Source organism: Prionailurus bengalensis, chromosome B1 (assembly GCF_016509475.1).
Source record: "Prionailurus bengalensis isolate Pbe53 chromosome B1, Fcat_Pben_1.1_paternal_pri, whole genome shotgun sequence".
NCBI lineage: Eukaryota > Metazoa > Chordata > Mammalia > Carnivora > Felidae > Prionailurus > Prionailurus bengalensis.
This window is the reverse complement of record NC_057344.1, coordinates 196,530,458-196,602,546: the sequence shown is the minus strand read 5'-3', so window position 1 is coordinate 196,602,546 and position 72,089 is coordinate 196,530,458. Positions and strand designations below refer to the sequence as shown.

Here is a 72,089-nt window from a genome sequence, read left to right as displayed (position 1 = left end):
AGAGACATGTCAAAGGGGAAATGAATCAATCCACTTCAGGAAGATTATGGTGAAATTTATTAGAAGTAAGCTCCTGTGCACGCAAAGACCACACCTAGACCACCAGATTCACGGGTAAGTGCACTGCCCTGTTTCTGTAATGGGATGAGCTCATCCACGCTTTCTACTTTCTTCTAAAAAATTTTTTTTTAATGTTTATTTATTCTTGAGAAAGAGAGAAAGAGAGACCGAGCACAGGTGGTGCAGGAGCAGAGAGGGAGACACAGAATCCGAAGCAGGCTCCAGGCTCTGAGCTGTCAGCGCGGAGCCCAATGTGGGGCTCGAACTTGCCAATGGCAAAATCATGATCTGAGCCGAAGTCGGATGCTTAAACGACTGAGCCACCCAGGCACCCCCTTTTTTTATTATTATTATTTTTAATGTTTACATTTCCTACTTTTTAAAGCACTTTACAAACTTTTCCTAATTGATTTTTTGCCCTGGAGCCAGTTTAGAACACAACAACAGGGTGGTTAAAAGACCAGAAGAACTGATTTATGATGAATGAAGAAGAATGGGATATGATCTGAACTTGGCCAAAGATCCAGAGGCAGACACCTCAACCGCCTTAAGCTATCTGGCAGAGCAAAGACTCCAGAGCGAGAGACAAATTATGTCACTTGGCTATAAGAGGTTTCAAAACAGAAAGTTGGTGGTGTTTTTTTGTTTTTTTGTTTTTTTTTGTTTTTTTTTAGTGAGGAAACATTCAGTCAGGCAGATGGACTCTCTGGGGCTATGGGCTGTCCCAGAAAGTGCCCGACTCGAGGTTGCCACAGGACCAAGTTCGAGAGCAGAGAGAATGAAGCTCTGCCATGTTCAGGAAATAAAACTAAAGTCTCCTTCTCCATTGTTCCCATCCTCTCCTCTCTCACGGTACATCTGCTTTTCACATACGATTTTGGGACACTTTACTTCTCTGCGAATAAACTGAGAATCTGCAGCCCCCAACCTGTAAAGGAAAATACAGCCTGATTCACGGTGGAGGACGCTCCCTGCCAAAGAGATTGTCTATTGATCAGAGACACCAACCTGGGCATTTGTATGACTTGTTCTTCCAGGTTTTTGGAAGCAACGCTTCTCAGGTTTGCAGAAATTGTGTAGTAATGAAACCAACAAAATAGCTCATAGATCCTTATGTTTCAAAAAAGGGTTTTGGTTTAATTTTTGTTTCTTATTGTGAGAATGCACATCCCAACTAAAGATAAATAATATTTCTTAACTCCAAATTATTCATTAATGTGTAGGTGTATTTGCCTAAAAAGCGTTAAATGGATAATTGCTATATACACCTTATAATTTAGCCGATTGAGAAAAAGTGTGGTTTTGTGTGTGTGTATATATATATTTTTTAACCAGCCCTCTCCTCCCTAAGAATGGGAAGACATTGGAACAAGGATCCCAAGATGCCCATGATCCAAGCAGAAACTGGTTAACACAATCCCCTGGGGCCAGTTCCATGGCCAGGTGGGTCTCCTGCTCTGAAGTTTCTGTTATTAGGTGATATCTACTCACAGCATAGTTTGGCTGTTGAGTGTCTTGTAGTTAGATTTTTTTTTAATAGAGCCTTATGCAAATTTGCCTTCATCCTTGCTTATGCAGCAACCCCACTGACCAACCTGTCAGTGCCCTTGGCTTGGCCAAACCTAGAAACAAACAGTACGTGCCTATCCAAAGACGTCAAAGAACAGGGCTAACGGCTTCTAATTCATTCTCCTGAAGCCTTTGCTAGAAGCAGCAGCCAGGATAACGCCAAGTTGAACTGGGACAATAAATTATATTATATATATATATATATATATATATATATATATATAAGAAATTAACCTAAATGCCACTGAGCCTGGTAGGAAAATGGGCGTTCAAAGAGAAGTCACCCTACCTGGAGAGAGAGAGAAGGTTCAAGGAAGTAGAGGTGTGATGGGGCCTGCAAAGAGCAAATGCTGAGACTCAAGAGGCAAGGGATCCCAGACTCTTCCTTATTGCCACAGTGTGGCTGAATTCTCATCTTTGCAATGAAGCCCGGGACTCTGGCCAGGGTGGAGTTTTGGGGCTTGGTGCTGCCTATCCGTGGCAGAAATGGCCCTGCTGAAAGTCAGTGATACCGCCCCAGATGGAGGTAAACTTGAGAATTGTTGGAAAAACAGACGCTTGCGAATCCCAAAACACAGTCTGCCAAAGGGGTTCGTCTGGTGGACCCAGTAGGTTGGAAGGATGGGCGGACCCAGAAGGCAACCTGAGGACCCAGCGGCGGAGGAGAGAGCCTCTGAAAAAGAGCTGTGGTCGTGGCTACAAGTGGGGGGTTTGCTGTGGGGGTGTGGAGGGAGGGGCCTGGGAGACAGCGGGGTGCCCAACTGATTGGGGTGCAGAGGCTCAGCGCTGCCATGTTGGATAAGGGCCAGGGAGTCCCTGTGTTCAATGGGAATAGTGCCCCTGGGGTTGTGGGAGGTGAGTGCAGGAGCGCTGAATGGGCCACGACGGAGGACTCCTGGGGTGCAGGCACGGAGACATGAGCTATCCAAAAGTGTTTGGAAAGAGTTTCAGAGGAGATCTTATACCAGCTAATTCGTGCTGATGCAGAGCAAACTCGAAGGAGAGAGAGCGAAACAAATGTCAGGCAGAAGAAACAGCAGCTGTGGATGTCGGGGGGTCTGGCAGAGCAGGCTGTCCTGGGCAAGGCTGGTAGAAGAGCAGAAGACAACACTTAGGTGGAGCAGGAGGAGTGGAACGGAGGAGGCAGGGGAGAGGCGAGCCAGTCTCCGGCGATCCTTGAACAGCACGGTGGGGTTCAGTCTTCCTTTGCCATCATGGGGAAGCCATTGCAGAATGACGTAGGCAGCCATGGTGAGGGGCAGAGAGGACGGGGGGGGGGGGGGGGGGGGGGGGGAGACCAGTGGCAGGGAACTGATGAGCAGGCTGTTGAAATAATCCAGGCCGGCAGCAATGAGGGTCTGAAAAACGCCACTGTGCGAAATGGCAAAGCAAAAGGGACAGGACCTCCGCCCTCTCCTTCATGCTTTTGTCTGTGTCCGTTTCCTTTCAGATGGAGCAGGTTGGGTATCGTGGAAATACCTGGAAACATTTTCTCAACTTGCTTGGGCGTAGAGGTTGACAATTATCTGGAGCCACCGGACCCGAAAGTCCTTCATCATCTGGCAAAACGACCTTGCCTTGTGAAGTGAGGAGGCCACTTCGTGACTCTTTTTGCATTTCTAACAAACGCTTCTCTTTTTGTGGGGTTGACAAATCTGAGAAATTGCTGGAGCAGCATGGAAAGGTTATGTGGAACATCACACAGAGCCCACAGGTCGAGAACCAGATGAATTTTAAGGCAGAGACTCTAATACTGTGTGATAGTACAGGGAGCGAGACAGAAAAAATATTATGGCAGGTCCCAAGCACCATACCTACCACAATCTCCCGAGTTTACAGCTCTCCCACAAGAAACCTAATATATAAGATTGCCGTGCAACACCATAAAAGGACTTACACAGTCTATCCTGAAAAACTGATACTTCAGTAAAGAAGATAAGTGGAGAAACCAGGATATAAGAAAACATATAAAAAACCTTTAGAAGGTCAACGAAGCCTAGGGAGATAAAACTCAATAGTTCAGGGACAGAAACAAAATGGAGTTTTCTTTGTTTTAGATGGAAAATTACAAGGTGCTGTTTGAGGTTATAGCCGTAGTTGGATGAGTCCCGTGAACGAGGGCAATTTAACAAGCCAGCGAGGAATCTGATCCCATCCGCGTAAAGGGAACGGACAACTTCTGCCGGCTTTTCACCGTGATGGGAGATGTTTCACCGGCAAGGAACTTTGAAGGGGCTAGAAAGTGTTCTGCCTTGTTGTGGGTGGTGATTACAAGGGGTGGCGGTACAGCTGGCAAAACTCTGAGCTAAGCATTTCAGACGGGTACATTTTATTGATATCAGTACACAATAAAAAATAATACAAGTGATAAAATGAGGTAAAGAAGGAGAGGAGCTATTCTGCCACGGTGTCAGTGGCAAATAACGTGCACTGGCCAGTGGGGCAGGTCAGACTTGGAACGGTCAGGACCTCAGGATGGGAAACCTACCCCAACCAGACCAGTTGCTTGGATGAGTGGCCAAGTTCATTTCATGAAACTATGGGGCTTAGGGCATCTATAAGTTGCACATACACTGGCCAGACTGCAGGCACTATTTGCCTTTGCTTCCATGGCCATGCACAAAGCTAATTAGGTCCCTCTGTGAACTTGGAAGCCAGTATGAGGATAACGGGTAGGTTTCATTTTCTCTCATCCATGAATCACACACAGAGCTCTAGGCTAATGAGGACTCCCAAGACCTCATCCATATCCAAAGAGGAGAGTCAGCATTGATGAGTGATGTCCGTTGAGGGTGTGGTAGGTGGTAGGGTGGATTGAAGGTGTATATGCCAAATACTTACTAACCACCCCTGACGTAGTTCTTTCAAGGGATACAGAGGATGGGGGCTGGATTTTTAAGGCCACCAGGAGATTTCTCCAGTGGTAGGAGTAGTGACTATGGTGATGGAGAGGATGTTCAAGCACATCGGGTCTGGAGATTAAATTCTATCCCTTCCAGAAGTTTCAGAGGTGAAACTGGCTTGAGAGAGCCAAACAGCATGACCAAAGCACCAGTCTGAAGGGGCTGGGTTGGGGTGGAAACCAGGTCCATGGAAAGGTGACTGAAGCCATAGAGAATTGGGGCAGAACGAGTGAGTGTTGACTAGTTTGGGAAGTGGCTCTGGATTGGGTGGGGGTATCACCCCAGGGGCTTTGTGGGAGAGATGACTGTTTCCCACATTGTGTTCTTGAGCGACTTGAGGCCCTCAGACAGGAGGGAGTTTTGTCCCCAAGTCACCAGTGCCTGCAGGTCTGGAAAGACCTGCTAGTATTTTAAGAATGGAGTTAATCAGTACTATCTGTAACTGACTTGCCTTCCACAATTGGTCTGGACCATGAATAAAAAGCCCAGGGATTGCTGAACTCTGACTCCTTTAGCCATCTCTTCCTTCCTTGAGGACAGATGTGGTGCCAGGACCTGGGGTCCAGGAGTCAGATGTAAGGGAAGGACAGAGAAGGAGGTGGATGAAGAGATCCATAGGGGTCTGGAGGGGAAATACCCACTTTGGGTACCGTCTCCTGCACTGTTGACCATCTCATTTCTCCAACTGCTTATCATCCTTTCTAGAGTCAGGTCTATTTTTTTTTTTTAAGGGCAGGATATACGTACATTACAGTGAATGGAGTATGCTAATCATCAGCATGATGATTTTCACAGGTCTACGCAGCCAGCCTGTAACCAGTGCAAATCAAGTTCCTCATTCCCAGTCCCAATGGGTTTCTTCTGTGACTCTTTCTAGTCTGTAACCTCCTCTTATGGGTTACTACTAGGGTGACCAATGGTCACAATTTACCTGGAACTAAGGGGTTTCCTGGCATGAGAAACTTTCTGTGCGGAAATTGGGAACGTCCCAGGCAAATCGTGATGGTCGGTCCCCACAATTCTGGCCTTAGCCATCATTGACTAAGTTTGCCTGGTTTTGAACTTCATTTGGTGGAGTCAAATGCAGGTACTTCTCTGCATCTGACTTCTTTCATAGCACATCTGTGTGAGTTGAGTTATATTATTGCATGAAGCAGGTTTTTTTTTTTTTTAATCTTATTGCTGAGTAGTATTCCATTGTATGAATACACTGAAGGTTGCCTCTTCTCCTGTGGGGCTCTCCCATTCCTATTAGGGCTCAAGTACTTCCTGATGTGAATAATAAACAAATTGACTAATTTTCAAAGTTAGAAATTAGATGGAGGGACACATTTTAAGCACATCTATAATCAAATAGGGGATGGTGATTACTCCATTTCCTTAAATCAATTTCAGGTACTGTGTCAGGGACCAGATAAAGAGCTTAATTATTTGATTTTTATGACGCTCCTATATGGTGCCATTTAATAATTGAGAAAATTGAGGGGCGCCTGGGTGGCTCAGTCAGTTAAGCGTCTGCCTCTTGATTTCAGCTCAGGTCATGATCTCATAGTCATGAGATCAAGCCCTGTGTCGGGCTCGGTGCTGAGCGTGGAGCCTGCTTCAGCTGCTCTCTTCCTCTGCCCCTCCCCCACTCACATGCACATGCACATGTACTCTCTCTCTCTCTTAAAAAAATGGGGACATTGAAGCATAGAGAGGCTAAGTAACTAGTGTGTGCCAGAGACAGAATTTGAACCTAGACATCTGGCCCCGGAACCTGCTTTCTCAACCACTTCATTCAATGCTTCTTAAAGAAATGAGTAAAAACTTATCAGGCAGAGATTCCGCTTTAAGTCTCCCCAAAGAGAATACTGGAATCTGAGTGGCCTCTGTAAATTCAGAAAGTCAGTGCTTTCCTCCCTACCCCAAGGGTATGAATGAGTGTAGACTCGGAAGGGGTGTGTACTTGTATGCAATTAAGAAATTTCATCTGATAATATAATGGTCCAGCCATTCTATGGCTTCTGACTGAAGCTCTACCATACTTTGTTCCTTGATTTCGATGGCCTCTGATTTTCCATGAAATTCTCTAGGCTTGAAAAATTATCATCATCCGAGAATACAGGTATTTATTGTGTTCTGTTTCAAATAGCTGGATGCTTTGAAGGACATAACAGAGACAGAACAGGGAGATCTCAGTTTTGTTAGCAGAGTGAAAATGACTATCTCCCACATGGTGCTCCCGAGCAGGGAGCTCTGTCCCCAAGCCCCTACCGACCGTGGGGGGGCCTGGAGAGAAAGGACCGGCGAGTGTTTTGCTGGAATGGCATTGATCAGTTCCATCTGTAACTGAATTGTTTTCCACATAAACAGAAGGCCAAAGGTGACATGGGCAGATAACACAAATAATTGCTTTCTTTCGAGGGTGACTCATTTCCAGCCCGAGGCACTAGATCCAGATTTCAGTTTGAATTCATCCTATTTCTCTAGTTACCCCTGCTTTAGCACAGAGATTCATTTCCATCCTGGTGGGCTTGGGTGGTGAACTCATTAGGCAAGATGGTTAGAGTTTTAATAATTAAAGCAGATGAAGATCTGTGAAGAATCAGTTTCTCAGGACTGTGACTTGAACACAGGGCCCAGTGAACTGCTTAAAATCAGTATTCATCTGAAAAATCTTCTGCGCTCACACCTGCTTTGTCTGTATCCCTCTCTCCTTAGCTCCCTTACTTCTCTCTCTATTTTTCTTCCCCGTCTGACCCCTGTGTATCTCCTGTTCCTTTCAATTTCTTCCTCGTGTCTCCTGTTGGCCTATGTTCACTAAGGGGCATGGGGTATAATGGAGGCACAGAACTCTAGATATGAACAATCGTCTCCGTGTTTTGTCGGTGAGGAAACTGAAGAATGGCCCAGGGAAGGGCTTGGATACAGAGCTGGCGTGGGAGCGTGGCTCTCATGGTTCACTGCTCAATATTCTTATTTAGTATTTCCCAGAAGAATTAAAACACATTGATTAATTTTTTTTCTTGCTATGAAATATTATTTGGCTTTTGTAAAATGTGTTTAAAGATACGGAAAATTGTAGGGGTGCCTGGGTGGCTCAGTCAGTTGAGTGTCCGACTTCGGCTCAGGTCATGATCTCACAGTTCATGGGTTCGAGCCCCACATCAGGCTCTGTGCTGACAGCTCAGAGCCTGGAGCCTGCTTCGGATTCTTTGTCTCCCTTTCTCTCTCTGCCCCTCCCACACTTGTGCTCTGTTTCTCTCTCAAAAATATGTAAACATCTTTAAATTTTTTTAAAAAAGATAAAACTGTAAATAAAAAATGAAAATCAACTATGACTTCACCCAGAGATAACCCTATTAATGATTTTGCTATGTTTCATTTCACTCTCTTTTCCATTCATATCGACAGACTTTATATATATTTTTTATTTTATTTTATTTTATTTTATTTGTTTTTATTTGTTTTTATTTGTTTTTATTTATTTATTTTGAGAGAGACAGAGACAGCACAAGTGGGGGAGGGACAGAGAGAGAGGGAGAGAGAGAATCCCAAGCAGGCTCTGTGAAACGGAGATCAAACCCATGAAGCCACGAGATCATGACCTGAGCTGAAACCAAGAGTCTGACATTTAACTGACTGAGCCATCCAGGTGCCCCAACATTATATATATTTTAAGGAAATAGTATTCTCTTATAGAGACACATTAGAATCCTATCTTTTAATTTTTTTTTTTAACATTTATTCATTTTCTGAGAGACAGAGAGAGACAGAGCATGAGCGGGAAAGGGGCAGAGAGAGGGAGACACAGAATCTGAAGCAGGCTCTAGGCTCCAAGCTGTCAGCACAGAGCCCGACTCAGGGCTTGAACTCACAAACTGTGAGATCATGACCTGAGCCGAAGTTGGACCGACTGAGCCACCCAGGCGCCCCTGGGATACTATCTTTTATGCTTAAGCTTCTCTTATTAGCATTGTCTCATGGCATTAAATATTCATGAAAATAAGACTTTTAATAAGAGCATACTATTCTAATTTATGGTCATACCATAATTTATTTAACCATTTGTGGAGCTTATTGAATTAAGCTCCCTGTTTTTGACTTAAAAGCAGGGGAGTGAGTCATTTTATATGTCCCAAACGGGAGAAAGAAGCTCTCCAGTAATCCTAAATGAGTTGCTTTTTGTTGAAAGCTCTCAATGGATTTCCCTCCTGTGGATCAGAGACTCAGAAGAGAGAAACGAGAATGGTTCTGTAACTTGACTGGGTTGACTTGATTAGTATCTTTGTCTAGAGACTTGCTTTGCCTTCTCTTCTGTTCCCATACTGGGCAGAGAATCCATTTTATTCTGTGTCTCCTCCCCTTGCCTCCAATCTCATTTTTTTTAAAATTATTTTTTTATGTTTATTTATTTTTGAGAGTGAGACAGAGCATGAGCGGGGGAGAGGAAGAGAGAGAGGGAGACACAGAATCTGAAGCAGGCTCTGGGCTCCGAGCTGGCAGCACAGAGCCTGACTTGGGGCTTGAATTCACGGACCGTGAGATCATGACCTGAGCCAAAGTCGGACCCTTAACCGACGGAGCCACCCAGGCGTCCCTTCTCCATAGATCAGCCACACAACTGGCTTTGTTTAAAATCTTGCCCAAAGTGCCTGCTGGGCACATGCCAAGCATTGCCAGAGGAGGCAAAAGAGAAACTTGTTCACTGTTTGAGGGACGACACTTTACAGTTTACGAATCCTTACTTGCCCTAAGAAAGATAGCATATCCCTGGGATCCACGGACTCTTACATTGTCAGAATCACAAACTGGAGCCAGTTTCTGGAATTTTTTTCTCCATTGCAAAAATGAGGCAGAGCATATGTAGCACCAACTTTGATGGCAAACAGATCTCTGCCTGAGTTACACCTTTGCCTGATCTTGTTGTAGGACCTTGGGAAGATGATTCATGTAAATTACCTGAGCCTCAGTTTCTTCATCCATAATTGAAGAATAATAAGGGTCAAAAGACATAACAAAGCCGAAGAGCTCAGCGTGGTGTTTGGAATGTCAAAGCCATCAATAGACGGTGGCAAGGACCATCCTTTGCTCTCCCCATCTTGTCCTATTGTTTCTATGGCCAAGGTCAACATGTAACTTGTCAGTGAATAATAGAAAGTTAAGATTACAGTGATAGTCATGGAATGATCCCTTACATAAGGACATAAAATAAAGCAAGCTTGCGGTAGATTAAGGCAGGAGAGCCTTCCACTGTTAGAACTTGACATGGAACTTGGACATCAAGTTTGAGAGCATCTAACCCAACATGTTTAATTTTTTTTTTAACGTTTATTTATTTTTGAGACAGAGAGAGACAGCATGAACGGGGGAAGGGCAGAGAGAGAGGGAGACACAGAATCGGAAGCAGGCTCCAGGCTCTGAGCCATCAGCCCCGAGCCTGACGCGGGGCTCGAACTCCCGGACCGCGAGATCGTGACCTGAGCTGAAGTCAGACGCTTAACCGACTGAGCCACCCAGGGGCCCCTAACCAAACGTGTTTAGAGCAAGGCACTGAACTTTTCCTTTTCTAGATGCTTCTAGGCCTGTGAAACTCTGCAGATACTGACTTTGAGAGCCCACAGCCTGCCCTCTGAACTTCCTGGACAATGGCCCGTTTCTGGGAAGCTGCCCCACTGATCTTACTGGTCCCCAGAAAGATGACCCCAGGTGACCCCACCTGCTGCCGTTTGGCTTTGGAACCTGACTGGAGCTGTCGCATCCACTTAGACAGACGTGACCTTCACTGCTCACCTGAGAGTGTTCTCTGTGAGCTGAGTCTGGATGTCCTCGGTGCAGAAAAGAAGTTCTGTGCTATGGAGAACAATTCAGAGGAAAATCTGCTCATAAACACGGCCGTTTGCTCGGAAAGTGATGCATTAGCAGGCTGGCGGCTGCTCTCCCAGGCCGAACAGCAGTGACATCTGAATCACCTTCCGGGAGCACCTTGTGGCAATTTGCTAATTATTTTTATGATGCCAGGTCAGCAATAAAGGTGGCTTTCCTGCTTCACTCTTTCTCCACAGCCGCGTGACGGGAGGGACCATTTTTCAAACCTGAGTTTCAGGCTCAGCCTGCCTGGTGAGGGAGGCCCCGAACACTGGCCGATTTGGTTTGCACTCAGTTCCCTTTTCCTTTCCTTGTCCCAGGCCTGATTTCTTTGTCCTTCTTGGAGTTGGAAGGTGTTTTTGTTTCTCAGGGCTTCCACAATAAATACCACAAACTGAGTGGCTGAAAAAAACAGAAAATTTGGGGCGCCTGGGTGGCTCAGTCGGTTAAGTGTCTGACTTTGGCTCAGGTCATGATCTCGTGGTTCATGAGTTCAAGCTCTGTGTCAGACTTGTACTAACAACTCAGAGCCTGGAGCCCGCTTCGGATTCTGTGTCTCCCCCCCTCTCTACCTTGACCCGACTCATGCTCTGTCTCTCTCTCAAAAATAAATAAAGATTAAAAAACAGAAAATTTATTCCCTCATGGTTCTGGAGGTGGGAAGTTCCAGAACTGTGTCAGCAGGGCGGTGCTTGCTCTGAAGGCTCTAGGGAAGAACCTGTTCCATTCCGTTCTCTTGGCTTCTGGTGTTGCTGGCGATCCTCGAAGGGCTGTGGCTTACAACCTTATCTCTCCAGCCTCTGTCTCGATTGTCACATAGCATTTTCTGTGCATGTCTCCATGTCTGTGTCTTTTTTTCATTTAAAATTTTTGTTTTTAACATTTATTTATGTTTGAGAGACTGAGCGTGAGCGGGGGAGGGGCAGAGAGAGAGGGAAACACAGAATCCAAAGCAGGCTCTAGGCTCTGAGCTCTCAGCACAGAACCTGACATGGGGCTCGAACACACGAAACGTGAGATCATGACCTGAACCAAAGTTGGGCGCTTAACCTACTGAGCCACCCCGGGGCCCCTGTATCTCTACGCTTCTAATAAGGACACCAGCCATGTTGGATGAAGGGCCTACCCTACTACAGTCTAACCTCATCTTCCCTAATTTCCTCAGCAAAGACCCTATTTCCAAGTTAAGGTCACATTATAAGGTACTGGGGGCTAGTGTTTCAATATATTTGGGGGGGCCACAATTAAAACTAGAGCAGAAAGTATCTAAAGGTATCTCGTTTATGAAAGTTGGGGGCATAATGATGGAATACCTAATGATCTGTCAAGCCGGAGACTGTTAAGAGATGCTTTTTGTGTTTGCTTTGCAGGTAGAGAGTGTGGCTCAGCTCCAGGCTTACCCTAGCGTGCACGCATGTGTTTTTTCGCTCTGTGAGCTACGTTTGTTTGTTTGGGTGAACACAGCTCTTTCATTATCCTAACAAGATCATGGTGTTCCAACGAATAAAGAAAAAGAGGGCTCCTACCTCTTTACTGAGTCACAAGACCCATTTGCCGGAAGCTACCTCATTTTTGCGGCCCCCTCTTCTGTGACAAAACCCGGTTTCCAGCCCGGAGGAAAAAATTTACAGGGTCATATTAAATTACCAAAGAAAAGCTAAAACTCTGGAGTTCGTCTTTTCAGAAAAGGCTGAATTCTTTTAACTAAACGGGCAACTTTGAAATTTAATGGAAACCCAAGAGCTGTAATATAATGTGAAACCCTCGATTCCTTTTAGTTATTTCATGAAAAGCTGGGCATTTCTGTGGTGACTTTCATCCGAAGTGCCTCAAATGTCACGCTAATTTTACAAATTACGCCGTCTATGGGGATTCTATATTCTGCCTGCATTTCTTTTCCATTTCCAGAACCTTTGGAAGTGCAGCCCTCTCTGAGGTCCAGGTTGAAGGGCTCTGTGCAGTAATGCCTCGAATTAAGTGATCTTTAGGATTTTGAGAATTCTTATTCCTAATCGGTATCAGAAGGAAATCCTCGGCATAGTAGAAAGGAACATGGATCTGAAATTCACAGTGGGAATCTGGGCCTCCGTTTCCTCAACTGGGAAATGAAGCATTTACAATAACTTACGAGGTTCTCTTTTGAGTCTGAGCTTCCAGGAGTCTATGGTTTGCGATGGCTTTTCTAAATTGCTTCAAAATGTTGATCAGGAAGTTAACCATGCTTTTAGAAAGAACCGTCTGTGACTTGGCAGTCTAGTCAGGGCTGCTGACAAAAATCTTCTGTTGCATGAAAGATTTTCCTGGTATTTGACCTGCCTGTTCTTCGGGCTTGTCAATGCCTGTAGCACAGCAGTGACCTTGCGAAGGTAACAGCCGCTTTGTATTTTTTCTGCCCGTGTTCCTGTTTCCCGATACGCTGTCCCAAAGATTATTGATGAAGGCTCTGGCCCAAAGCGATCCCTAATATTTGGGTAGCTCTTCACATTTTTCACAATGGATTCATGAACATTCATTTATTCAATCCCTATAACAGTCTGAGGTAAGCTAGACTGGTGTTGTTATTCTCATTTGAAGATTGAGGAAACCAAGGAACATTGAGCCTGCATCACCTTACCAAGGTCACAGAGGAAATCAGTGGCAGAAGGAGGGCTGGAATACACCTTTTCTGCCTTCTAGTTCAAGTTTTTTTCCGCTCCATTACATTTGGGTTGAAACGTACAGATGTGGAAAGGAAAACCAACCAACCAATCAACCAACCCAACCACATACACACCTACTATGTGCTGGAGACTGTCCTAGACAGATTCAAACCATCACCTATTTGATTCCACAGACTAAATTCCTGTCATTATGTAATATTTCTTCCTTGATGACTGGAAACTAAGTTGAAGCACCAAGTGCCATTGTATCGAGATCAAATTAGTTTGGCTTTATAAGCATTTGGGCACCCCCAGTTGCGATGGGCTGTTGTGCTTAGGGGCACAATGAGCCCTGGGCTGGGTCAGTCCCCTTGGTGTCTTCCAGAGAGGGTCTATGGGAAAGGAGTGGGGGCACAGAGAAGCTGTATTGGGAATGCATTGTTTCTCTCTGGGAGATTCTACTACAAGATGGGAGGAGCCAGGAACATCACTGTCCTCCCACCTGAATGGATGATGTGATTGATGCTCAAGGGTACCAGGGATTTCTTGTATCCACTCTTATGTCTTCCTCTGTTGATGGCTGGACCCGCAACTTTATCTCTAGGGACTGACCTCAAGGAAGTAATGCCAAATAACTATAATAATGCCTGCCTTATTTTCCTTCTTGTCTGCTGTGAAGGTCAAATGAGATAACATATGTACTTGTGTTGTGCAAAAGCAGCCAGCTGATCATAGTAAGAAAATGTAACTTTGAAAAAAAGTTTATTTATTTATTTTGAGAGAGAGAGAGAGAGAGAGAGAGAGAGAATGGGCAGGGGAGTGGCAGAGACAGAGGGGGAGAGAGAGAATCCCAAGCAGCCTCTGCCCTGTCAGCATGGAGCCCGTCGCAGGGCTCAAACTCATGAACCATGAGACTGTGACCTGAGCCAAAACCAAGAGTCAGAGGCTTAACTGACTGAGCCACCCAGGACCCCCCAAACAGCATTTTCATTAGAGAATGAGCAGGGTGTGTAAAGGCTGCTCTGCCACATGGGCAGATGCCTTATCCTGTTGGGCCCCCGTTTTCTCATATTGCCTGATGGTGATCCTGAGGCCTTAGTGAGTTGGTCTCTTTAAATTGCCAGGCCCATCACACCTGTTAGAATGGCTAAAATCAGAAACACAAGAAACAGCAAGTGTTGGTGAGGATGTGCACAAAAAGGAACGCGGTGCACCGTTGGTGGGAATGCAAACTGGTGCAGCCACTGTGGAAAAAATTAAAAATAGAAGCACCCAGTCCTCCAGTAATTGTGCCACTCGGTATTTATGCCACAAATACAAACAAACAAATAAAACAACAGATTCAAAGAGATACTCCCACCCCTATGTTTATCGCAGCAGTATTTACAATAGCCAAATTACGGATGATGCATCTATCCATTGATCGATGAACGGATATGGAAGATGTGGTATATATATACAAAGGAATATTATTCAGCCATAAAAAAGAATGAAATCTTACCATTTGCAACAACATGAATGTAGCTAGAGAGTATAATGCTAAGTGAAATAAGCCAGTCAGAGAAAGAAAAACACCATGTGATCTCACTCATATGTGGCATTTAAGAAACAAAGCAAATGTTGGGGCGCCTGGGTGGTGCAGTTGGTTAAGCGTCCGACTTCAGCCAGGTCACAGTCTCGCGGTCCGTGAGTTCGAGCCCCGCGTCGGGCTCTGCGCTGATGGCTCAGAGCCTGGAGCCTGTTTCCGATTCTGTGTCTCCCTCTTTCTCTGCCCCTCCCCCGTTCATGCTCTGGCTCTCTCTGTCCCAAAAAAAATAAATAAATGTTGAAAAAAAAATTAAAAAAAAAAAGAAACAAAGCAAATGAGCTAAAAGAAAGAAAGATAGAGAGAGAGAGAGAGAGAGAGAGAAAGGCAAACCAAGAAACAGACCCTTAACTATAGAGAACAAACTGAGTACCAGAGGGGGGGTGGGTAAGGGGATGGGTGAAATACCAGATGGAGATTAAAGAGTACCTTTATCATAATGAAATAAAAAAACGAAATGATTAAAAATAAGAAAAATTGCCAGGCCCAGTTCCTGGTCTTTTCCACAAACAGTCCCCACTAAGAAGCTCCCCTTTCTTCTCTTTTGGCTTAATGAACTTCATTCCTGTTAAGTATTCTGGGAAAGGAAACATTTTTGGGGGGAAGTGGTTTATGCTTTTCAGGAACACAGGATCTGCAAGCATAGCATTTTTTGTTTTTTTTTTAAACTAAGTTTTCAAAGCTGCTTTCTCACATCAAGCTTGACAGAATTTTGTTCAGTCCTTCCTTTGTAATATACTCTGCCCAAAGATGATCTCTTCCTTCTGGGAACTCTTCTCCCTCCCTTCTTGTTTTTTTTTTTTTTTTTTTTTTTTTTTTTTTTTGGTGGGGTGGGTTGACAATCATGTGGCTCTGATGCCCTTGCCATGGTGATTGGCTCAAGAATGGACATGTGACCTGAGAGGAACCAATCCTAGTCTTTGCTTGAGTTTGCTGTGGTTGCTGTAGATAAGAAGCAACTCTCTTCTGTCAGGATGCTGGCTGTGAGCAAGGTTAAGCCTGGAGCTGCTGGTGGCCATCTCTCATGCTTTGCGAGGGTGTTCTGTGAGCTTGCTGAAGATGACGCCCTCATGATGGAAAGCAGGAGAAAAGAACGTTGGAGAGAAAGATTCCTGATGGAATACTTAAACCTCTGCATTTCACCATGTTTAAAGTCATCTCTGCATCTGGTCTGTTCAGTTCCTTGGAACAAAAACTCTCTTTATGGTTTAAGCTAATTTAAAGTGGTTTTCTATCCTTTCTAACTGACGGGAGCTCTAAAGAGTACTTGCAATTCGTGGAGGGACCAAGCGTCCTGGGTGTCTAAGGAGGCATATAGTAATGGGTCCCTATGGATGCCAGTCAAGGTATTGAAGTGGATCATTAATGACAAGCTTTGGCTAATTTGCAACGGTCAGGATCTGGGTTGCTCTTCAGAACAGACTTGCACAGAAAATTCTCTGTGTACAGATGGACTCATAATTTCCAACACAGCTATAAGAATTACAGATGTCTTGAGGAGGAGGCCAAAATCCTATGTGATCTTTTAGACCCCTACCAAAGCAATTATGAGGCTTTACCTGGCAGGCCTCATGGAAAGAAAGCTACCCTCCTTGTATCAGACTTGCATTGCCATTTTCTGGAAGGAGATGCAAGGACTCAGGATCCCCCTCCCTTGGCCAGCCGTACTCAAAAATGTTCGTCTGCCACCCTAGTCAGGCACTTCCATTCAGAGGCCTCTTTACTGGGGGGCCTTGGCTGAAGCACTTTGTTCCACTTTGAGTACCTTTCTATCTCTAGCCCTTCCCCTTTGCCCCCTTGCTTACATGCTCGTAAAGAGGCTGGAGACTTTGCTCAGGGCACCCCCGATCTGTGCTGCATCCAAAGGACCCTCACCTGGGGCCACTCTGTGGGGAAGAGTGGAGCACTAGGGAGTCAGCCCCTCTTTTTTGCCTCTTGCTCGCATTGTTGCAGTGGGGGAGCCCAGGCTCAACTGTCACTTTCAGTTTGGCTCGTTGTCCTAAATGACCAACTGGTCACCTGGAAGCTTAACGGCTTTCAATTCATTTCTCTGGATCCTTCTAAACAGTATCATGCATAGTTATCCAGACTGGCTTGGAAGAGAGAAGCATGAAGACAGTGAGTCTAACACTTCAGTGTAGCATTTTCAACTCCTGCTGTCCATTTAAAAGTTTTGATGCTCAGGTCCTATCCCAGACTAGCTTTATGAGTGTGCTTGTGGATGGAGCCCAAACATGGTGTTGTTATTATTATTATTATTTTAAAGTTTATTTATTTTGAGAGAGAGAGAAGGAGAGAGAGAGAGAGAGAGAGACAGGAGGGGTACAAGGAGAGAGGGAGAGAGAATCTCTAGCAGGCTCTGCACCATCAGCAGAAAGTCCGACTTGGGGTCCCAAACCCACAAACCATGAGATCATAACCCGAGCTGAAACCAAGAGTCAGATGCTCAACCGACTGAGCCACCCAGGTGCCTCCCCTCCCCAAGCAAGGTATTTTTAAAGCTCCAGGTGATTCTATTACCAGCCAGTGTTGTGAACGCCATTTTATTTGGGGATCCAAATCACTAATCTGGAAAATTAACAGCAAAAGCTCATGAGCTTTCATTGATCTCCTGGGTGAGACCCATGTAGGGGTGGATCCTGGGAATCTGAAGAGTCCAGATGGTTCTGATGCGGATGTAACTAGTTTGAGGGGAGTTGAAACACATGAGTGTATGTGCCTGCATGTACTAGTTTATTGGAGGGAAGGAAAAAGGAAAAAAGAAGGATTAAGAACCCAGAATCCAAGGAATAACCTGCAAAGAATTTATATTCACCCACCCATCCATCTATCCAGGTTGGATGGCCATGTAACACGACACTTCAGAGCATAGGATCCTATCAAAAACACAGCTGAATCCTGGCTGTGCAATCATTACCTCTGTCACTCTGGGCAAATCATGCAACCTCTGTCAGTCTCACTTTCTTCATCTCAAAAATAGGGACACATATAATACCTTCTTGCGGGTTGCTGTGACACATAAATAATTAATATTTGTAAAGTATTTAGTATAGTTTCCAAAACTGCACTCCCTTGATATGGGAGCCACCAGCCACATGTGGCTGCAGAGCCCTTAAATGTGGCTGGTCCAAATTGAGATGTGCTGTAGATAGAAAATACACACTGGATTTTGAAGATTTAGGATGAAAAAAAAGGAAAATGTAATTTTAAGAATTTTAAAATGTTGAAATGGTAATATTTTGGATGTTTTGGGTTGGGATGATAATATTTAGGTATATTGGGTTAAATACAATATATTTGAAAAATTAAAAAATATTTTACCTGTTTATTATTACTTTTTAAAGTGTGGCTACCAAAATATTTAAAAGTAACATATGTTGGTTGCACTTTCCTTCCTTCCTTTTTCTTTCTTTCTTTCTTTCTTTCTTTCTTTCTTTCGTGAGAGCGTGAGCAGGGGAGAGGCACAAGGGAGAGAGAATATTAAGCAGGCTCCTTGCCCAGTGGTGGAGCCTGACCTGGGGCTCGATCTAATGGCTGTGAGATCATGACCTGAACTGAAGTCAAGAGTCAGACGTTTGACCAAATGAGCCATCCAGGTGCCCCTGTATTGTATTTCTATTGGACAGCCTTGGTCTAGAACATAGTAAACTCTCAGTAACTGTTCAGTGTATTATTGGTATTGTTTTAAGTATTTAATTCAAAAGCAGCTGGTGAACATTTGCTGTGAGGGATGTAAACATCAATCATTGGTCAAAGTGCTTAGAGTCTAGTGAAGGCAAACAAAGTCACCCGGAGTGTGTGGGACTTGATTCACTCTAGAACTCCGGGGCGTGCCTGGCATCGTCCACATTTTTACAACAAACACGAGATGAGATGCTGCCACATCATTCCTGGGACGTTGCAAATTGTGGTGATTGCCCTGGGTGCCCGAAGCATGTGCACTGTCTAGTGACAAGAAGGTATCTCAGGGAGGACATCAGAATTGAAGAACTTTCCAGACATATAAAACTATTTTAGAAAATCCAATTTTGATACAAATCATGTAGCTCTCACCTCTCCCTTCCCCAACATTACAGAGAAGGAATCAATGCTCCTTGGGGTGGTGGGACCTTAAATTCATGTCCAACTGGAGCCTTAGAGTACAGCCTTACTTGGAAATAGGTCTTGGCAAATGTCATACAATAGCATGAGGTCATATTGGATTCGGGTGGGCTCTAATCTAATGATTGGGGTCCTTGTATGAAGAGAAAACAGAGACACAGACACACAGGGAGAATATACGTGAAGATGGAGGTAGAGACTGGAGTCACGTAGCTACAAACCAAAGAATGCCAAAGATTACTGACAGCCACCAGAAACTAGGAAATATAAGGAAGGTTTTGCTCCTAGAGTCTTTGGAGGGAGCATGGCCCTCCTCACACCTGATTTCAGACTTCTCTCCTCCAGAGCTGTGAGAGAATACATTTCTGTTGTGACAACCCTCCTTGTTTGTGGTAATTTGTTAGGACTGCCCTAGGAAACAAATATATTGGATGTTCCTTGAACCAGACTTGGTCTTCTTAACACTTTGTGGTACAAATATTAATGGTTTTTTTGGGGGGGGTAGCAGTGGGGACTCACTCTTGGGTCCAGGGAGAATCTGATAGCTGTGTATCACACTGATGGCCTCAGATAAGGTAGAGACGGGTTCTGGGAGGGACCAAAGAGTGTTAAAACAATGTAGTCATTGCGAGTTTCCAAAATGAGAAGCAGGCTAAAGGTCAATGCCAGAAAACAGTGCCAAGAATTGGTGTCACGTGAAGAGAAATGGAGCAAAATCGGACTCAATTGCAGTCAGACTGGCAAGCAGAGGGTCAGATGGGGAATGGGGAACAAGGCTGTCATCAGTATGAGAGGAGCAAGAGCCCCATTTCTCTATTGAGCCCAGCGTGTGGCAGAGCAAACGGTCTTTAGGACAAACAGTTGGTGTCAGTGTTTCTTCCCATGTGATGTGGCTGCATCTGGACACACGGGGACGTGATGGGAGTGATGTAAATCTACAGGACACATGCAGAGCATCTCCTATCGTCACGACACAAAAGCAGACATATGTTTAGGAATATAATGCAAAATTTCCATGATATGCGTAGTCTAAAATATACGATTTGGAAAGTCTTCCTTTTGTGTTGTTCACTTCGGGCTATCTTTAGAGCTCTCCAGCTGTACACAACCACTATTGTGTGCTGATGTCGGCACCTCCACAGCTGGAAAGCTTGAGAAGCACTGATATAAAAGACCCAGAAAGGACTGGCTAACAATTTTCGTCATTTCTGATACATAGCCCGTGCAATGTGTCTTCATATAGTAGGCACACGTTAACCATTTTTTGACTCTTGTATGATAGTCAAAGTTAAAAACCGGTGACGCATTTCTTGCAAGAATTTTGGACCATGCGTTGGCACACGCTTTTATAAACAAAAGAGGGACGCATATACAGGAAGGATATTTTTAGGAGAGGTACGCATGGTAAGGAATGCTTGATGATTCTCAGACTTGCAAACCCACTGGGTACATCAAAGTGAGAAGAAAGTAAACCAGGTGCGAACCCACAACTTCTGCCTTTATCTACACAAGGCTTTCTAACTAAGAAAGACTTGGGGCCATGAACTGTGTTTTCGAGAGCCCCTCTTGTGGCAAGTCAGGGTCTGCCTATGTAATTTTGTGCGCCAAACCTATGTTCATGTTTACTCTATTCTTCTTTTAGTCAATCCCATGATGATGTGTGCAATTGTAGCCTCTGATCATCAAGGGGAGATGGAGTTTTTTGAAGCCATTTTCCTGTGCAGAACCAGAGCCACTACTCTGTCTTCATATGGTGAACATTGAAACGATGAAGGGCCCTGTGGAGAAGGCTGGGAGTCATTGTAGATTCTTTCCTCTCTCTTCCAACGCCTCCTCAGCCACCGAGTCCTGAAATCTACCTCTGCAGAGCTCTCAAATGCATCCACTTCTCTTCATCTTTTTGCCTGGGCAAGAGAGGAGTCTAGTCCCCATGGGAATGGGGTAGGGGTGAGAAGTTAAAGAGTCTAGAATTGGCATATAGGGGCGCCTGGGTGGCGCAGTCGGTTAAGCGTCCGACTTCAGCCAGGTCACGATCTCGCGGTCCGTGAGTTCGAGCCCCGCATCAGGCTCTGGGCTGATGGCTCAGAGCCTGGAGCCTGCTTCCGATTCTGTGTCTCCCTCTCTCTCTGCCCCTCCCCCATTCATGCTCTGTCTCTCTCTGTCCCAAAAATAAATAAACGTTGAAAACGTTTGTCACTGTCTCCCCCCACTCCCCACCTTGTTTAAAAAAAAAAAAAAAGAATTGGCATGTAAAGTGAAAAATCAGTTGTGGATAACAATATTACTCTTGGGAGCAGAACATGGGGAAGAAAGTCCTTAAATTTTCTTAAAACACCTGACTTGGGCCCATTAAAATTCAACACCATAGAATAAACTGTTACTTGTCTTGCTTTTCCAACTGAGTCCATCCTTGATCTGGACCAAAGTCTGTTTCTGACAGAGGGAAGGATGGAAAGGTAAATAACCACGTGTCTCTTTTGAAAATTTCATTTCATGTCTGTTCAACCCGATTACAAATGAACGGATATGATGGCACCAGCTTCCAAAGGCAGGCATCTCCTCAGTCTTTCCAGGCAGGCCTTGCAAACCATGAGCACCTAGATAAGGGCATTAACCAAATAGGATTATATTGGCTGAAGCTTCAGTTCTGCCATAAGTGTCATTTGGGAAGAATGTATGTTTAACAAAAAGCCAATGTTAGACTCAACTGCTAGAAACACAACAAACCAGAACGTGAGTCTTTTGGGGTAAAAGTGAATGGGGTTATTGATAAAGAACTTTCTGGCCTTCTCTGCCAACTGTTTGTTCCCAAGGGCTAGGTCTGGATGTCCCTGCTTATTGCCCTTACAAAATGGCCAATGTGGGAAATTTCCCTGCCAACCCATTTCCACTCCTGGAGGGTGGTGTAACTGAAGGTGGGTGGGCCCAGTGTTCCAGAACTGCCTCTGTGACAGAGCCCATCTAAGTATGGCTGCAGCCACAGAAGGAGTGTCAGGTGCATGGCTGGTCACTCTTTAGAGAGCATGGATCTGAGTTCACATCCTGGGCTTGCTACAGAGCTGGATATCATCGAGGAAGTCACCAAACTAATTTGCTAGTTGGTTCCTCTCATCTGTTAAATGGGGATGTTCTTGCCAACTTCATAAAGTTACTGGGCGGGTTATGAATGCAAATTTTGGAAGTGTTAAAAATGGAGCTCCTATCCTACTTGGCCATTCACAATGGGAGAGCATTCCCAGAAGTTCCTAGAGGAAGCAGTAGTTAGAGGAAATATGATACCAATGCACCCTATGTATCACACTCATAGAAGTTACATAAGGGCAAAAAAGTATTTTACAGTGGCTTTGAGAATTCTTTAAACACAAGATCGGTTTCCTATCTTTTCTCCAACACAGTCATCCTCAGATGATTGGAGAGATTTACAGGCTCTTAGGTATTGGGCACAATTCATAACAGCAAGGTTACTCTTGGTGATCATAGAGCTGCATGTGCACATCTGCCTATCTGTCCTGTCTGGGACAGAAAAATGATTTTCATTTTTCTAACTCTTGATTGAAATGGCATCTCTCAACCACTTTCCAGTTTGTGGTTACCTATGATAATGCCAGGATACACTGAAGATGGGAAATCTGTCTTCTTTCGCCTGTTGGTATAGCCACCTTTCAGTACAGACTCCCATTCATTCCATTATGGAAGTCTCAGCCCTCAGGGCAGGCAAACAGTTTTAACTTGGAAGCCAATTTGGTCAACTGGTAGTGGGTACCTATGATGCTTTGTTGAGAAGGTATCTGAGCTCACATCTGCCCTGCATAGAAAGAGGGCCCAGATTAATTTATGATACCTTCTGTGGGCATGGATGGAGGAGTGGGCTCACATATTTCCCTTATCTGTGCTTCATCTGTCTATCAATCATAATGTCTACTTCCTCTTTCCACCTTTGACTCTCTTCTAGGATATTGGTAGGACACAAGAAGGAAATGCAGGAAAGGATGACATATATTGACCCTTCCCATCCTTGTGTGTCAAATTTTAACTAGTGTCTTTACTTAATGTAGAGTCATGATTTGTCTGTGGTTGTTGTGTATATCTCTTTCCATTGCCACTTTGTGCATGTCTTGAAATTAGGGATGGTTATTCTTCATTCTCACATTTTTTAAAGATTGAAAAAAATATTTTATTGATTTTTGAAAGAGAGAGAAAGAGAGTGTGAGTGGGGGAGGGGCATAAAGGGGGGGAGACAGAGGATCCAAAGCAGGCTCCATGCTTACAGGAGCAAGCTTGATGTGGGGCTTGAACCCATGAACCATGAGATCATGACCTGAGCTGAAGTCGGATGCTCCACCGACTGAGCCACCCATGCACCCCTCTTCCTTCTCATATTGTCCCTCATCTTGTGCCTCCCACTCCAGAACCTGGTATAATGCCTTACACACAATAGTCATTGTTTTATTGCTGAGTTTAAATTTTTTAATTATACTCTTTTAAATCATCCACACTACCAACAGAAATATCTTTATAGTCTACAAATATAATCTTGCCTCACTTCTACTTAAAATCCTTCAATGACTCCCAACTGGCTAGAGGATAAAGTCCAAATTCTAAATCCTTTATTTTGACAAAATGAGTCTTTCAAGGTTTTGTTCTCACCCAGTTCTCTGAATCACCAGCCATTACATGCTCTTCCACTTCTTAGACACCATATTATTTTGTATTTTGAGCCTTTAAGTCTATAGGTTGTTAAGTCCAGAAAGCCCATTCACTGTTGCCTGTCCAGTAGACTGCTCTTCATCGTTTGAGATTCTGTGTCTTGAAGGGATGAGATGGATTATAGTTAAAAGTGTGACTCAGGCAATGAGTACTTGGGTTTAAATCCTGACTCTAGTTGTGTGACCTTGTGCAAATTATTTAACTTTTCCTAACCTGAGTTTTCTTCTTTATAAAATGGGGGATAATAGGGTAATTGGTAGGAGGATCAATGAACTAGTCTATGTAAAGCGCTTTGCACGATGCCTTGCACACAGTGAGTATTCAGCTAAATTGACCTATTTTCTTAACTGGGATTCAGGACTAAACTAAAAGTCCATTGGGGCAAATGGCAAGATTGTAATGTAATATGATGGGGATTGTAATCATGGTGTGAAGAGGATGCAAAGGGAACACAGAGGAGAGCCCAGAAAAAAAAAACAAGCACAGACTCTGTGGGGTGGGTGGCAGGGGCCTGAGAAAATGCTTCTGGCAGGACAGGTACTTGAGCTGAGTTCTAAAGGATGGGTCAGAAACATGGTGCCATGCGGCCATAGACGGGGATGGTGGATCAATGATGTGTGGAGCAGGGGCCTCGTGGACTTTACCTGACACGTGCTGCTTCATTAGGGTGAGAGGCAATTACCCCAAAGTGAATGTTTTGGACATGAGTGTTTTTGGTTGCTTTGGGATGGACTGGTTTCCTGTTTAGAGCATTGGCACCCCAGGCACCTTGCCCCTTTCTCACAGGCAGAAGAAAAACTGGAAGAGGGCTCAGCCAGCAAAAGCTTTCCTCCTGATGGAAGGACAGATGGAAGGTATGAGCCAGAGGGTGGAAATGGGGCTCCTAGGGAAGCGTCTCCTTAATCTCTCTCTTATTCTTGACAGAATAAATAAAGGTGGCCCTTGTGGAGCAGGCTTTGTCTCCTTCCTCACGGTGAGTCACTGGGGTGGGTTATGCCGTGGCTGGATGGCCCCCTGCGGGGGAAGAGAAGGCTATCCTACCCTTGTCATCCCAGAGTAGACCAGCAGTCCAGTGGTGATAAGGATTCAAATGCCATAGCTGCCTTTGGAAAGCATGAAGCAAAACCAACTCCTGGTCTCTCTTTCTCTGCCTAAGAGCATCTTGTCATTATCATTGTTATTATTTTATCTTATTCTGCATCAATTATCTTGACTTTCATGGGTGAATACAAAGAATAAAACCCCAAAAAAGTGGGTAGAGAAGTGTGATTCCTAGGCATTAAATATTTTAGTGACAGCAGGGTAAGACTCGATTCTAGGCCAAACTAGTTCAGGTCAGTAGATTCACATATGTGTGAAAGCCTTTTCTCTTGGCATGATAGAACACTCTCCTGTATTTGAATAGGTAGGAAATCCTTAAATCTTCCATTCTCATTTTTAATAAACAAATGGAGACATTCTCAACATCCTCAAAACAACTAATTCAAAGTCACGTAGTAGTGAAAGAACTGAGGAGTCCTGGGCTTAGGAAAAAAGTTCTTATCACAGATGGGCTATGCTTTTATGATAGAAATTTTAGAATCAGATGACCAAAAAGAAGAAAACTTCAGTCATCTAGAATCGCCCTGGCCACAAGTAACAAAGAGCTCTAGGAATCCATATGTGGCAGGTAAAACCTCCCTTCCCTGTGGTCTCCACCTCCACTGGCATGAGGGAGGTAGGGTCCCCAGGACTCTGCAAACACCCCTTCCTCCCCTCACCTGCAGCTACCATGGCTTTCTCACCTCTTTCTGCCTTGAGATGGCAGGATGAACCATCCCAGAGTTACTTATCTCAGTCAGCCTGGTCCTCCCTCTTGCTCTAGGACTCGAATGCCCTAAAGGTTCTTGTGCCCAATGTCCCTAACCCTAACCCCCAAACTATCAAGTCTTTTTTTCTTATGAATATGATTTATTATCAAGTTGGTTTACATACAACACCCAGTGCTCATCCCAACAAGTGCCCTCCCCAATGCCCATCACCCATTTTCCCCTCTCCCGCACTCCCCATCCACCCTTAGTTTTTTCTATGTATTTACGAGTCTCCAAGAGCATCTTTTATGCTTAGTCAAAATAATTTCCTCTGTTCAATGAAAAAAGGGGGGAGCTATTTTTGTGGTAGGCAGGGGAGTCCAAAGAGAGGCGACCTCATGGGATTTTTCCCTGAGGCTCATTTTAATTGGATAGGAGTTTGCCAGTTAGCAGAGTGTACGGATGGTGAGATGGGAAGAGGGTACTAGAAGCAGAGGGCAGGGCATGAAGACAAGTGTGGCACTCTGATATGTTAAAGATTAGAAGAGGCATCATGAATTTTTTTTTCTTTGAAACTGAAATTGGGCATAAATATCACTTAGTAAGACTCAGGGGAAAAAAAAATCAAGTATGACATGTGAAAAGACAGTATGAACGTAATCAAAGATGTTAGTCTGCAAAGCTTAATTTCACCTGAAAGAAATGCATAAGAAAATAAGAAATGTATTCATTAGCAATTGCCCTGTGGCAGATGGGAATACTGAGTAAAAGATAGATAGAGGAATATGGATCCTATAATATAGGTATTTAAGCAAAGTCCCAAAATGTTGAAAAAGCACACATTCCTGTATAATCCTTGGGTAGCCTTCTTTGGGATCTTCTCTTTTCAATAGTTTGATTCTGAAGGGAAGCAACATATTAAAATGTTAGTTAAGTGTGTGATTCGGATTTTTAGAGGCTGTGTGCAAACACCTGAGAGGTCCTAAAAAATTGACCAGTTTTCAGATATCCACCTGTCCAAGTGGTGCAGTGAAAAGCAACGGGCTTTTTAGCTGGACCTGCTTGGTTTTCAATCCAGGCTCTACCTTTACCAGCCATGTGTGTAGGGAAGAGAGTTTGCGAAAATTATAAGTAAGCCCTCAAAAATGAAAACTGCCAGTATCACTAGCTGTTACAGGGGAATCTAAAACGAGATGTTTGTTGATCCTTTGGAGAGAGAAATAAGAGTTTGTTTCTTATTTGTTTGTTACATGGGGGGAGGGGGTTAATATGTTGTTCTGAGCAAGCATTGACATCGCATTCTCCGTAAGATTTTCATCCAGAGACTGTGCATACAGGTTTTAATATGTTGTTCTGAGCAAGCATTGACATCGCATTCTCCGTAAGATTTTCATCCAGAGTCTGTGCATACAGGTTTTATGGAATTTAAGGACATTCTAAGATTTTGTTGAGAGTGTGCGTGTGTCGGTGTCATGACCCTCTGTGTGAGAATCCTGCTACAAGCAGGCTGTGCACTGTCAGTGCAGAGCCCAATGTGGAGCTCGAAGGCATGAACCACGAGATCATGACCTGAGCCGCAGTTGGACACTTAACTGAGCCACTCAGGCGCCCTGGTAATTTTGCATTTTGACCCTAGCTATTGGTCTGGTGGCCACGCTTGGAGACGGAGACAAACCCAGAAGGGGCAGGTGGCTCATGTTATCTTGAAACTAAGGCAATATTTCAAACAAGAAATAGGAGAACTAGGCTTTAAGGTGGAAGAATGGTCACTTCTCTAGGGCCATAGGGGTCAGGAGAACCTACAGAGTCCTTCTGAGGCACTGACCCCAAGGTCTCCATCCTGCATCTTGGGGTCCCACTCCTTTCTGCCCCACAACAGAACAAGCTTCCCAGGGGTGATAATTTAATCTCCTCTGAACCCCACGACCTCTATACTTACGTCCTGGGTCTGATCCTTAGGTTTTTCTGTCCTCTGGCCGCAGGAGACGAGGAGCCTATATGCTGCCAGGGAGATCCTCTGGGGTTTGCACTTGTTCTTAAATCTGTGATTGAGCACGCTCAGCCTTTCATTGCATTTGTCTGACACATCCTCCAGTAAAAACCATCCTATTCCATGGTCCTTGCAACCACTGGTTTTCCTAAATCTCAGCAATATTTGAGAAAATGCCCTGCTGGTTCATTCCCACCCACCGGCATCGCACCTCCGTTCTCCACCAGCAAAACTGTAACAACTCCTGCCTCGTTATACTTCGGGCTGTTAGTACTTCCTCTCCTCCCTGTGACGGATTCCTCCAGCTGTGTCCACCAGCTGGCAAGTAACCCGGCTCCAAAATCCCATTTAAAAGTCTGTCCTTTTGACCACTCTTAGCACTAACTCTCTGTTTCTGTTCTGTGAGAAATACTCTCAAGTAAAGATTTATGGATAGGGAGCTTATGGGGGAGTACTTTGGGGAGCAACAGCAGACGGGGAGTGAGGTGGGAGGGAGAAGGTATTGCACTTACAATACAGGTCTCAGTTGAGTTCGTGGGGCCATTTTGGAATGCGGATGGCCTTTCATAATTGTCCGAGTCTAGGTGGAAGCTGGACACAAGTCCCCCACATCTCCCAGTTGCTGGGTGTGGGCTGTTCCCGAGAAAGCAGTGTAATAAGTGGGGGCAGTAGCTCATCTCTGCTGAAAGTCTGGGGGAAGGGCTCAGGGGGGAGCCAAAAGCAGCCACTGCCCCCAGCAGCAGGGAGCTGAGAGTATCAGATGAGATAACGCGCAGGAAAGCATTTACGAACAGCTTTATTTCACAAAAACAAAATCACATAGTAGCAAAATACAGTAGAAAGAACCAGTGGTTTGATACCAGAGCTCTTCCCAGCTTTGCTCTTTTCAGTTTATTCCTCATTCTGTCTGAGCCCTGGTTTTACCTTCTGTAAAATGGGGATGAGTATATTTTTTCTTGCAAGAGTGCTTTCAAGGACAGCTGAGTCAATACTTACTAAAGTATTTTATGCTTTGGGCAACCCTGTCCCAAGCTGTTCTCATACTCAACTCAGATTTTCTCACTCAATTAGCTCTTGTCCTCACTATTCTCTGGAGTACTACATATGTGAATTATAATGGCAGTGATGAACTTGAAAAGGATACAGATTTTATTTGATTTGAATGGTTATACAATTTCACATTCCCTTGCCCGGCCTTCAAACCCATTTTGGTATGAAACTCTTTTGGAAGTGACATGATGGAGCTGATTCAAATCCCTGATGAGGGTTAGTTTTGCCTGGGTAAAAATTTTATCTCACTGGGCTGGTCACATTTAAATACTGAGTCTTGGCTTTCCCTAATGCATCCCATGGTCAGAATCTGTCTCTCCAAGTAAAGGTCAATGACAATTCACCTGCAAGGGAAAGATCCAATTGCACCTCTAGAATGAAGATCGATACAATCACCGCAAGTAAACCGTGTCCGACCTCATCCTTTGTAAGAAGGAAAAGAATCAACAGGGCATGAACAGTGTCAGCATTTTGAGTTTTGAGGGGTGAGAAAGGGGAAAGAATGTATGCCATACTCATCCATCATTGGGCTTCAGTAAGATCATTAGGCTTCAAACTAGAGATAAAGAGGTAGAAACATTCAGTTCTGCTGTTGGAAACCCTAGCATCAAATTCAGTTCAATTCAGTTCAAATCAACTCCATTCAATTTTATTTAATTCAACAGACATTTATTTAGTGCCAGCATTTTGTTTGACTTTATGCCAGCTGCCCCCAAACCCCCGATCTCTGGATGTTCATTCATTTTATTTCATGCTAGACTCTGTTAGGTGCAGAGATAAGAAATAAGCACGTAGGAAGAGAAAGATATGCAGACACACAGAAAATCTATTGGGATAACTACTGAAAGACATGGATAAAATACCGTGGAGTTAACTGTGGAAGGAAACCCAAGCTACGTGTTCATGGGGAAAAGGTGATTTTGAGTTGGGGCTTGTGTGATGAGTAAGCATTTACTCATGAATGGGGAAAAGTTAGTTTAGTTTGACAGTTATTTATCAAGGTATATTATGTGCTGGAGCCTGGGCATTGAGGAGGTAAGTAGAGCATCACAGCTGCCCTCAGGAAGCTCACACATGTCACACAGCAGGTGGAGGCAACACTCTGAAGAAGCTTGCCTAGCTGATAAAGAGACAAGTGAATGGACAAGGAAAGGTCTCATTTGCAATCTTGTTCAACATATCTGCTGTCCAAGATAATCTTTGGTCTGGGTACAGTTGTTATGTTTTGCCCTCATAATGGCAAAACCACCCTCAGAAAAATGCCTGGAAGCTGGAAATGAGTAAGTACATGTCCAAAGGTACGGTAACAAAGAAGTTTCTGGTGTATTTGGGATTATGGTGCATATTTGCAATGGAAGACAATGCGACTGTTCAAAATGGGGCACAGAGATACACATGGGAAGTGATTTATAATATATAGTTGAGTTACAAATGCAAGAAATATAGTGTATGCGGTGTGATTTCACTCTTGTAAATTTTTGGTGTACATTCGCAGGGAGTGATGTAAGACCACGGTCTACAAACTGTTCATGGTGGTTCTATTTGGATGGAGGGATTATGAACAGAAATTATGAATAGTTCTGTCTTCTCTTTCTTCCTCTTTCTCTTTCTTCTTCTTCCTCTTCTATTTTGCTCATGTGCATTTCCTTCCTTGTTCTTCAACAAATCTGACTTACTCCAGAAATGAAAAAACAAGCGAACGAAAAGTTAATTGTAGCTAGAGTGTATGATGCTAAATGAAAGAAGTGAGCCAGAGAAAGACAAATATTATATGATTTCCCTCGTATGTGGAATTTAAGAAACACAACTGATGAACATAGGAGAAGGGAAGGAAAAATAAGATAAAAACAGAGAGGGAGGCAAACCGTAAGAGACTCTTCAACACAAAACAAACTGAGGTTGCTGGAGGGGAGGTGGGTGGGGGGACGGGCTAAATGGGTGATGGGCATTAAGGAGGGCACTTGTTGGGATGAGCACTGGGTGTCGCATCTAAGCGAGGAATCACTAAATTCTACTCCTGTAGAATACTACAGTATTCTACACTGTAGTATCAACATACAGCATACTACACTGTATGTTAACTAACTTGAATTTAAATAAATAAATTTTAAAAAATCCTTTAAATTAAATATGCACTTCTAGAGTCAAGACAGTCCTTATGGTTATGGTATTTGTTCCTCAGAATAATCCATTCTATTGGAGGGATAGCATCATTACTATTATTGCTGTTATTATTTTATATCCATGGTCTGATGATATTTGAGGTTTTAACTGGTATGCTCTCCTCACTCCCAAATCACACGAGAAACAGATCATCTTCCGCAGAGCTAGAAACATAGGCTGCAAACACTTGCCATGGACAGATTTGGATGCCTGTTTTGCAGAACAAAATATCCTACTGGCAAAGATCTTGAAGAAAAAGTGATCACTGGCTGGGGAAGAGACACATGGACAGGAAAGCATGATAGAAAGGAATGGAGATCCTCAGTCCGGGAGCCCTGGGGCTGCCTGGAAGCTGAGTGGGCAAGGTCTTAGGGATCCTGTCACTGTCGAGGAGGAACTACCATCCACCTATCATCCATCAGTTTTCCCGTCTGCAGTGAAACTCATCTGAGGCTTGAGATTCTGCTCAACTCCCATGCATCTGCATGGACATTGCCCACTTTTGAGCCTGGGCAACTCCCTGATGCATTCCCATTTTATTGATGGAGGAGTGGAAGTTTGAGGAAGCTGAGTGATTTGCATAGAACTCGCCAGCAGGGGTGAAGCTACCACTTGAACTTCATAAATCCTTATTGAGCACCCTTTCCCGTACCCCACCACACTGCCTAAAGCTTGATTTGTGGACCACAGTTTTTCACAGCCACCAGTTCTGTCCCTCATTTCTCCCTGGGCAATGGCTCCTTCCTGTTAGGAGAAATAAACAAGATGGTGACAGGCTTTTGCGGTTGTGTCATTTCGAACCCGGTGCCCCGCTCCAACAAGAAACAGGGTTATTTCTGGTGAAGTCTTTGCTGTAAAGTACACCAATCAATTTTCCTTACAAATGATTTCTAATATGTAATTATGTAATCAAGCACTGCCATAAACAAGCCTGGCCTTGACATAGAGTGATGGGGTGCCGTAATATTTTAAATAAAGGATGATCACACAGCCATTTATTTTGAAGTCCAATTTTCAGGATTGGGAACTATACATTAATGGAAGTTTAGAGATTAACAGCAAACTAAATGTGAAACCCTGTGAGCTAATGCCTTCGACATAAACAAATGTACAAAAATAGCATCCTGCAACTGTTTTCAAAGTCTGACAGAGTCACAGAGCTTTCGGCAAGGCAGAGGGTGCAAAGAGTACCAGATTCATCAAATTCTGGCAGCGATCTGTTAAAAAAATAATGGTTTTGTCTACAAATGGAAACTGCTAACAGCTTTACCCGTCCACTGCAATCATCTTTCCATCTGCTTGGGTTTTATCATTGTGTCGCCTTTGGAAAATTACAACACAGAGCATATTCTCTTGGAGGTCTGTTGTTGAGCTGAATATTCTGGGCCACGAAATGGTGACAACAGTTGAAGAGTTTCCCTGCAAAAGCGTTACAACCGTTGCATGCCAACAAGCCGCCCGTGCTGCAAGGTTCTGGCAGGAGGGGAGCAGCGGACTGCGTTTAGTAGAGCACAATTAAAAAAAACGCTTTCATATACTAGAAAAGGCACGATCTAACACTTGCAGTGACTTGAAATAATGGCTACTTGTTTTTTGCCTCATTCTGTCATCGTTCCTTCTTACTCTACTTTCTTTTCCATTTCCCTACTAAAAATGTGTTGTTACCTAAGTGCAAGGTCATGAAGGACCTGGACAGCTCCTCTAGCCTGTGATCTGCTCCGGAAGGAACCTTATCCCTCTGTCTCCAGATCCTTTGCCTGGATCCCGGCTCGGGGTGGTGTTCAGTACCTAACTGCTGAATGAATGAATGAATGAATGAATGAAAGGATGAATGATGCTATGCCTTTCATATGATGATTTATATCTTAAAAAACATTATGTACTTTGGAAAACATTCTCACTGACACCATCCTTAAAACAATATAAGAGGCAGGAAGATGAGGTATTGCCTCTATGTGTTAGTTCAGGTCCTTCAAGAGGAAGATGCTAAAATTGGATTACACATGAAAGAGACTGATTATGGAAACTGCCCTTGAGGGAAAGGAGCAGTGGAGAATGGTGGGGGGGGAGCCATCATACCGTGATGCAAGTCTTACTATCACGGAGAGAGAAGGAGGGATTGAGTAGCATAAGTATCTGACAGAAGTGCCATTCAAGAAAGTTTCAGTAAAGCTGATGGAGAGTCTTAGGGCCAAACTCATTGGTCTGTGGAGTCCCACATCCTCCAGAAATGTGCCTGCTTTTCCCAGAAGTGGCCTTGGTGCACTCAGACTTTGGCTGGTGGTGCCAGTGTGGTGATGGATTTTAGACAGCATGACTACTCTATAGAGTGGGAGATTGGAGAGGAGAATTCTCATGGTGACCACATTCTATTTTAGAGATAAGGAAACTGAGATCCTGAGAGATGAAGAGGCATTCTTAAGGTGTCATGCCAAGTGAATGGCAAGGTAAGGGTTAATACCTGGCTCTTGAAACCTAGCCCATGTGTTTTCTTTATGGACAGACCAATGGATCTATTTCTACTGCTGACTCTGTGCCCCATCTGATTTGGTGGAGAGGGCAAAGCACAGGGAGCCAAAACACTGGGTGGGCAAAACACTTCTCAAGGACATAAGAAGAGGCAAGGAGTGCGATTTCTTACACTTCTGGTAGAAAGCAGAGTATAAGGCTGGAAGGCGAAGACAGAAAATCTCATTTTGGTGGGGGAGAGTATGTAAGACATTCACTCTCTCTAATTAAAATACGCCATACGTAAAATCAAATCTTTTGATAGTTAAATAGCAGATCATGTTCTAGAGAATCACATAAGCTTCTGGAAAGTAGAGGCCTTCTTGTCTATTTTTTTCAAGGCTGGATATCCAGAATCTTGACCGTGCTTGGTAAAAAGGCATGGAATAAATACTTTGTTGAATGAATGAATGTAACTTTAGTCTTGGAAGGGGTCTCAGAAAACATCCAAGGTACTTCAGAAGATAAAGATAATGAGATAGTGAATAATGGTTAAATCACTTCTCAGAGGTGATTTGAGAATGAGATCCCAAAATTCCTGTCCCCCTGTGCAGTGGTCTGTCCCCCTCCCATCTGGAGCTACACTGGGATGAGGGTTCTGCTCTGTCAACCCCAAAGAAAATTGACACATTGATATTGAAGTCTCTAGCATATTTGACCAAAGGAAGACTTCATCTGTCCCTGTTTTGAGCTGCAATCTCAACGTGGCGAATAGATTAAGACCAAATTCTCAGCAAGAATGAATGGGTAGAATGAGTCATTTGGAGAAAAGCAATGCATGAAACCTACATGAAGAGATCAATATTTTGGGACCATTATGGGAAACCCCAGATGACAGACAGCAGATAGCAGAAAAGTGGAGGAGACCAGACATACTTATTAAACCATTATGTAACTTTTGAAAACTGTGTCCTTGAGGGGTTGCTCTGCCGGATATTAATTCACTTATTCACATAGGAAGTATTTACCAAGTACCAACTCTGTGCCGGGCACTATGATAGGCTGTAAAGATTGTTGGCAAATAAGACCCTATTCCTTCCATAATAGAGTAGAGCATCTCGTGGAAGAGACAGACAGCGAATGCACACACCATAATTCCAGAGAGTTGGAAATGTTATCAGAGAAATCCTCAGGGTATGGGAAGCAGAATAATTACATGATAATGGGCAGACTCTGAGTCAGTGAAAGTGGCTTGAGATCTGAATCATAAGCAGTTACCTCTGTGAAGATCTGAGTGCAAGAGGTTCAGAAGGAGGAAGAACAGGTGTAAAAGCTCTCGGGCCCCCAGCAAAAATAAGAGTGTTTAAGGAGCAGCAGAAAGGCCAGTGTGGCTGGAACACAGAGCAAGGTGGGTGGCAGGAAGTGAAATGAGAAGTAAGTGGGGCCTGATCCTACAGAACCTTGCAGGCAGAGCAAGAAGTTTGGGGTTTTATCTTAAGTGTGTTAGGAAGTCACTGCAGGCTTTTAAGCAGGAGAGTGTCATGGCCTGATTTATGTTGAAAAATGAACTTGATCTGAGGAAGAAAAAAAAAAAAAAAGACCAAAGAAACAAAGACTAGAAAGCACCAGAGAGCATCTCCAGAAACACCAACTCTACAGGTAACACAGTGGCACTAAATTCTAATATTTCAAAAATCATACTAATCAATAATAATAAGCAGTAATAATAAATTCTGAATGTAAAGGGATTAAGTGCTCCAATCAAAAGACGTAGGGTATCAGAATGGATAAAAAAACCAAGATCCATCTACATGCTTCTTACAAGAGACTTTTTTTGGACCTAAAGTCACCTGCAGCTTGAAGGTGAGGGGATGGAGAACCATCTATCATACTAATGGATATCAAAAGAAAGTCTGAGTAGCCATACTTATATCAGACAAATTAGATTTTAAAACAAAGACTGTAACAAGAAATGAAGAAGGGCATTATATCACAGTTAAGGGGTCTATCCATCAAAAAGATCTAACAATTGTAAGTATTTATGCCCCCAACGTGATAAGCCCAAATATATAAATTGATTAATAACTAACATAAAGAAACCCATCGATAATAATACGATAATGGTAGGAAAATTTAACACCCCACTTGCAACTATGGGCAGATAATATAAACAGAAAACCAAGAAGAAGACAACGGTTTTGAATGACATACTGGACTGGATGGACTTAACAGACATATTCAGAACATTTTATCCTAAGGCAGCAGAATACACTTTCTTTTTGAGTATACATGGAATATTCTTCAGAATAGATCACATAATGGGTCACAAATCAGCCTTCAACAAGTACAAAAATTTGGAGATCATATCACGCATAGTTTCAGATCACAATGCTATGAAACTTGAAGTCAACCACAAGAAAAAATTTGGAAAGAACTAAAATACATGGAGGTTAAAGAACATCCTAGTAAAGAATGAATGGTTTAGCCAAGTATTAAAGAAGAAATAAAAACAAATACATGGAGGTCAATGAAAATGAAAACACAGCAGTTCAAAACCTTTGGGATGTAGCAAAGGCAGCCCTAAGAGGGAAGTATATTGCAATCCAAGCCTATCTCAAGAAGCAAGAAAGGTAGCAACTACACAGCCTAACCTTACACCCAAAGGAGCTAGAAAACTAACAGCAAATAAAGCCTAAAGCCATATGAAGAAGGGAAATAATAAAGATTAGAGCAGAAATAAACAATATAGAAACAAACAAGCAAAAAAGAGCGAACAGATCAACAAAACTAAGCACTAGGTCTTTGAAAGGATAAACAACATTGATAACCCCTTAGCTAAACTTCTCAAAAAGAAAAGAGAAAGGACCCAAATGGATAAAATCACCCACAAAAAAGAGGAGAGATCACAACCAAACGCCACAGAAACACAAACAAGGGTAAGAGAATACTATGAAAAATTATGCCAACAAACTGGGCAATCTGGAAGAAATAGACAAATTCCTAGAAACTCACAAACTACCAATGCTGAAATAGGAAGCAATGGAAAATTTAAAAAGGTGCATAACCAGCAAAGAAATTGAATCACTAATCAAAAATCTTCCAACAAACAAGAGTCCTGGGACAGATAGCTTCCCAGGGGAATTCTACCAGACATTTAAAGAAGAGTTCATATCTATTCTTTTCAAACTGTTCCAAAAATAGAAATGGAAAGCTTCTAAACCCATTGTATGAAACCAACATTACCTTGATTGCAAAACCAAAGACCCCACTAAAAAATAGAATTACATACCAATTTCCCTGGTGACACTAGATGCAAAAATTCTCAATACAATACTAGCAAATGTAACTCAACAGTACATTAAAAGGGTTATTCACCATGATCAAGTGGGATTTATTCCTGAGCTGCAAGTCTGGTTCAATATTCACAAATCAATCAACGTGATACACCACATTAATAAAATAAAGGATAATAACCACATGATCCTGTCAGTAGATGCAGAAAAAGCATTTGACAAAAGACAGAATCCATTCTTGATAAAAACCTTCAGCAAAGTGGGGATAGATGGAATATACCTCAACATCATAAAAGTCATATACAATAGATCCACAGCTAATATCACCCTTAATGGGGAAAAACTGAGAGCCTTTCCCCTATGGTCAGGAACAAGACAAGGATGTCCACTCTCACCATTATTATTTAACATAGTACTGGAAGTCTTAACTTCATCAATCAGACAACAAAAAGAAATAAAAGGCATTCGAATCAGCAAGGAAGAAGTCAAACTTTCACTATTTACAGATGGCTTGTTACTCTATGTAGAAAACCCAAAAGACTCCCCCCAAAAACTGCTAGAACTGATATATGAATTCAGCAAAGTCTCAGGATGTGAAATCAATGTGCAGGAATCTGTTGCATTTCTATACACCAATAATGAAGCAGCAGGAAAAGAAATCAAGGAATTGATCCCATTTGCAATTGCACCAAAAGCAATAAGATACCTAGGAATAAATTTAACTAAAGAGATAAAAGATCTGTATTCTGAAAACTATAAGATACTTATGAAAGAAACTGACGAGGACACAAAGAAATGGAAAAAATATTCCATGTTCACAGATTGGAAGAAAAATATTGTTGAAATCTCTATACTATTCTCAAAGCAATCCACACATTAAATGCAATCCCTAGCAAAATACCACCAGCATTCTTCATGGAACTAGAACAAACAATCCTAAAATTGTTCACAAAAGAGCCCCAATAGCCAAAGCAATCCTGAAAAAGAAAAACAAAACTGGAGGCATCACAATTCCAGATTTCAAGCTATATTACAAACCTTTAGTCATCAAAGCAGTATGGGACTGGCATTAACACAGACACATAGATCAATGGAACAGAATAGAAAACTCAGAAATGGATCCAAAACTATATGGTCAGCTAATCTTTGACAGAGCAGGAAAGAATATCCAATGGGAAAAAGTCTCTCAACAAATGGTATTAGGAAAACTGGATGGGGACCCACAGAAGAATGAAACTGGACCATGTTCTTACACCATACACAAAAATAAATTCCAAATGGATGAAGTATCTAAATGTGAGATAGGAAACCATTAAAATCCTAGAGGAGAACACAGGCGGCAACCTCTTTGACCTCAGCTGGAACAACTTCTTACTAGACATGTCTCCGGAGGCCAGGGAAACAAAAAACAAATGTGAACTATTGGGACTTCATCAAGACAAAAAGCTTCTGCACAGCAAATGAAACAATCAACACAGTTAAAAGGCATTCTACAGAATGGGAGAAGATATTTACAAATGACATATCTGATAATGGGTTAGTATCCCAAATCTATAAAGAAGTTATCAAACTCAACACCCACAAAACAAATAATCCAAAGAAGAAATAGACAGAAGACATGAATAGACACTTTTCCAAAGAAGACATCCAGATGGCTAAAAGACACACGAAAAGATGCTCAAAATCTCTCAACATCAGGGAAATAGAAATCAAAACCACAGTGAGATACCACTTCATACCTGTCAGAAGGGCTAAAATCAACAACACAAGAAACAACAGGTGTTGGTGAGGATGCAGAGAAAGGGGAACCCTTTTGTACCGCTGGTGGGAATGCAAACTGGTGCAGCCGCTCTGGAGAACAGTCCGGAGGTTTCTCAAAAAACTAAAAATAGAACTACCCTATGACCCAGCAATTGTACTCTCAGGTATTTCCCCAAAGGATACAAAGATACAGATTCAAAGGGGGTACATTCACCCTAATGTTTATAACAGCGTTATTGACAATAGTCAAACTATGGATAGAGCCCAAATACCCATTGTTGGATAAATTGATAAAGAAGATGTGGCATATATATATATATATATTCATATACATATATATATTTTCATATATATATATATTCTTATACACACACGCACACACACACAAGAATATTACTCAGCCAACACAAAGAATGAAATCTTGCCATTTGCAATGACACAAATGGAACTAGAATTTATTATGCTAAGTGAAATGAGCCAATCAGAGAAAGACACATACCATATGATTTCACTCATATGTGGAATTTAAGAAACAAAACAGACGAACCTATAGGAAGGAGGGAGGGGGGAAGAGGAGAGAGGGAAACAAACCACAAGAGACTCTTAACAAACTGAGGGTTAATAGAGGGAGGTCAGTGGGAGATGGGCTAGATGGGTGACGGGCATTAAAGAGGGTACTTGTTGTGATAAGCACTGGATGTTGTACCTAAGTGATGAATCACTGAATTCTCCTCCTGAAACCAATATTGCACTGTATGTTAACTAACTAAAATTTAAATGAAAAGTAATGAAGTTGATCTGCAGGAAGGCAAGCGGAAGCAGGGAGACGAGTTGAGCCTGTTGCCAGAATCTAGCTGAGACCTAATGGGGACTTGAGCTGAGCTGGATGGACGAGCTGGAAATAGCCTGGTGGACGATATGGAGGGATTCCCTGCTGAAGGATAGCGTGTGCAAGGCAGAGAGGCAGAGGGGCGAGGACAGGGTATACCGGGTTCACATGTGGTTTGCAATGGCTGCAGTATTGGGTGCACATTGCGTAGCAGGAAGAAATGTAAGATAAGGAGGATGATCTCTGTTTCATAGAGCTGATGCAGGGATAGCTTGAGAAAACAAGCCACTTCCCCTCTCTGTGCCTGTTTCCTTCTCAGTAAAATGGAGAGTGGTGTCACAAGGCAATCACTGAGACACTTTCCGTTCTGTGATTCTCCTGCAACCCGGGAGGTGAAACCTGATCGAAGAGTCTTGTTTCTGTGGCATCGGCAATGCTGGGGCTTCACCATGTGGGTGTTTATGGCTTAGGTGCTGGGAACATGCTTTTAGAAGTCAGAATAATAAGTGGAAAATGGAAATAGACATTGGATATCACCAAGCGTTGAAAGCCCCTTTTAATGGGCTATACAAAACAAATTGTTACAGGAGACACCTGGCCCAGGCTATTTACTTCCTGTTTCCCCATTCTTGTCAGAGCCAAATTTCTCATGAGTGAAGTAGCCGTCTCCTTACTGTCCTGAACACCCAGAAAGCCCTTCTGTAGAAAACAGCAGAGGCCACCATATAATAATGATTACTGATCTGCGTTTCTGTTTTAAAAGGCTGTTTGAGAACAATCGTACTCTGTGCCTGACGCGGATCCAAGCAGTTCATTTGCGGCAAGCTCCCGCGAGCTGCGCGAGTTGGTCATGTTTTCCTCCTTATTTTATACATGGGAAAAGTGAGGACCAAAAAGGTAAGTAATTGCTTGAGGCCACCATAGCCTTTCTACAGTCTCAGCAGAAAACACACTGGACCCAGCCTTCAGGGATTGGGCTCTGCCATTTGACAAGGTATGCCCTTGACTTTCAAGTCACTCATAGTTGTTCTTGCTTGATTTCCTCATCTGTGAAATGGGGATAATTATAGCACCTCAACGAGCTGTGTGAGCATCGAGACACGTTGTGTAAGGAATCTGGTACAATAAACATGGGTGCTCCCCACACATAAAGATGTTTTGTAGACTGCTTGCTGTTATCCAAAGATTGAATGTGACCTCCCTATTTCTAGGCAATTAACTTGCTTTTGTACAAAAATCATATTTAATGTGAAGATATTTGTAGCATGAGAGAATTCCTACGGTTCTTGGATTTCTGTATGAGTGTGGAGGGAGGTGTTGAGGTAAATATTTCCTCTGGAGATTAGAAAACAGTGAGTCAGGAATTTGAACAAGTTGATATTAATTTCAGGCAATATTTTCTTCTGTTGTATGAAGCCAACATGGAAGAAATAAACCAAATATTTATTAAGTGCTTGGCCATGTTCTAGGTCCTTTGGGAGAAGAGGCGGGGTCCAGGGATGAGACACACTCTTGATTTTCTCAAGGAGCCTGCTCTCTACCATCTACTACGCTGCCTAGATGGGATGGGTTTCTGCTGGAGGCAGAGGCTGCTCTCACAGCAAAATCTGGTGTGTGTGTGTGTGTGTGTGTGTGTATGAGAGAGAGAGAGAGAGAGAAAAGGATACAGAGAATTATTTTCAGGTTAATCATGTTAATCAAAAGGTCTTGGGGTAGGCTCCATAGCTCAGTGGTTAGAGCACTGGTCTTGTAAACCAGGGATTGTGAGTTCAATCCTCACTGGGGCCTCTTGTTGACTTCTGCTTTGAGATGCCTGGGTTCAGTTAAACATCCAACTTCAGCTCAGGTCATGATCTTGTAGTTCGTGGGTTCAGCCCCGGATTGAGCTCTGTGCTGAGAGCTCCCAGCCTGGAGCCTGCTTCAGATTCTGTGTCTCCCTCTCTCTCTGCCCCTCCTCTGCTTGCGCCCTGTCTCTCTCTATCTCTGTCTCTGTCTCTCTCTCAAAAATAAATTAGCATTAAAAAATAATTAAAAAAAGACGTCTTGTGGGCGCCTGGGTGTCTCAGTTGGTTAAGGATCTGACTTTTTATTTTGGCTCAGGTCATGAGCTCACAGTTGGTAGGATTGAGCCTCATGATGGGCTCTGTGCTGACAGCGTGGAGCTTGCTTGGGGTTATCTCTCTCTCCTTCTCACTCTACCCCTTCCATGCACGTGGTCAATAAACAAACAAACAAACAAACTTAAAATAAAATGTCTTGGATTAAATAATGTTGAAAAACTCTGGCCTAGACAGAAAGATCCATGAAAGAAGAAATGAATCAGGGAGTTGGTGAGCAGTCACAACTAGCTTTTATATAGACAATGTGTGGGTAACCAAATATTCATCGGGGGGCTCCTGGATGTAGACCAGGCTGCCCAAATGCCTTACTGCCTTATGCCTCCTTTTAGTAACTAATATTTCATAACATGTTCTTCACTTTACCAGAAATATAACACAACCCATCCACAACATGATTTTCAAAACAAATCAATGTGATGCCTCAACATAACCAAGGAACAAGTAAAAGGAACTTAAGATAAAGTAATATGTTTCATATTTTAGCATGTGAATGCTCAGATATGACTATAGGAGAGAGATCGTGAACGGATCACATGATTTGTACCCCCAAACTCCTCGTGGACACATCTGGGGCCTCGGGGCTGGCTGTTGCTGGGCACCTGTGTTCCTCCGCGTGGCTTTTCTCTCCATGCCTTATCTCACCATTTTGTGGTTTAGCCAACCTTACACATGGCAGCTGGCTTCCAAGATGGTGAAACAGAAGCATCAAGACTTTCAAACTCTAGGCTTTGCAGTCACACAGCATCACTTCTGCTGTGTTCTTTCCATCAAAGCAAGGCACAGGGCCAGCCTAAACTATTCAAGGAGTGGGTGGGTGGGAAATAGACTCCTTCTTTACAGGAGGAGTGGAAAAGTCATGTTGCAAATGGGCATGTGGGATAAAAGATTATTGTTGCCATTTGTGGAAACAACCTACCTCAGAAGAAGAGCCCTGAGAAGTAAAAAGAAAAAGAATTAATCTATTTATTGAATTCTTCCTGTATGCCTGGCCCTGTGCTAAGGCTTTACGTGTACATGCTAAGTACATCTTCGAGCAACCCCACGAGGTAGACATTATTATTATCTCTACTTTACAGATAAGAGAATTGACATTCAGAGAGGTAAAGCAACTATGGCCTCACAGTCAATAAGGATCTGAGACGGGGTTCAGACCCATCTCGGTCTGACTCCAAAACCAGTGGTCTTGTCTGTGCTTCATGCAGCAGCTACTTAGAGAAGAGAGAAATATGCCTTCTGAAGACAGTCATGGGGTTGGCTTGAATATTTGTATTTGGATGGATCCAGGGACTGGGTACAAAAGATGTTTGATCCCCTGATAGTCAGCAGAGGACCACAGCTGTTCACTTGATGCTTTTTAGTTGATGGGGATGGGAGATAAGTCCAAGCGTTGGCCTGTGCACTCATTCCCACATAGTGGGTTAAAAAGGCGTTGTAATGTTGCAAGCCTGTGAGTTTCAGTGCCTGTAAGATGTTCAGGTATGCATCTGTACAAAAAATGTGTGGTTTTGGAGTGCCAGTCGATTGAAAGATGGCCGTATCAGTCATGCGCAGAAGATGATTCCTAGTAACCTGGAGGACAGTGCCAGAATGATGGATGAGACACGTGTTTCCTGGTGGGACAGAACTGCTAGGAACTGTTCATGGTGAGGCATAATTTCCATGCACGGATGGAACAATAGAAAGCATCCCTGATCCTTTTGATCTTTGTTCCTCATCAAACAAGGTTAATCTTTCCGGGGGTGTAAGACTCAAGTTACAGTTGGTGTTTGTTATTTGACTTGATTCAAAAACCATAGTAGTCTCTTTGTAAACCATATCAGTTTGAGGTGATCCTTAACTCAGCAATTCTCACAAGGTTCTGTTTAAGGCATACAGAATCCCCCTAACATCACAGCGTGGAAGCTGATTCTGCTTTTTCTTCCACCTGTATTGTGGCCTGGATGTGTGGAAGGTCTTTCTGGAAAAGCTTCGATAGCCCTGTAGCCTAAGAGTTTATTCATCCACTCATTCATTCACTCACTCAGCTGATATTTTTGGAAGCCTCTAGCTACGTTGTTCTAAACACTGGGGATATAGTAATAAACAAAAGGATATGGAGTTACTAGTCTCATGGAACTTATATTCTAGTTGAAGGGATGGGGTCCTGACATTATATACTATTTCAGATAGGGATAGGTGCTCAGAAGAAAAATAAAACCAAAGAAGAGGACACAGAGTGATAGTGCAAAGCTATTTTGGACAGGTTATTTAGGGGAATCGCCTCTACTATACTAACATTGGAGTATAGCTCTCTGTGAAATGGAGGAGGCAGCTAAGAAGATGTCAGGAGGAAGAGATCCCCAAGCATGGAGAGCAGTCAGGACAAATTCCTGGAGGTAGACATGTGCTTGGATGGGTCAGGAACAACCAGAAGGTTCATGTGGCAGGAGCAGAGTAAGAGAGGAGACACTGGTAGGAGATGAGGTCAGACAGGGAGGGAGCCAGCCTGGAACACCAAGGGCCTTTCAGGACCGGGTAATGACTCCTAATTTTATTCTGAGTGATATGAAAATCTGTTGGAGAGTTTTGAACAGAAGAGAGGAATAATTTGACTTACAATTTTAAAGGTTATTCTGCTTCATATATGGGAAACAGAATATAAGGAGGCAAGAACAGAAATAGGGAGGGTGGTTGACTAGTTCAAAGACTGTTGCAACAATAATTCATAAAAGGAATTATGGCAGCTTGGATTCAGGTGGTAATGGAAAGTTGTAAGAAGTGGTCTGATTATAAGTATTCTTCAAAATTAAGGTCAACAGGGATTTGTTGAAAACAAAGTGTGGGATGGGAGTGAAGAATGACTCCAACTTCAACCTGAAAAACCGCAGGGATGGAGCTGCCATTTATGCAGATGGGAAAGACTATGGGAAGAGCAGTTATGGAGAAAAAGAGAAGGAGCCCAGTTTTAAAAATGTGAAGTTTGAGATGCCTATGAGATATGTAACAGAATATTTTAAATTAGAAGTTGAATGTGGGAGTTTAGAGTTCAGGAGACATGTCCAGGTTAGTGATGAGTATTTGCATAGAATCAGCATATAAATTGAAAGCCATGGGATTGGATAAGTTGACGTATCCAAAAAAGTCAGTGTAGAAAAATAAAAACAGAGATCCAAGGAACAGGTCTTTGAGCACTCCAACATTTGTAAGTTGGGAAAAAGAGGAGGTGCCAGTAAATGAGCCAAAGAAGGAGTGGCCAGTATGCTAGGAGGAGAACCAATTGATGTCCTGAAGGCAAGTGAAGGAATATCAAGGAGGAGGAAGTGGTCAGTCATGTCAAATGAAGCTGATAGGTTGAGTCTGGTAAGAACTGAGAACTGGTTTGGTTAGGACATGACATTGAGAGCCTCCTGGAGGATGTTTGAGAGAAAATGGAAAGAGAACGTGGAGACAACATGCACCACTCTCAGGAAGAGTTTTTCTGTGAAATAAATGGACAACAGCTGGAAGAGGTTGATGGGGGACATTATATCATATTTGTTTGCCACTGATGATGACCCAGAAGGAGAAATGATCAATGATAGAAGCTATGGGGGAGATTTGCTGGACAGGTTCCTTGAGTTGGCAAAATGGGATAGGAGCTAGTGGGCATGCGAAAGGATTGGCCGTAGATGGGAGCCTGCCATTATCATATGGGAGGAGATGTCGTATGTATGGTTCAGGTGCATTCAGTGCCTGATTCGTGTGGGAACATGTGGAAGTTCTCTTCTGATTGCTCTACTATCTCAATTAAATAAGATGCAAGGCCATTGGCTAAGAATAGGAAGTAGGAAAAGATGAAAGAACTTTGAGCAGAGATAAGAAGGTAAGAAACAGGCAGCCAAGAAGGTGAGAGAAATGTTTGAATAGGGGCATGTGATATATTTCATGAACAGCAGTGCAGACTCTTAGGAGGTTAATACTTGGGAATTCAAAGTGGAACCACCCATGTGCTTGTGTGTTTTCCTCCAGCCATGTTTGCAGCCCCCAAAAAGGTTGAGAATTGGTTTTCAGCATGGACTTTTGTTTGCTTGTTTGTTGGTTTGTGTTTTGTTTTTCCCCATGCAAGAGTTGGGAGGAGAAAAGTTGACAGTCTATGTAGAGGACTGATGACAGTGATAGGCTGTGGAGTTTTATGTGAACAAAAACAAAAGGGTGTGGAGTGAGGAACAATAAATCCAGGGATTTTCAGTCTGGTTGGGGTTGCAGGATTGTTGGAATGTGAGCAGAACAGGACAAAGCTGGAGGTAGAGTTGGCAGTAAGTGTGGGATTCTTATAGTCAATATTTTAGAGGGATAGCAGTAGAGTGTGGTGATCTGGGATCTGACATGTAATAGGGTTGGGAGAGGGGATGAAGGACACAATTTTTGTGTGAAAGGAAGTCAAAGAATTGAGAAGCTAGAATGTTGGATGGGTCACCTGTGTTGATATTGAAAGTACCAACCTGAAACTCTCTATATTGCCACTTACTAGGGTGATTCCCTAAACACTCAATTCTTAGGGAAGATTTGTTGAATGAAAGGTTGTTCCACAATGACAAACAAGTTGCAGCTAGTTTCTCATGTGCACAGGTAAGGTAGAAATAAATAGATCTATTTCACAGTGAGCCAAAGTGAGGATACTAATCTCTAAAAATAGAGTATAGCAAATTAGCTCTTTGGGGGAATTACTTGGCCAATTCTCTTTCCCTGGACACTGTGAACACTTAGCTTCCCAGAGCACTAACATAATGAATTCATATAATACCAACAAGCATTCATATCTTTAAAAATGTTTCTGTTTCTATATAATTAGGTCTTAGGAAAGGAGACAAACATACGCAGAGGGTTTTGTGTACAGAGAAGGTGATGAAAGGGGAAAGAGTCAATGGAATTTGGATTTTTCCTCATCATTATGATGGTCCCTAGAGCTTAGCATTTTCTTCTTTTTGGTTCCAATTAAAAGTGAGAGCTTTGTGGGGCGCCCGGGTGGCTCAGTGGGTTAAGCATCCAACTTCAGCTCAGGTCATGATCTCACAGTTTTTGAGTTCAAGCCTCATGTCGGGCTCTTTGCTGACAGCTCAGAGCCTGGAGCCTGTTCCGGATTCCGTGTCTCCCTCTCTCTCTGCCCCTCCCCAGCTTGCACTCTCTCTCTCTCTCTCTCTCTCTCTCTCTCTCTCTCTCTCTCTCAAAAATAAACATTAAAAAAAAGTGAGAGCTTTGAGGCTGACCTTCCCTTAGAAATAGTGAGTACTGTGAGAACACGTTTCTATATTTATACTGATAAATGGATGGAGTTCCCAACCTTTAGGGGTTGGCTTATTTGGTAGGTGAAAAGTATTTTCCCATGGAAATAATTTTACATATGGAAGTCAGGTTCCTAGGCACGTCTTTTTAACCATAATGAACACAAAATAAAGAGTATTATTGTGTTTTGTCTTAATAAAGAGGGCTGTAACATTTTATGATACAGGGTTAATATAATTGGAGGGAAGATACCCTCTTTTTTCCTTTGGATCTAGCTTAGCCAATACATAATTGCACCAATATCTCTTTCCTTTTAAGGAAAAATTGGGGTCCACTGTGAAGTGTTGAAAATGATTCTTGCATTTGGCCAACATCTTAATTTCCCCTAGAAATAGTATTTACTGAGAAATATAGGGGGAGGGATGGGGTAAGTCATTGCCATAGTCTATTTTGGCCTCGAGTTCAAGCATCATCCAATAATCAAGCTCCACCAGTAATAAAGCAGACATTATATTTTAATTCCTGACTAGCTCCCGTGTCCACATTACAACTGGATCAGAATCTTTAGGAGAGAATAAAGTGATATATTGGTATCCTCAAACCTCAGTGATATATAACACCAGGCCAAGACGCACTTGGGTGATGCACTTCATGGATGCAAGTGAAGGCCGACTTGTCCAATTTCATCAGATGCTTGTCTACCCTCCACTGTTTGAGAGTTTTTCCATGCCATTGGCCCATGCCCTCCTCTGCTCCTCTTTCAGACCCTTCTCCCACCATGATGGTCATGTCGTTGAAGTGGATATCTGGTGTGATTTAAACAGCTCTGGTCAAAGGCTTCCCACCTTGTCACCATTCAGCCTGTCTACTATGCACTCATCTATTCTTTGTTGGAAGGCCGTGGGGCTCACGGGAAAGACAGCGCTTTGGGGTAGACAATTTGATTTTAACTTGGGGGTACTATCTACTTGGTTTGGAACCTTGGGGAACTTAATTAGCTGCCTGAGACTTGGTTTCCTCACATGTAAAATCAAAGAGGACAACTAGTGCCCGACTTGAGGCATTGTTGTGTGGATTAAATGTTCTCACCATGTGTATGTAGTGCTGTGTCTGCACAAGTAGGTATATTAGCAAGGCTATTGGCTCCTTCTTATTAACTTTAAGGGTAGCAGTTACCTCTGGTTTATAAAATGAGACAGCGGAGACTCTGAGTGGGTAGGTAAACTGCAGAGCTGGGATTCACACCCAGGCTGGTCATACTCCCATTACATTACATGTTTAGCCCCCTCTAAGAGGGCCCTTCATGTCACCTGTGAGGATGGAGTAGTAACTGAGGTTGGGCTGGTGTTGTCCATAGAGCACTCCCAGAATGCCCCTGTCGGACAGCAGGAAGGTGCCTGTTAAGATACCGTGGAATGGGTACCCACTCCAGGCTCTTCTCACGAGTAGTCGTGACTTTCAGTGATAAAGTTTTTACAAAGAAATTATGCCACTTTCCTCCTTTCTGAGATACCAGTAGGCCACAAATAACAATGACTATTTTCCAAACAACAATTAGAAAAAGCCATACTGTGTGGAATACCCAATCCAAGAATCTCAGCCTGATTAGAAATGATTGTAAAAACTAAAAAGCAGTATAATAGTAAAAAAAAAAAATGCGAGAGATGTGTGAGACACAACTTTGCCTTTTAACAATTGGAAATGAAATAGAACTTATAAAGACAAAGATAAAGATGTGGTTCCTTGTGTGGAGGGAAAACAACCAATCTCCTGAGGCTCATTGATCTGAGTACGAGAAACTGTCATCACACACCTGGCATGGCCCCTTCAATCGCCGACAAAACATACAGGGGGAATTATTAAGGCTTCGGAAGGTTCTGGGCCACAAGTAACTTCTGGATGAGAGAGTCAGTATTGGAAATATTTTTCTGTGTAAAAGTTCAAAAAGTTGACCAAATCTCTCCCTCAAAGGATTAAGCTGTGTTCCAAGAATTTGTTGTACTTACCGTAGAGACAGGTGGGGTGACAAAGTAATGGAACAAGAGAATGAAAATGGCTGAAGGAGAGCATCAGATGGAGAGATGCACAAAAGGAGGAAAGAGATCTATGCCAAGGGCGACATAGATGTTATCTATTACAAGGAAAAAGAAAACAGCATGGTCTGGGGTGGCTTCTGGCCAACTCTACGAACTTTATTGGCTTTTTTTCATCAGAAACTCTGGGGAAAGATGTAATCATTTTTCAATTGGAATTTGATTCCTTGGTAGCTGTGTAGATGGGAAATAACTCTGGATTGCTGTGCCGGTCTTCCGTGTTCCAGGTACACTCATGCCTCACTCCTGTATTGCAGCCATCTGTTGGTAATAAATCTCTGTGTGGTTGCCATCTGTGGGTGGGGACAGAGAGTGACATGCTTCTTTATTCAGGGAACTTTGCGTATAGTTTTAGTTCTTTTTTTAAAATGTTTTTTCATGTTTATTTATTTTTGAGAGAGAGACAGCATGAGCAGGTGAGGGGCAGAGAGAGAGAGAGGGAGACACAGAATCCGAAGCAGGCTCCAGGCTCCGTGCTGTCAGCACAGAGCCCGATGTGGGGCACGAACTCACGAACGATGAGATCATGACCTGAGCTGAAGTCAGACGCTTAACTGACTGAGCCACCCAGGCGCCCCAACATATAGTTTTAGTTCTAAGAAGGACCCTGGCACTAAGTATGTGGATTCACTCTCAGATTTTTAGACAGGGATTTTTAGACAAAACCTCATTGGAGTTAGAAGCTTCTAGCTTCACAAACAAGCCTGTACGAGCTTGGGCAAGCATGTGATAGCTTTGTGTCTCAGTTTGCTCATCCACAAAAAGAAGGATAATGCCCTTATAGGGTTTTGTAAAGGGAAAACGCATTTATATATGTAAAAGGCTCATAGCGTCTGGCACATAGTAAGTTGAATCAGTCAGCGTTCATTCAGAAATTCGGGGCACCTGGGTGGCTCAGGCGGTTAAGCATCTGACTCTTGATTTTGGCTCAGGTCATGAGCTCACAGTTCGTGAGATCAAGCCCTGTGTCAGGCTCTGCGCTAACAAAATACATCATTTTGTATTCTCAAGATGATCAGATACCATTCTAGAAAACTGACAATTTGGGGGCGCCTGGGTGGCGCAGTCGGTTAAGCGTCCGACTTCAGCCAGGTCACGATCTCGCGGTCCGTGAGTTCGAGCCCCGCGTCGGGCTCTGGGCTGATGGCTCGGAGCCTGGAGCCTGTTTCCGATTCTGTGTCTCCCTCTCTCTCTGCCCCCCACCCCCCCGTTCATGCTCTGTCTCTCTCTGTCCCAAAAATAAATAAACGTTGAAAAAAAAAATTAAAAAAAAAAAAAAAAGAAAACTGACAATTTGGACTCATCTAGTCATCCATCCATCCATCCGTCCATCTATTCATTTTTTAAAAACTGTTTTAAATGTTTGTTTTTTCTGTCACTTTAACAATACATAAATAAGCTAAAAAGAAGAAGAAGAAAGCTGAAATTCCGACATTTCAACAGAACAGAATTTAATGTAGGGGATTGATTAAACAGGGATTGGAGGACCAAACAGGAAAAAAACAAAACAAATGAACAAAGGCCAAAAATCCCGACTAAGGCAGCACAGACATAGTAACCTGGGAATGAAGTTGGGGTTATGGGACCGCGGAAGCTGGGAGGAGGAGCTTGGGATCCAGGCCTCCAGAAGGGGATATGAAACATGAAACACCTTGTGTTTCTGAGGAAGCATGGGGAGACCAATCTTGAGAGAGTGGGGAAAAAAAAACAAACCGGAAATCTAAAAGCAAATCTAAAGCAACAGAAAAATAATTCCTAGGATGTTCAGTGTAGCACCATAAGCAGGTGGTGAAGAGCCTAGTCTTAGATCCTGGACCTTGCCATTACTGGCTCTGTCCCCAAGGTCCTTAAACTTTTTTGTGCCTTTTTTTTTTTTAAATTTCCAATGGACTAGTAGTACTTAGCTCATAAAATTACTAGTAGGATGAAATGATTCAACATATATAAAGCAATTAGAATCGTGTCTAGCATATAAAAGGCATTAAAGTGTTGGCTGATATTAATATTTGTATATTAACTTATAGTTTAAATTCATCATTGCATTTAATCCTTAAAACCCCTCCTTGCCCTAGAAAAGTAGGCAGGGTAGTTATTGCTTTCCCAAAAGAGAGAGTGAGGTCCAGTGAGGTTATTTTATTTTATTTTATTTTATTTTATTTTATTTTATTTGGGGCGGCAGGGTGAAAGCCACAGAACTGCACAGCAGTGGAACTGGAAGTCTATCTCAGTGCTTCTTCTATAAAGTTCTTTCTATTATGCCACAAGGCATCATATCTTGACTCTTGGAAAAGCAACTGTTTGTTCCCCAAGTGTCGTAGCACCTGACTGGCTGCAGCTGAGCTGACTGTAAACACAGCCAAATGACCCAGGCTGCAGCCTAATCCAAGCCACTGCCACTTTGCCCGCATCTGCCACTCAATGCAAGGTCCCTGGTGATCGAGGGACAGAAGGCGTGGGTCAGGGAACCGCCAAACACCAAACATACATCTTAATTGGTTACAGGCAGTCACCTCCATCCAAATCCTTGATGGGAAAATGGTTCCCACAGGGATCCATAGAATTAGGAGTTCAATGTCCTTTTAACATCAAAACTGGCTTTGGAGTTCGAAATCACTCAAGAGTGAGATGTTTTTGATTGATATTATGTTCCAAATATGGGTAGATTGTCTTGCTTGTTGCATTTGGCTTTAGGGTTGCATTCTGTGCAAATGCATCAGAACTCTGAGACCTGAGACCGCGATGCTGAGGGAGAAACAGGAAGTGGTGCAGGAGCCCAGTGCTTATCAGAAAAGGAAGCACAGTCACAACTTGCGGCTGCCACAGAATGAAGGTGGGGGTGGGCTGGTGGGGGTGGGGTGCTGGTGGTTGTGAAATGAGACCTGGGAGATTTGAGGTCCTGTTCATGTAAGTTCATCTCTTGAATGCCCAGTGCTGAGCCCTGGGTCAGCAAGTTGAAATCGCCCTTGCTTTCTCCCAGCTCCTAGGCTGGTGGGGGAGAAGTGTAAGCACACACTTCTATTACAATGCGATATGGGATGATACGATTTTGTACAAGTAGCACAGAAGAAACGATGCATTTTGCATCTGGGAACCTGAGGTTTTAGTAAGCGGATGCCATCTAAGCAGAATTTGAAAGTATGAGTAAGAGTTTTCCGGACAGATAATTTGAGGAGGTGCATTCTAAGCAGAGGCCACACTGTATCTAAAGACCTATAATTATGTCCATGTTCAGCTTAACCCAAATTGGTTTCCTGGACAGTGTACCGATTACCAGCACTTGGTGTTATCCTCGTGGTTTTTGCCAAACTGCTGGCTGTGTAATATCTCATCATGGCCTTAGGTTGCATTTCCTTAATAACTAATGCGATTCAGCATCTTCACATATGTTTGTGGACAATTTACATTTTCTGTGCAATACCTGTTTATGATTCACGCCCATTTTTCTATTTGGGTTGTTTGTATTTTTCTTATAGACATATGGGAATCTCCATATCTTCAGAATGTTAATCCTTCATTGGTTTTGTTTTGCAAATATATTCTATGTGTATTTATTCTTTTTTTTTTTTCAACGTTTATTTACTTTTGGGACAGAGAGAGACAGAGCATGAATGGGGGAGGGGCAGAGAGAGAGGGAGACACAGAATCGGAAACAGGCTCCAGGCTCCGAGCCATCAGCCCAGAGCCTGACGCGGGGCTTGAACTCACGGACCGCGAGATCGTGACCTGGCTGAAGTCGGACGCTTAACCGACTGCGCCACCCAGGCGCCCCATGTGTATTTATTCTTATATACATATATGTATTATAGATATCCTACGTGTTATATATAATCATTTATGTGAATTATATATACTTATCGATTTATATGTATTTATATACCTATTTTATAGCATACAATAAATAATTATATAATTTACATATATATTATATTAAATTAGTCTCATTTTATTTTGTTTATTTATTTTTTAAGTTATTTATTTATTTACTTTGAGAGAGAGAGAGAGAGCACACGAGGAGGGGACAAGCAGAGAGAGGGAAAGAGAGAATCCCAAGCAGGCTCTGCACTGTCAGCACGGAGCTCGATTTGGGGCTCAAACCCACAAACCGTGAGATCATGACCTGAGTTGAAACCAAGAACTAGGTGCTAAACTGACCAAGCCATCCAGGTGTCCCAAATCAGTCCCATTTTAAATACATATATAATATGTATATAGACTTCTATATATTGTTATATATACTATATATATACATATTACAAATACATCTCCTAAGGCTCATCTTTTCACATTTTATGTTATGTATTGATCTCTCTTTTTAAAGAAATATTCTCCACCTTGCGTCATAAGAATATGTTTTTTTGTGTATCTATAAATAGTTTTAAAGTTTTGTCTTTACTATTTAAATATATAAACTGCTTAGAATCAATGTTTATATATGTGTTTACTTATGTGATTCAGGCATCTACTGTATTTTATTTTTCAAAACAGGTGACTGATTCTCACAGTACCATTTATTGAATGGTCCATATTGTCTTGTGTGATCTGAAAGACAACTCTGATGTATAACACGTTTCTGAAGTTACATTATTATTTTAATTAATGAAAAATTAATCTAAAAATCTTTATGAAACCCCTGTGAAGTACACATTAGCATCTTTATTTTATATATAACTTGACCAAAGTTGTGTGGAAAAGGATACGAATCCTTTTGTCAGCAATGTCCATACTCCTATCACTTGGGGAGGCGGGAAAGTCCAATCATGCAGGGATTTGGGGAAACCAGGATTTAGGGCCGCCAAAAATTAGAAGGCATCAAAACGCTTTCGGCAGGGGAGGGGGTTAACATACTTTGTTTGACATTTTAATGATTCTTTAGCTGTTGGGTAAAAAGTAGGTTGTGAGGAGGCAAACATGGTTGGGGGGAGACCTCGACACCAGTTAGATGGCTCTCATGGTGGTCCAGGTGTGAGGTGGCATCACCTGGACCTCCAGGAAGTCAGTGGAGAGGACATAAGTGAATGGTTTCGTAACACGTTTTGGAGTAGAACCCATCAGAACCTTCTGTTCAACTGGATTTAATTGGAGGCAGAGAGAAGGGGAAGAATCAAGGAGGACATGTTGAGTGAGCACCTGACTGTTGGTCGTGCCAGTTGAGATAGTTCTGGAAGCCTAGGGTGTCACGAGGGGAGTCAAGGGGACACATCGATGTGTGATGTCTATGAGGCATGTAAACAGAGACGTCAGCAGGCACACCTGATATACAAGTTTGGAGCTGGGGTGGAGGGGGAGTCTGGTCTCTAGACGTACATTTGGCTTGGCTGGTGACTTTGGCTGGGAGATTTACACAGGAGTGATATTATAAGGACTCCCGATTTTGGTGAGCTGGAAAGCCAGCGGGAGGTGACACTGGAGAGTGTGAATGCAGACGAATCGTTCAAGAAGCTCAGTTGTGAAGGAAAGGACATCAATAGCAGAAGCAACAAAATTGGAGGTGTATAGAGGGCTGAGCACCTTTTTTTAAATAAAAGAGATGTTTGATACTGTGTGCAAGGAATGAATACAGAAGTAGCAGGCAAAAATAAAGGGAGAGGGGAAACTGAACCTGACCGAGGAGACAGTGGGGGTGAGGAGACAAGGTGGAGGGGGATGGCCTTTGCTGGGAGGGCAGAGAAGCAGCGTACCATTCCATGAAAATGGCAGAGAGAGGCTACACTGTAACGGGATGTCCAGCCGGGTGGGGTAGGTTTGCGGTAGGCTCTGCTGTTTACAAGCGACAGAACCCTTTCAATCTTATTTTCTTCACTGGAACATGGGGATGATGATACTATCACTCACATGTAGGACTGTTACAAGGGCCAGATGAGATACATAGAGTGGTTAGCACACAGCTCAGTAAACATGAGGTCATACTGTATTAATGAATATAGGTGTGCTTCTATAGGTGGGAAGTCAAGGGTATTCACACCGAGTCTCCCCACGGCTCAGTGAGGTGGTATGGGGCTGGGTCACAAAGCCCATCTGTTTGCAAGAGCTGTTCCAAATGACGGACAGGGAATGGCCGCCCGCACCGCCCTCCTTCTGTTGGCATTGCTATAGCAGGGGAAGCTGGTCTAATATGAAAATGAAGGGCCAGAGTTCAGACTGTTCGTTCCTGGGTGATACAAGTGAGGGAGACTGGACTGGACATGGGGGTGCATGTGTCCCTTCGAAACAGCACACCTGTATCTCTTGGATAAATACCTAGTAGTGCAGTTGCTGGTCGTAGAGTAGTCCTATTTTTAGTTTTTTGAGGAACCTCCATACTGTTTTCCAGAGTGGTTGCACCAGCTTGCATTCCCACCAACAATGCAAAAGAGATCCTCTTTCTCCTCATCCTCTCCAATGTCTGTTGTTGCCTGAGTTGATAATGTTAGCCATTCTGACAGGTGTCAGGTGGTATCTCATTGTGGTTTTGATTTGTATTTCCCTGATGATGAGTGATGTTGAGCTTTTTTCATGTGTTGGTTGGCCATCTGAATGTCTTCCTTGGAGAAGTGTCTATTCATGTCTTTTGCCCATTTCTTTACTGGATTACTTGTTTTTTGGGTGTTGAGTTTAATAAGTTCTTTATAGCTTTTGGATACTAACCCTTTATCTGATATGTCATTTGCAAATATCTCCTCCCATTCTGTCGGTTGCCTTTTAGTTTTGCTGATTGTTTCCTTCACTGTGCAGAAGTTTTTATTTTGATGAGGTCCCAGTAGTTCATTTTTGCTTTTGTTTCTCTTGCCTCTGGAGATGTGTTGAGGAAGAAGTTGCTGCGGGCAAGATCAAAGAGGTTTTTGCCTGCTTTCTCCTCGAGGATTTTGATGGCTTCCTGTCTTACATTGAGGTCTTTCATCCATTTTGAGTTTATTTTTGTGTCTGGTGTAAGAAAGTGGTCCAGGTTCATTCTTCTGCATGTCGCTGTCCAGTTTTCCCAGCACCACTTGCTTAAGAGACTGTCTTTATTCCATTGGATATTCTTTCTTGCTTTGTCAAAGATTAGTTGGCCATACATTTGTGGGTCCATTTCTGGGTTCTCTATTCTGTTCCACTGATCTGAGTGTCTGTTCTTGTGCCAGTACCATACTGTCTTGATGATTACAGCTTTGTAGTATAGCTGGAAGTCTGGGATTGTGATGCCTCCTGCTTTGGTTTTCTTTTTCAGGATTGCTTTGGCTATTTGGGGTCCTTTCTGGTTCCATACAAATTTTAGGATTATTTGTTCTAGCTCTGTGAAGAATGCTGGTGTTACTTTGATAGGGATTGCATTGAATATGTAGATGGCTTTGGGTAGTATCGACATTTTAACAATATTTGTTCTTCCTATCCAGGAGCATGGAATGTTTTCCCATTTTTTTTGTGTCTTCTTCAATTTCTTTCATAAGCTTTCTATAGTTTTCAGTATATACATTTTTGAGCTCTTTGGTTAGATTTATTCCTCGGTATTTTATGGCTTTTTGTGCAACTGTAAATGGGATCGATTCCTTGATTTCTCTTTCTGTCACTTTATTGTTGGTGTATAGGAATGTGACTGATTTCTGTGCATTAATTTTATATCCTGCAACTTTTCTGAATTAATGAATCAGTTCTAGCAGTTTTTTTGTGGAATCTTTTGGGTTTTCCATACAGAGTATCATGTCATCTGTGAAGAGTGAAAGTTTGACCTCCTCCTGGCTGATTTGGATGCCTTTTATTTCTTTGTGTTGTCTGATTGCAGAGGCTAAGACTTCCAATACTATGTTGAATGACAATGGCGAGAGTGGACATCCCTGTCTTGTTCCTGGCCTTAGGGGGAAAGCTCTCAGTTTTTCCCCATTGAGGATGATATTAGTGTTGGGTCATTCTTATATGGCTTTTATGACCTCAAGGTATGATCCTTCTATCCCTACTTTCTTGAGGGTTTTTAAAAAAATTTTTTTTTCAACGTTTATTTATTTTTGGGACAGAGAGAGGCAGAGCATGAACGGGGGAGGGGCAGAGAGAGAGGGAGACACAGAATCGGAAACAGGCTCCAGGCTCTGAGCCATCAGCCCAGAGCCTGACGCGGGGCTCGAACTCCCGGACCGCGAGATCGTGACCTGGCTGAAGTCGGACGCTTAACCGACTGCGCCACCCAGGCGCCCCTTGAGGGTTTTTATCAAGAAAAGATGCTGTACTTTGTCAAATGCTTTCTCTGCATCTATAGAGAGGATCATATGGTTCTTGTCCTTTCTTTTATTGATGTGATGAATCACATTAATTGTTTTGTGGATATTGAACCAGCCCTGCATCCCAGGTATAAATCCCACTTGGTCGTGGTAAATAATTTTTTTAATGTATTGTTGGATCCGGTTGGCTAATATCTTGTTGAGGATTTTTGCATCCATGTTCATCAGGGAAATTGGTCTATAGTTCTCCTTTTTAGTGGGGTCTCTGGTTTTGGAATCAAAGTAATGCTGGCTTCATAGAAAGAGTTTGGAAGTTTTCCTTCCATTTCCAATTTTTGAACAGTTTCAAGAAAATAGGTGTTAACTCTTCCTTAAATGTTTGGTAGAATTCTCCTGGAAAGCCATCTGGCCCTAGACTCTTGTTTTTTGGTAGAGTTTTGATTACTAATTCGATTTCCTTACTGGTTATGGGTCTGTTCAAATTTTCTAATTCTTCCCATTTCAGTTGTGGTAGTGTATATGTTTCTAGGAATTTGTCCATTTCTTCCAGATTACCCATTTTATTGGCATATAATTGCTCATAATACTCTCTTATTATTGTTTTTATTTCTGTTGTGTTGGTTGTGTGATCTCTCTTCTTTCTGTCTTGATTTTATTTATTTGGGTCCTTTCCTTTTTCTTCTTGATCAAACTGGCTAGTGGTTTATCAATTTTGTTAATTCTTTCAAAGAACCAGCTTCTGGTTTCATTGATCTGTTCTACTGTTCTTTTGGTTTCGATAGCATTAATTTCTGCTCTAATCTTTATTATTTCCTGTATTCTGCTGGTTTTGGGGTTTATTTGAAGTTCTTTTCACAGCTCCTTAAGGCGTAAGGTTAGGTTGTGCATCTGAGATCTTTCTTCCTTCTTTAGGAAGGCCTGGATTTCTATATACTTTCTTCTTATGACCACCTTTGCCTCATCCCAGAGGTTTTGGGTTGTGGTGTTATCATTTTCATTGACTTCCATATACTTGTTAATTTCCTCTTTAACTGCTTGGTTAGCCCATTCATTCTTTAGTAGGATGTTCTTCAGTCTCCAAGTATTTTTTACCTTTCCAATTTTTTTCTTGTAGTTGATTTCGACTTTCATAGCGTTGTGGTCTGAAAATGTGCATAGTATGATCTCGATCTTTTTGTACTTACTTAGGGCTGATTTGTGTCCCAGTATATGGTCTATTCTGGAGAATGTTCCATGTGCACTGGAGAAGAATGTGAATTCTGCTGCTTTAAGATGAAATGTTCTGAATATATCTGTTAAGTCCACCTGGGTCCAGTGTGTCATTCAAAGACATTGTTTCCTTGTTGATTTTTTGATTAGATGATCTGTCCATTGCTGTGAGTGGGGTGTTCAAGTCTCCTACTATTATGGTATTACTATTGATAAGTTTTTTTATGTTTGTGATTAATTGATTTATGTATTTGGGTGCTGCCACATTTGGCACATAAATGTTTACAATTGTTAGGTCTTCTTGGTCTATAGACCCCTTGATTATGATATAATACCCTTCTGCATCTCTTGATACAGTCTTTATTTTAAAGTCTATGTTGTCTGATACAAGCATGGCTACTCCAGCTTGCTTTTGTTGACCCTTAGCATGATAGATGGTTCTCCATCCCCTTATTTTCAATCTGAAAGTGTCTTTAGTTCTAAAGTGGGTCTCTTGTAAACAGCATATAGATTGATCTTGTTTTCTTATCCATTCTGTTACCCTATGTCTTTTGATTGGAGCATTGGGTCCATTGATGTTTAGAGTGAGTACTGAAAGATATGAATTTATTGCCATTATGATGCTTGTAGAGTTGGAGGTTCTGGTGGTGTTCTCTGGTCCTTTCTAATCTTTGTTGCTTTTGGTATTTATACACACACACACACACACACACATATATATATATACACGTGTATATACATGTGTATATATATACAGTTTTTTTTTTCATCTTTTCTCCTCTCAGAGAGTCCCCGTTAAAATTTCTTGCAGGGCTGGTGCAGTGGTCCTAAACTCCTTTAATTTTTGTTTGTCTGGGAAACTTTTCATCTCTACTTCTATTTTGAATGACAGCCTTGCTGGATAAGGAATTCTTGGGTACATATTTTTCTGATTCAGCACATTGAATATATCCTGCCACTCCTTTCTGGCCTGCCAAGTTTCTGTGGATAGGTCTGCTGCAAACCTGATCTGTCTTCCCTTGTAGGTTAGGGACTTTTTTTCCCTTGCTGCTTTCATGAGTCTCTCCTTGCCTGAGTATTTTGTGAATTTGACTATGATATGCCATGTTGATGGTTGGGTTTTGTTGAATCTCATGGGGGTCTTCTGTGCTTCCTGGATTTTGGTGTCTGTGTCTTTCTCCAGATTATGAAAGTTTTCTGCCATGATTTGCTCACATAACCCTTCTACCCCTATTTCTCTCTCTTCCTCCTCTGGGACCCTATGATTCTGATGTTGTTCCTTTTTAATGAGTCACTGATTTCTCTAATTCTTAAATCGTGCTCTTTTGCCTTAATCTCCCTCTTTTTTTCTGCTTCGTTATTCTCTATAAGTTTGTCCTCTAAATCGCTGATTCTCTGTCCTGCCTCATCCATCCTTGCCACCGCAGCATCCATCCGTGATTGCAGCTCAGTTATAATGTTTTTACTTTCACTCTGGCTGTTTATTACTTCTTTTATCTCTGCAGAAAGGGATTCTAATCTATTTTTGACTCCAGTTAGTATTCTTATTATCATGATTCTAAATTCTGTTTCACACATCTTGCTTGTATCTGTGTTGGTTAAATCCCTGGCTGTCATTTCTTCGTGCTCTTTCTTTTGGGGTGAATTCCTTCGTTTTGTCATTTTGAAGGGAGAAAAGGTATTAATGAGGTAGAAAAATTGAAATTAAAAAAACTAAAATTAAAAAAAATATTAACATTAAAAATTACACACACACACACACACACACACAGAAATCGAATAGATGATACTAGATCCTAGGTGTGTTTTGGTCTGGGTGTGGAAAGTGGTTTGACCGATTAGAGAAAAAAAAAGGGGGGAGAAAAAGAAAAAAAAAAGGAAATCGTTTGATAATTTGAAAAAATGAATACACTGAAGTAGACTAAAATGAGATGATGGGGGTAAAATAGAATTTGAAAAAATATACACAAAAGTAAATATAGTAGAAAAAAGTTAAAGAAAAATATTTTTAATAAAAATTAAAAATAAATATGATTTTTTTCATTTTCTGTATTTAAGAAAAAAGAAATGAAAAAGAGAAAAAAGATAAAAAAGAAAAAAGAAGAAAAAAAGAAAAGAAAAAAAGACATCGTTTGAAAATTTGAAAAAGTGACTACACTGTAGTAAACTAAAATAAAATGATGGGAGTAAGATAGAATTTGAAAAAATTTACCTAAAAGCAAAAAATATGGTAATAAAAATTAAATAAAAATATTTTTGAAAGAAATTGAAAGTGAAAATGAACTTTTTCTCTTTCTGCATTCAAGTAAAAAATGAAAAAGAGAAAAAAATAAAAAGAAAGAAAAAAGGAAATTGAAAATTTGAAAAGGTGAGTACACTGAAGTAGACTAAAATAAAATGATGGAAGTAAAGTAGAATTTGAAAAATTTTACACAAAAGTAAAAAATATAGTAATAAAAATTAAAGAGATATTTTTAATAAAAACAGAAAATAAAAGTGAACTTTTTCTCTTTCTGTATTCAAGAAAAAGAAAAGAATTGTAAAAGAGAAAAAGAAAAAAAAAAGAAAAAAATTGAACAGATGAACCTGCTAACGGATTGAAATAGGACTGCAATTGCTTCGTTTTCCCCTAGAGGTCAGTCTATGTAGCTCTTTATAGTCCATCAATTAAGCCGGTGGTGAGGCTTGTGTTCTTGAGGAGAGAAGTTGGTCCATTTGGGTGGGGCTCGGTGTAACACCTCCGCTCTCCACTAGATGGCGCTGCTAGCCTACTGGGGTGCAGTGTTGCTGCGCTTGTATGCGCATGCGCGGTAAAAATGGCGCCACCCAGCCACCCAGTTTGTTCTCCCAGATCACCAATCCAGCACCAGTCCTCTGTCCTCAGCTCTCGTCCACTCCCTGCTTTTCCATTCTCCGTGACCAGGCCCCAGGCAGTACCTCTCTCCCGAGTTTTGTCTCAGATGTGGCTGTTTTCCCCGGCCCCTTAGTTCCGAAGGACGGAGGCTTTGACCCGCTCTGCCCCTCTGCGGGAGGGTCTCACCGAGCAGTGGCCGAATGAGCAGTGGCCGAATATTGGCTGCACCCAGGAATGCCCGCTGGACCCTGCTGCTGCCGGTGCCCCTAGACTGCGGCCAGGTGCCGGCCCGTCCCAGAAAATGTTCGCGAGACAGTGTAGCAGCAGCATTTCAGGGGTTATGGAAAATTACAACTCACATCTGGCACCAAGCTTCACCCTTAATGACCTTGTTCCAGCATCAGAGAAAGTGGCCGTTTTCTGGGGTCTGCTGGGACCAGGTGGCGTCAACAGTCTCTACCAAATGTCCTTCCAGCAGTGGAACCGCTTCTCCCCGTGTGGCCCGAGACCCTCCCGGACCCCACTCTGCTCCTGGGGATTCGCCCTTCCCACCAGAGCACCGCCAGGTAGGGAGCTGCGGAGTTGCAGCCTCTGCGCGTCCCTTGTTTACAGTCTTAATGGAATTTAAACCCTCTCCTTTCTCCCTTTTTAGTTTAGTCCCTGCGGCTGTTTCCAATTTTCCACTTTCTCTCCAGCTGCTTTTGGGGAGGGGTGCTTTTCCCATATTCTCCCCTCCTACCCAGTCTCCGTCCTCTCTCCGCCCGCAAAAACAGTTCCTTACCTTTCGCGGCTTCTTGCTCCCCAAGTTCAGCTCTCCGCGCCGCGTACCTGCTGAATTCTGTGGTTCAGGTTGTGCAGCTTGTTGTGTTAATCCTCCAATCAGTTTTCTAGGCGTGTAGGATGGTTTAGTGTTGGTCTGGCTCTATTTCATGGACGCGAGACACACAAAAAGCTTCCATGCTGTTCCGCCATCTTGGTTCCTCCCCCTTTAGTCAAAGGTAGTTCTGAAGACAGCTTCCAAAAGGGTTCTTATGGGGATCCAAATGTAGGGTTGATCCTGGGGTTCCTTCACCATTTAACTGTGACTCAGTCAGCATCTGGAAAAGCATTTGGTCTGAACAACTGATGATTCTCATCTAGTGCTAGAACCTCACTAAGCCATTCCTGCCTGAGAGATGGAGATGACTCTTGCCCCTTGTAGGTGTATGGAAGGTTTGGTTGACAGGAGGCTGTCCCCCAACGCATCAGAAATAGCTAGGCATGTTCTATGTTGATTACTCATTGTTCTTTCCTGTTTACCAACAGGGTTGCTTAAGAAAACATTTATTGGAGGTCCTCTCTGCTAGGTGCTAAAAGTCTGATAATCACCCAGTTAGATCTAGGCCTGTTGTTTTTTTTTAACCACAGTAGCCCCAGAAGAAGCTTCATTACCCAGTAGAGTGTGTTTTGATATTTCACCTAATGTTTTGGACTCAGCTTAATTGTATTCATCAACTATCATGTACTTAGAAGATTATTTCGTTCAAATGGTATGTGTGGTATCCAGCATAATTCCTGGCACACACAGGGCGTGCCATAATATCGGAAAGAAAATCCAATTTGGGAAAGTGTCGTCTGGGTAACGTAATTTCTGTTTTCGTGCAGTATGGAGGGAAGAGTGTAAGTGGTAGGGAATTAACACTTGTTTAGCATTTATTATGTAACATTTGTTATGTAATTTTGTGGCACTTTAAATACATCTGTTAATATGATTCTTTTTAATTGTCTGCTTTTTTTTTTTTTTTTGAGAGACCTGAGATCCAGAAATGATACATAACTACTTTATGTCACTTAGCTATTCTGTAGCAGAGACCCGATTTAAATCATGGGCTGTCTGACTCCAAAGATTATACTTATTCTATTTCTACGTGTTTTCTACCATTGTAGGAATTACTGTTATAATCAGATGCAAAAGCCCCCTGACAGTGATATTACATAAGTAAAAGCTCCATGATAATTTGGGGTCTCCAGGTCCTGCCGGCCTGGTGTCAGGCTTTCTCCAGCTTCACTGTCACTGACCACAGAGGTCCCAAAGGCTGTAGACCAGAATAGACCCCAGATGGATGATGGCACGAAATTACAAATTGGAGAGAAGATAAGTGCTGTTGCTGTTTTTAACCATGGTGATAATAAGGACTTACACTGACATGATGCTTTATGGGTTGCAAAACACTTATCCACATGTCCACACTCCTGGGAACTAGGCAAGGCAGGGGTCAGCAAGCTTAGGTCCCTCCCCCGAGCTTGCCCTGCTGGTTTGTGGCCTGGCTGAGTCCAGTGATACGTAGAATCATGAAAGACACTCTCAGTTCGGAGAGACCATGCATACACCAACAGCAAGCTAACCTAGCAGATACACAGATTTATAGCTAGGCTTAAAATAGTAACGACATCATTTCATAACAGCTCACAATTTATTTTTTTCTGTTGGAAAGGAAAGATGCCCTTTCTTCTTTCTTCCTTTGTGCTTGGTCAGAAAACCCAGTTGTGGGTTGCAGTCAGGAGCAGATAATGGGGTCCTCTCGGTTCGTTCAATTTCCAGACCGTCACAAAGGAGGGAAAAGCTTTTCAGTCATTTGGAAATGGTAATAAACAAGACTTTGAGTCAGGCAATTTGCAAGAGACCTGAGCAATTATGATACTTTAACCTGTTCTAAAAGGAGCACCTCCCCCAAGAACTTCTTTGTTGATTTTCTAATGTATCCACCTAAAATTGCAGGCAGCAGGGAAGGCACCACAAGGCACATCTTACTCTTTTTTTCAGGAGCTAAGACACAGTTCACCTCTGAGCTGACCGACCATTCACCAACAGTTACATGCTGCTGCTTCTGTGGGTTTCAGTTTTGGTGTTTGTTTTTCTGTCCGCTCTCCTTCTCTGAGTGTTATTCTGTGCTCAGAGCACCCTAGTTCCTCTGGAGACAGGCAATTTTGGTTTCAAAGGAGCACATTGTGGATTTAGGGAACATAGTATCTGTGGTTGGTTGCTAGCTCCACAAATTTGAGTCTTTGTGATTTCATAAGCCTTACTCTCTTCATCTGTGAAATGGGAAGAAGACCAGTCTCTGAGGGCTTAGTGGATAAAATATAACACAGTGAAAAAATACTTTGCGCAGAACATTGATCGTTACTCTCTGAATTATCGTGTCCTTTCACATTTATGGCTCTCTCTCTTCTTTCGAACATTACCCTCCATTTCCAGCAAAATGTGCCTTCCTCAAATTCCTTTCAACTTGTCCTTTGTCATTCTTTTTTGAAAGGCCCGGGGCTCTGCAGTGGTTAATTTTAGGTGTCAACTGAGCCCTGGTGCCCAGATACCTGGCCAAACAATATTCTGGATGTTTCTGTGATGGTGTTGAGGATGCAATTAACATTTAGATCCGTGGACTTTGAGTAAAGCATATTGCCCTTCACAGCATGGGTGGGCCTCATCTAATCAGTTGAAGTCTTGAACAGAAGATCAACCTCCTCAGAGCAAGAGGGAATTCTGCAGCAGATGACTTTCAGACTCAAACTGTAGTACTGGATTTTCCTGGGACTTTGGCCTGCTGTCCCACACCGCAGATTTTGGACTTACCAACCCCAAAATCATGTGATCCGGTTCCTTAAAATAATCTCATTCTGGATATATTCATATACTATTGGTTCTGTTTCCCTGGCCAGCACTGACTAATACAGGCCGGTTTGTGATAGCACCCTGCTGAGGTTGCCACTGAGCTGGGGCCATGGACCCTCACCAGGGCCTGTAAGCTGCTGATCCGTCAGGATACTGGGCTGGGAGCTGGTGCATGATGACCCCCAGGTCGGTCTCCTGTTGTTGACGTGGCACCAGCATGATGGGAACGGACCCATGGGTAGTCATGCCTCATGTAGGATGCCCTGGGGCTCTTGCTCCCTTTCTGTGACCTTCCTTCTCCAGCAACCCCAGACAAAGCACAGATATTTTCCAGGCGTGTTCCTCTTCCAGATATTGGGAGATTTGGGGACGCTGCGTCTGGCGGTAGCATCAGGTGGCTCCCCTCCTTGGGCACCAAGGTGGTTCCCTACCCCACCACATTGTCTGCAAAACCCAAGCGCATTTATCCTCTTCCTGTCCTGTGCATGTGACATGCCCTTTTTGCTGCCCTTCTTCTGCACGGTTTCCTCCTTTCTGACGCGGCTTCCCTGATTCCACTCAGGGCTGCCCAGTCTTCAAGATCCCTCTCAAGTCCCGTGTCCCTCCACAAACTCTTCCTGATGGCTCCTGCCTCATCCTGGCTCCTTCTCCCCTGAGCTTCAGCACCCCTGACAGACCTGAATCACTGGTACGGTTTTGAGTTTTGTTAAAGTGTCTGTTTTTTAGATCCTTAACTGAGGTGAGAGCTTTTATCTTTTTAAAAAATATTTTTTAAAGTTCATTTATTTATTTAAAGGGAGAGAGGGAGAGTGCATGTGAGCAGGGGAGGGGTAGACAGAGAAGGAGAGAGAGAGAATCCTAAGCACGCTCTGCATTGCCAGAGCAGAGCCCGAGGCAGAGCTCAATCTCACGAACTGTGGGATCATGACCTGGGTTGAAACCAAGAGTCGGCCACTCAACCGAGGGGGCCACCCAGGAGCCCCTGAGGTGAGAGATTTTAAACTCAAGCAGTGAGAAGTGGTTAACTGAGGAACTACTTACTATTCACTTAGTATTTGTCTCTGGTAAATTAGGGTACAATACCTGGTTTGTATTCTTCTTTTTTTTTTTTAATTTATTTTTTTGGGACAGAGAGAGACAGAGCATAAACGGGGGAGGGGCAGAGAGAGAGGGAGACACAGAATCGGAAACAGGCTCCAGGCTCTGAGCCATCAGCCCAGAGCCTGACGCGGGGCTCGAACTCCCGGACTGCGAGATCGTGACCTGGCTGAAGTCGGACGCTTAACCGACTGCGCCACCCAGGCGCCCCTGGTTTGTATTCTTAAGTGGCTCATATCTAATGGGAGAGATAGAACAAAACCCAGAAAATTAAAATGCACTGTTACGAGTGTTATCGTAGAGATCTGTACAAAGCCCTTAGGGGGACGGGCTGACTGTGGAGAAGGGCCCGTTGTTGAGCACCTGTCACGCTCTGAGCTCTGCACGAGGGATGCGTATGCACCATCTTATTTAATTTTTTATTTTATTTTACTTTTTATTTTTTTTATTTATTTTTTTAAATTTTTTTTTTCAACATTTATTTATTTTTGGGACAGAGAGAGACAGCATGAACAGGGGAGGGGCAGAGAGAGAGGGAGACACAGAATCGGAAACAGGTTCCAGGCTCTGAGCCATCAGCCCAGAGCCCGACGTGGGGCTTGAACCCACAGACCGCGAGATCGTGACCTGGCTGAAGTCGGACGCTTAACCGACTGCGCCACCCAGGCGCCCCTTTATTTTACTTTTTAACTTTAAGTAAGCTCCTTGCCCAATATGGGGCTTGAGCTCACGACCCTGAGATCAAGAGTTGCACACTACCAACTGAGCCAGCATGGTGCCCCCCTCTTATTTAATACTTACAACCATCCTGTGTGGAGCAGTGTCCTCACCTTCCTAATGAGACCAAGACAGAAGTGACTTGCCATGTTCGGAGAATTTGGGGGAGTCCATGCGTCTATTGGCTCCAAAGCCCATGCACTTTTCCATTACTCTGCCCTCCGGGAAGGTTGACTGCAAGTCCTGCTCTACCTTTGACCCAAACTCTTGCCTCTTTTCAGTAATTTTTGGGCTATCTGTACCTTTTCTTTTCTGTCACAGGAGCACTGATTTTATTGGAGACTGCCAAAGAAAGACGACAAATAATAGTAGCAAACGAAAACTCTTCCTTTTTGGAGTGCAATAAAGACTCGAGTTATCAATTTGTTGTTGAAACCTGAGTTTGAAGGAAAGAGTTTTACATTTTTTATTAGTTTATAATTTGTTTGGTAGCCAGACACCAACATTAAAAATCCAACACGTGTTAAAATATTCCATCAAATCTAACTCCGAGGCGATATGTTTTTTGGATGAGTCTTCTATAAAACCTTTGTGTTTTCGGCTGGGTCTGTTTATCTCAAGAAATAAAAGGTGCAACTGTGCTTTTCATAGGGAAGGAGGGTAGAGGCAATGAAGGAAGGAAAGAAGAGAAGAAGGAAGGATGGAATGGGGGCCAAGATGGGAGAGCCCTGCAAGGCATTCTGGGAGTAGTGGTCTGACAGGAGCTCTGGATCTACTGGCCGTGGAGTGCCTGCGCTCTTTTCTTGGGTGTGTTGGAGATTCTGTGTCCACCCCCTCAGGTCAGAGGAGTGTCTCCCACTGCAGGGCTGTCTTAGTCAGCTTGGGCTCTCATAGACGGGGAGACTCAAAGGACAGACATTTCCTCCTCACAGTTCTGAAGGTCAGGAAGGCCAGGATCAAGTTGCTGGCTGACTTGGTTCCTGAGGAAGGCCTGCTTCCTGGAAGAAATGGATGTCCCCTTGCTCTATCCTCACATGGGAGGGAGAGAGTTCCTGGGTCTCTTCCTTCCCTTCTAAGAGCCCAAAGCCCATCATGAAAGCTTCACCCCGATGACCTTATACAAACCCAATTCCTTCCCAAAGTCCTCACCTCCAAATACCGTTACATGGGGAATCATGGTTTCAAAATATGGACTTGTGGGTACACAAGCAATCAGTCCATACCGAGGCCTCCTCTGTCTCCATATTAGCATACCCAACATTTTGTCTTCTCCTTTTTTCTGTGCCTTAAAATGTCCAATGCCATTTGGACTCAATAATCCTGCTGGTGGGAATGAGGTATCTTTCACTTGATGGATGGATCTTCCCATTTATAATCATTCTTTCCAACTTTATCTTCCAAAAAACCTCCTCCCACCTGCAGCATCACCTTTCATTCCAGCCAATACATGATTCTCTGTCTCTTTCTCTCTCTTTTATTTTTTAAAAAAATTTTTTTAACGTTTATTTATTTTTGAGACAGAGAGAGACACAGCATGAACGGGGGAGGGGCAGAGAGAGAGGGAGACACAGAATCGGAAGCAGGCTCCAGGCTCTGAGCCATCAGCCCAGAGCCCGACGCGGGGCTTAAACTCAGGGACCGCGAGATCGTGACCTGAGCCGAAGTCGGACGCTTAACCGACTGAGCCACCCAGGCGCCCCTCTTTCTCTCTCTTTTAATTAATTATTGTTTTTTAATTTCAGAGAGAGAGAGAGACAGAGAGACAGAGAGAGAGAATCCCATGCAGGCTCCATGCTCAGCACGGAATCTGATGTGGGGCTTGATCTCATGACCCTAGAATCATGACCTGAGCTGAAATCAAGAGTCGGACACTCAACCAACTGAGCCACCCAGGCACCCTCATGATTCTCTGTCTCTTAACATCCCTTTGCCTCACATGTTCCTTCCCCTTGGGTCTACCTCCTTTCATTTCTAACCCATTCTTCAAAACTCCCTTTATCAAAGCACCCCCTGATCTTTTCAGTGGGGACCTATCTCTCTCCTTCTATTATTAGCTTTTATAGGTGGGAACTGAGATCCAGATCTAACTTCTACTTGTGTCATTTATCAGCTGTGTGATTTCGAGAAAATTCCATAATACCCCCAGATTCACCTCACTTTCTCTCATTAAATGAAGAAACTACACGTCTGTCATGCCTTTGGGACTTTGCAGATGTTATTTTCTCTGCCAAGTACAATCTCTTCCTCTGATTTGTTTGGCTGACTCATCCTTCAGGTTCAGCTTAGAAGTCACTTCTTCCTGGAAGCCCTCTTTGATTCTCCAAATTGGTATTAAGTGGCCTCCACTTCCCCTGTCGCTGCTTCCTGTTACATTGTAGTTATGTATTTGCTTGTTTGTTTCTCTCTCAAGGCCCTATCCCCAGGCCTGGAGCACAGAACAGATGAGCCCCAAATATTGCCCAAAGACCCTTTGCTAATTTTCTATGTAAACCACAAGGCACATGGTAAGTGGTTACTCAATAAATTATAGTTTTGTCTTCCTTCCTTGTACCTTAGCATATCCTGAGCTGGAGTTATTGTTACTTGTTTCTGTCTCCCCGCTTGATTTTGTACACTTCGAGACCTGGGTCCACTTAAGACCTGAATCCGTGACTCAATTACCTTTATATCCCCCTCCCGTTCTAAGGCAGCACCTCCCACACATACAATAGGTCCATGACGCATGTGGAATGAAACAGTGATACATTTTAGTCTGAAATAGTTGTAATTCAAGGCTTCATGTTAGCCAAACACTCTGCCTGACTTCACTGGTGTCACCAGAGAGAGAGAGAGAGAGAGAGAGAGAGAGTCCACTTTACTTCAGAAAGCGTTTCTTGTCCAGAAGAGGGGCTCAGTGTGTGTGGAATGAACAGACGCTGAGCCCGTTGTGTTCTTTTCGTTGGGGCCTGTGCTGGGTTGAAGTTGATCTCCTGAGGACTGGGCGCTCCGGCCTCCCCGCCCCGCGCCTGGCGTGTGGATCCGTGCTCGAGGAAGCCTCGCTGATTGGAACTGCGGAAAGAGAGCCTTGGGATTCAGCTTTCCCCTTGCTCTTTGGATTCCTCCGACGTCCCTCACGTCGCCTGGGCAGTCAGGGCGCCCGGCAGCGTGTGGCCGTACGAAGATGAGAAGCCAAGAGAACAGGCATGAGAGGAAGGAAACCCTGTTGCAAGTCAGGCATGGAGATCCGCTCTCTCGTCTCTCTTCCTTGTTGCCCTTTGCAGGGACATCCTGGGGAGAACAGGTAAGAGGCTGCAGTTCCTACAGTGAGAGACGAGGGGCCAGCATGTCCGCTGGCCAGGCCAGGACACGGGGCTGGGCTCTTCCGGCTCTGCCCTCAGGCCTGCCAGGCGGGCGTGGGCTTGTCCTGGACTTCCCAGGCCCAGCCCCGTGGAGCTTCTGGGGCTGCTGGGAGACAGAAGGTGCAGGCGAGGGCAGCTGCCGAGGGCAGGCACCACGGCAAAGGTGCCAGGAGAGCTCTTTTATTTCACACTTGCGTTTACAAGTATAATGAAGCTTCCGCTTTTGACTGCCAGCCTACCCTCCATCAACCCTGTTCCACTGGAGGCAGCGCCCGGGTCCTGTTGGGCCTCTGAAACGTTCGTTTGGTCTCTTCTCCTGCCTTGTAGCCCCAGTAAACAAAGGGAATGGAGCTACAGATGGAAGTTTGCTGCACGCAAGTGTCTGGGGGCAGGCAAGCCTGCCGCTGGTGTCCCTGCCAGGAAACACACCAGCTGGTGATGTTTTTACGTCTGCTTTCCCTAGCTCCAACTACATCGGGGAGTGAGTCGGAGAGCTGATGTGCTAAGCCTGCCTTCTTTCTCCCTCCAGCTTCCATTCTGGGTTTATGCATTCTTGGCATGAGGGCTGCCCAGCTGTAGGCCCTGCTTCCTGGTCCTCCCGGTCCTGGGGCTGTGATGAGTGGCCCTCTGGGATGCAGGGAGGAGGTGGATGGCTTCCTGCACCTGCTCTGGCTTGCATTAGGGACTTCCCCCTCTCACCCATTAGGTTGAGACAGGTTGGTACAAATGGACTATTTCTAGCCCATTTTAGGGGAAAATTGGATTGAATTCTCTGCTCAGAAGGGAAGCTTCTTGGATAATGCTAGTGCTGTACCTTGAGAGGAGACAGCCTGGATCCCATATTTAGGACTATCCATCCATCACCTCTGTCATACTGGGTTCCTCAAAGTAGAGGTATTACAAGCTCTTTGGATACATAATTCTGATTCATAACTTTACTAGGTGAGTGACTTTGGGAAGTTATTATTTAACCTTCCTAAATCTCAGTATCTTCATTTACAGAATGAAGAGTGAATGAATGAATGGATGGATGAATGAATGAATAAATGGATGAATCTATCTATCTATCTATCTATCTATCTATCTATCTATCCATCCATCCATCCATCTCATCATCTGTTGATCATTTACCTATCTAGAAAAAGAGAGTTTTAATTCCATCCCCTAATGGTCTTGTATCTCTATGAGTGATGCTGATTTGTGTAAAAATCTTATAGGCTTCCAAATCCCATTATATAATGAGATATCTGTAATTTTGGGTTTGCTAGTGTTACTCTTGCAACTCATGTCTCTGTGTTAGGTGTGTGTGAGTATTTGCATGTGATTGTGTGTTGGTCCTTGAAACTCTGTCTCGAGAGGCATATGGCATCATGATGATACTCTAAGGTCGAAATAACCCAGGTTGGATCTGGGCTCTGCTACTCCCTACCAATTTCACATTGGATAAGTGGTTTAACCTTTCTCTACTGCAGTTTTCTTTCCTAAGATGAAGATAATAATAATAATAATGCATAACGCTTGGTGGTGTGGTGGGATTCGATGAGTTTACACAACATTACTTACAATGATGCTTGAGGCATGGTGTGCTTTATAAGAGTTTATTTCTTAAGTCATACAGAGAAAGACAGATAACATGCGTTTTCACTCTTATGTGGATCCTGAGAAACTTAACAGAAGACCATGGGGGAGGGGAAGGGGAAAAAAATTAGAGAGGGAGGGAGCCAAACCATAAGAGACTCTTAAATACTGAGAACAAACTGAGGGTTGATGGAGGCGGGGGGGAGGGAGGGGAAAGTGGGTGATGGGCATTGGGGAGGCACCTGCTGGAATGAACACTGGGTGTTTTACAGAAACCAATTTGACAATAAATTGCATATTAAAAAAAGAGTTTATTTCTGTGGAGGATGGCCAAAGAATGTGATATTAGAGAGTCTTAGTCTTAAGGAGTTGTCTGCTGGTGTATAAACATCTTACCTTATACACCAGACCCTACAACTTTGCCATCAGAGAATATTCCATGTAAAGTCTCCCTCACTGCTTAATGCTCTTTGTGTTCCCCTTCTTCCCTTGCCCTCTTCCACTTACTTTGCTTTAAGCAACACTGTTCATGTTATCCCACTGCCCTCTGTCATGAGAATGGAGACCCTGCTCATGTCCCTTCTGTCATATAAAGATATTGATCTATGTACACATGCATACACACACACACACACAAACAGAAATATAGACTTACATATGTAACATAAGTAATAATTTCAATGTCATCAGGAACTAAAGTTCTCCTTATTAGAAAGGGAAGATACAAGTAAAATGGACTACTGATAAATTTTCTCTTAGAAAGAACGAATGTTAGCTCTGTTCACTGTAAAAACCTAAGAAGAAAGAATGATCAATCCAGTAGCAATGAGGATCTTCATATCCTCATTTTGGTCCCCAAATAATATTTTTCACTAAAGGGCTGGGGTTTCTTGGAGAAATGGATTACTACAGGTCTAAGACAGGAAATGTGTAGATGAGAGGAGGACACCTTGTCATGCCAGAAAGCAAGGAAGGTGTCAAAGGCCTCTGGAGCCAGGTTAAAATGCCTTAGGAGAAATGTGAGATTGCTTCCAACAGCTGAAGATGAAAAATTTTAATATCTAAAGGAATAATAGCTGTAATATAATTGAATCCATCAAATATATAAGAAACCCATGAGCTGGGGCACCTGGGTGGCTCAGTGGGTTGAGCATCTGACTCTTGAACTTGGATCAGGTCTTTTTGTGTGTGTGTGAAAAATAAGCTGTTCCTTATTTTGATCTCAGCAAAACTTCATTTCCAAGAGCTATCACATACTTCTTTATTCTTTTCTTTTTTTTTTT

The 72,089-nt window shown here is 43.1% G+C and overlaps 1 non-coding gene across 1 annotated transcript; it reads left to right on the top strand.

Moving 5' to 3' along the window:
- The first annotated feature begins 40,453 nt into the window (after positions 1-40,453).
- Positions 40,454-40,526, top strand: TRNAT-UGU. Its single transcript has one exon. It is a non-coding gene; the product is annotated as a tRNA-Thr (tRNA).
- The last annotated feature ends 31,563 nt before the right edge of the window (positions 40,527-72,089 follow it).